The 69,090-nt window shown below is 46.4% G+C and overlaps 6 protein-coding genes across 13 annotated transcripts in view; all 6 read right to left on the bottom strand.

Annotated features, from left to right (window-relative positions):
- Positions 1 to 2,230, bottom strand: part of LOC103627659 (aspartyl protease family protein At5g10770) — a 2,510-nt gene extending 280 nt beyond the window's left edge. The window contains exons 1-2 of the mRNA XM_008647951.4: positions 1,622 to 2,230; positions 1 to 1,481 (exon numbers count right to left, since the gene is read on the bottom strand). The exon at positions 1 to 1,481 is cut by the window's left edge and continues 280 nt beyond it. Coding sequence (XP_008646173.2) covers positions 211 to 1,481; positions 1,622 to 1,910 — 1,560 coding nt within the window. The 5' untranslated portion in view covers positions 1,911 to 2,230 and the 3' untranslated portion in view covers positions 1 to 210. The remainder of the gene's footprint in view (positions 1,482 to 1,621) is intronic.
- An 18,653-nt stretch (positions 2,231 to 20,883) lies between these two features.
- Positions 20,884 to 24,569, bottom strand: LOC100285381 (dual specificity protein phosphatase 4). The gene is made up of 5 exons (NM_001158274.2): positions 24,057 to 24,569; positions 22,744 to 22,843; positions 22,217 to 22,274; positions 22,014 to 22,120; positions 20,884 to 21,640 (listed from the first exon to the last, which is right to left on the bottom strand). Exons 1-5 carry the CDS (start codon positions 24,297 to 24,299, stop codon positions 21,339 to 21,341), a joined length of 810 nt encoding a protein of 269 aa, NP_001151746.2. The 5' UTR covers positions 24,300 to 24,569; the 3' UTR covers positions 20,884 to 21,338.
- A 1,049-nt stretch (positions 24,570 to 25,618) lies between these two features.
- Positions 25,619 to 30,314, bottom strand: LOC103627658 (PHD finger protein At3g20280). Of its 2 annotated transcripts, XR_002262528.2 has the most exons (4): positions 29,663 to 30,314; positions 28,752 to 29,070; positions 26,523 to 28,146; positions 25,619 to 26,195 (listed from the first exon to the last, which is right to left on the bottom strand). XR_002262528.2 is itself a non-coding variant. In XM_020538675.2 (3 exons), the coding sequence occupies exons 1-3, from the start codon at positions 30,029 to 30,031 to the stop codon at positions 26,651 to 26,653; spliced, it is 2,184 nt and encodes a 727-aa protein (XP_020394264.1). In that variant the 5' UTR covers positions 30,032 to 30,314; the 3' UTR covers positions 26,230 to 26,650. The 2 variants fall into 2 exon arrangements, 1 of the variants encoding a protein (XP_020394264.1); XM_020538675.2 differs by lacking the exon at positions 25,619 to 26,195 and having other exon boundaries at positions 26,230 to 28,146.
- A 14,326-nt stretch (positions 30,315 to 44,640) lies between these two features.
- On the bottom strand, positions 44,641 to 45,646 carry LOC100284934 (protein binding protein). Its single transcript, NM_001157829.2, has one exon. The coding sequence runs from the start codon at positions 45,317 to 45,319 to the stop codon at positions 44,726 to 44,728; it is 594 nt and encodes a 197-aa protein (NP_001151301.2). The 5' UTR covers positions 45,320 to 45,646; the 3' UTR covers positions 44,641 to 44,725.
- Positions 45,647 to 50,754: 5,108 nt separating this feature from the next.
- LOC103627657 (fimbrin-4) lies at positions 50,755 to 55,723 on the bottom strand. Of its 4 annotated transcripts, none has more exons than XM_035959267.1 (15): positions 55,413 to 55,723; positions 55,167 to 55,294; positions 54,881 to 55,051; positions 54,526 to 54,776; positions 54,231 to 54,402; positions 53,775 to 53,813; positions 53,610 to 53,678; positions 53,389 to 53,505; positions 52,875 to 53,086; positions 52,553 to 52,711; positions 52,278 to 52,477; positions 52,008 to 52,174; positions 51,831 to 51,927; positions 51,628 to 51,719; positions 50,755 to 51,443 (listed from the first exon to the last, which is right to left on the bottom strand). In XM_035959267.1, exons 2-15 carry the CDS (start codon positions 55,251 to 55,253, stop codon positions 51,162 to 51,164), a joined length of 2,115 nt encoding a protein of 704 aa, XP_035815160.1. In that variant the 5' UTR covers positions 55,254 to 55,294; positions 55,413 to 55,723; the 3' UTR covers positions 50,755 to 51,161. The 4 variants fall into 4 exon arrangements, with proteins under 4 accessions (XP_035815160.1, XP_008646171.1, XP_035815161.1 ...); XM_008647949.3 differs by having other exon boundaries at positions 55,442 to 55,718; XM_035959268.1 differs by having other exon boundaries at positions 55,167 to 55,348; positions 55,442 to 55,601.
- Positions 55,724 to 58,041: 2,318 nt separating this feature from the next.
- On the bottom strand, positions 58,042 to 62,542 carry LOC100285962 (rho GDP-dissociation inhibitor 1). Of its 4 annotated transcripts, none has more exons than XM_008645629.4 (6): positions 61,773 to 62,542; positions 61,615 to 61,681; positions 60,412 to 60,486; positions 59,084 to 59,302; positions 58,774 to 58,906; positions 58,117 to 58,677 (listed from the first exon to the last, which is right to left on the bottom strand). In XM_008645629.4, exons 1-6 carry the CDS (start codon positions 62,022 to 62,024, stop codon positions 58,566 to 58,568), a joined length of 858 nt encoding a protein of 285 aa, XP_008643851.1. In that variant the 5' UTR covers positions 62,025 to 62,542; the 3' UTR covers positions 58,117 to 58,565. The 4 variants fall into 4 exon arrangements, with proteins under 4 accessions (NP_001353668.1, XP_008643851.1, XP_008643852.1 ...); XM_008645630.4 differs by having other exon boundaries at positions 58,782 to 58,906; NM_001366739.1 differs by lacking the exon at positions 60,412 to 60,486 and having other exon boundaries at positions 58,042 to 58,677; positions 58,782 to 58,906; positions 61,773 to 62,496.
- Between the last annotated feature and the right edge of the window lie 6,548 nt (positions 62,543 to 69,090).

Here is a 69,090-nt window from a genome sequence, read left to right as displayed (position 1 = left end):
GCTTACGTCTCTGGTTAGCCCCTTAATTCCACCAACGAAAGAACTTCCACCGCTACTGCTGTGTGCTGTGTATGGTATACGCTCTCCTGCAAGTTTATCTTTACTATCATCATGTACAGTAACTTTGTATGTATCTCTGCACTCTCGTCTACGTACGTGCATATACTACTACTAGTAGTGATCCCAAGTCGCCGACTGTTAATCCATGAGTTAGCAGGAGCTGGGTTTGAAGCCAACGGAGGTGCCGTCGATGCGCACCTCGAACGAGCGCTGCTGCACGTTGCCGAGGATGGCCATGCCACCGTCACTGCCGCTGGGTGCGAACGCGAGGCACCCGAACGACAGGATCCCGTCGGCGCCCAGCGTCACGGTCGCGCCGCTGCCGAAGGTGAGCGCCACGTTCGGGAGCGTCACGGTGCCGTACCCGGCGAAGTTGTAGCAGGTGTCCAGGATCCCGTTCGACGGCGCTGTCGGGTACCCGTACGAGGCCATGCCGCTGCGGAACGCGGACCGCAGCGCCGCGTACGCGGTCGGAGGCAGGCGGGTGACGACCGTGCCGGTGTCCACCACCGTCCCGCCCGCGAACGCCGACGCGGGCACGCTGAGCTGCTGCCCGCCGACGCTGATCCCCGTCAGCATGACGACGTAGTAGGTCGGCGCGTTCGGCGACGGCAGCAGCTGCGTCGTGGAGAAGCCCGGCGCGGCGCCCGACGGCCCGCCCACGCCCAGCGTGAGGTACCCCGCGGTGGACGGCTTCGTCGGGAGGCAGTAGGAGAAGACCCCGCCGTAGGTGCCCGCCGTCTGCTCCACGAGCGACGGCTGCTCGCGGCCGAGGCCCAGGAGCCCGTCGACGCCGTTGAACAGCCCGCTCTGCGCGTGCCCGCAGCCGAAGAAGAAGCCCTGCACCGCGCTGCTCGCCGACAGGGTCAGCGTGTCGGAGCTGTACACGCCCGTGGTGTTGGACCCGTCGCCGTAGCTGACCACGTACCCGCACTGCGCCGCCGAGCAGGCGGACGCGGCGTAGATGCCCAGCCCCGCGCACACGGGGCCCCCGCACGGCACGGCGGCGTAGGACGACGACTGGGCGGGGTCGAAGAGCGGGTCCTTCTGGCTGTAGCACGACGGCGCCGCGGAGCACGGCTTGCACTGCACCCACGACAGGTCGCTGCCGGTGTCCACCTCCATGGTCTGCGCCACGCCCGGCGTGCCGAGGCTCGCCGTCACCACGTAGTTGAGCGTGCCGATGTCGTACCCCCAGCTCGCCGGCACCGTCGCCGCCGCCGCCGCCGCCTTGGAGTCCCACAGCTGAGGCGCGCGCCCCGACACCCTCCTCAGTATGTACTCCGCTCGGCGCTGGTCCGCGCGCAGCGTGTCAGCCACCGACGGGGCCGCTAGCGAGGACGCCCGCGAGGGGGCGCACGGCCCGTGCCTGTGCGTCAGCCGCAGCACGGCGGACGTGCCGTTCCGCCGCTGCGGCGGAACTGAAACAAACACCGGAATTCCAGTTCCAGCCAGCGAATCAATCAGCTACATCGGAATCGAAGCTCCCAACAAACACAAACAACTCTATGGGAAAGAGGAACTGAAGCAGCCGATCAAGCTGCTGCTACTACCCGCGTACCTGGGTCGGGGGAGCTGCACGTTGAGGACGGCACGAAGCTGGCGGCGGAGACGGCGACGTAGCCGGGCGCCACCGCGGCGGCATGGGAGCAGGGCAAGAAACCGAGCGCTCCGGCGCAGAGGAGTGACGAGAGGAGTACGACGCGGCGCACGGCCGGGGAGCTCATGGCGCCTTGGTTCGGCTCGGAACAGAAAGGGGGGGGGGGGGGGGGGGGGGGGGACAAAAGACGGTGCCTAAATAAGGAGGACGAATCGGGGCGCCGTCCTCGGCGGTGCGACGCGCGAGACATGGGCGAGTGCACCAGCACCGGCGGGCGAGCCCATCATCTCTGTTGAAATCTGCGTGGAAATTCTTGGTCCGTTTGGCGCGGTTTGCTGCCCCGTTTTGTCTACTACCGATTCTACGCACGATAACACGATGCGACGCGAACCAGCAAATGGTCTTGTTTCGGTAGGCCGTCCAGCCAGCAGCGGACACCTTTGCATAATCGATCCCAAGCCAAGAAGCGCAGACATGCAATGCAACTGGCCGAGGGGCGAGGCCAGCCGAATTGACCTGTGAGCAGTCAATTTGGATGGACTCGATCAGGTCAGTTTGATTCTAACTTCCATCGTCAGCTGTATGCCCTTGGGCCTTGGCGTGGCGCTTGCAAGTTTCAGCAAACTCGTCTTCTGGTTACGAGCTCATCACTCAACAACCAACCGAAACCGAGCAGATTCCCTTCAGCAAACTCGCCGAAAAGGAGAGCTGCACCCGACCCGATTCGTCACGGCACCTGGGGACCTCCGTTCCCACCCCCGACGGAGACCTTTATCTACCGCTATAGATGGCCTCTTTCCAGTGCGCGGTTTTGGGATCCTGCCGGAGCCGAGCCATGCGGGTGTGGCGTGTCGCGAGGCTCACGTACGCGTTTGTCGCGGCTTGTTTTGCTGGTGCCTGGCTGCTGGCTGCCGGCTGGCTGCCTTGCTGCTGCCACCCAACCGCGTCTGCATGTGGTGGAGCAAGGGCCAAACATATCTGACGGCCTTGAGCGTGGTTGCAGGCCCAAAAATATCTGACGTGTTAAACCGTGGTTTGTCAGATCGGTCTTGGTCTCTCCTCCTGGTCAAGGTGGTGAAGTGGCGGGCAGCCTTTGGTTGATTTCTTGTTCGTAGTGGAACGAGCACTAGCTAGGCTAGGCATTCTGATTCTGGTACGCACCAACGTTGGCCGTTTTGTTTGGTGCAGACAAATGTGATCTATATCATCTATAGAGACATGAAGAGTCCATTTGACCATTCGTAGGCGTACTCGTGCCTGTCGGTTTCAGAGTCAACCAGGTAGTGTTTAGTTGAGGAGCCAAGTAGAACGGAGTCGTTCCATCCCTGATTCTAGGAACGGAGCCGCTTTATTCTGTGTTTGGTAATCTGAAACGGAGTGGCTCTGTTTTTTGTTTGGTTGCAGAGTGAACGGAACGGAGCGTGACTGTAAGAGCGGGATTGGAACGGAGCGGCTCCGTCCGGTTGATTTTTTGGAGCGGAATGGTTCCGGATCTGAGGAGAATATTCTCTAATTGGAGTCATTCCGTTCTATTTACTTTGTAACCAAACAACAATAAAACTAGGACAGAACGGTTCCGTTCTACTTGGCTCTTCAACCAAACACTACCTAAATTAAGCCTGTGATTGGTTTAGATGGTCTAACTCAAACAGTGTTTACGGTTTGGAGCCAGGGTGAGTCGAGACGGTATGCAACGGATCAAGCTTGTTTGATTGGTTTCGTTTTTCGGTTGTGCTAGGTCCATAATAGATTTTGATTGGTTGGTTAGATTTAGAAACCTGACAGAGCTTGAAAGGGAACAACTAGCCCAAGCTCGAGATGATCTAGCTCGCCTCTTGAGAGAGGAGGAGATCAAATATTTTCAGCGAGCTAAGGTGAAAGACATCCTTCTAGGGGATAATAACACTAGATACTTTCAGTTGATTGCCAATGGCAAACATAGAAAGAAAAAAATTATTTCCTTGGATCATGACGACAGAAAGATTGAGGGTCAGGCTAATTTAAAAGGTTACATAACTAACTTTTATAAAGAACTTTTTGGGGAGCCTGAGGAGAGCCTTTTGACCTTAGATGATGAAGGGGTTGCTGATATAACACAAGTTTCAGATCTTGAAAATGCTCTTTTAACCTCTCAGTTTACTGAGAAGGAAATCAAGGATGCTTTATTTCAGATGGAGCACAACAAGGCACCTGGGCCTGATGGCTTCCCTGCAGAATTTTACCAGAAATTTTGGGATATCATCAAAGATGACTTTTTACTCATGTTTCAAGAGTTGCATTCTGGATACCTGCCATTATTTAGCCTGAACTTTGGTGTTATCACTCTAATACCTAAAGTTCAAGAGGCCAATGTAATCCAGAAATATAGGCCTATCTGCCTTCTAAATGTGAGTTTTAAGATTTTTACCAAAGTCGCCACAAATAGACTGAGCTTAGTTGCAGACAAAGTCGTGAGTCCAACGCAAACTGCTTTCTTAAGGGGACGAAACATCCTAGAAGGAGTTGTCATACTACACGAAACGATTCATGAGATACATAGAAAGAAAATGAGTGGGGTTATTTTAAAGATAGATTTTGAGAAAGCTTATGACAAGGTAAAATGGCCTTTTTTGCTCCAAGCCCTCCGGATGAAAGGATTCTCGCCGAAGTGGATTTCTTGGGTAAAGTCCTTTATTTCGGGTGGCAGCGTTGCAGTCAATGTGAATGACGAGGTGGGGAAATTCTTTCAAACAAGAAAAGGGCTTCGACAAGGGGATCCTTTGTCACCTATCCTGTTTAATATTGTTGCTGACATGCTTTCAGTCTTAGTCAAGAGAGCTAAGGATCATGGGCAAATCGGTGGGGTAGTGCCTCACTTAATTGATGGAGGTCTATCTATCCTACAATACGCAGATGACACGGTCCTATTTTTGGACAATGACTTAGAAAAGGCTCGCAACATGAAGCTATTGCTTTGTGCTTTCGAGCAAATTTCAGGGCTCAAAATAAATTTTTACAAAAGTGAGTTGCTTTGCTTTGGGGATGCTCAAGAATCCTTAGAATCGTATTTGGAACTGTTTGGCTGCAAACAGGGGGATCTACCTTTAAAATATTTAGGCATACCTATCCATTACAAGAAACTTCAAAACTCCGATTGGAGAGAGATTGAAGAACGAGTGGAGAAGAGGCTTGCTAGTTGGAAGGGAAAACTTATTTCAATTGGAGGTAGATTGACATTGATTAATTCAGTGCTTAGTAGCCTTCCAATGTATATGATGTCCTTCTTTGCGATCCCCAAAGGCGTTCTTAAAAAACTAGATTATTTTCGCTCTCGTTTCTACTGGCAAGGTGACGAGAATAAAAGAAAATATCGCCTTGTTAGATGGAGTATCCTATGCCAGCCTAAAGATCAAGGAGGCCTTGGGATCCATGATTTGAGTATTAAGAATATAGCCTTACTAAGTAAGTGGTTATTTAAACTATTAACATCAGATGGGACTTGGCAACAAATTTTAAGAAATAAGTATTTGGGCTCAAAACCACTAGTCCAAGCCGAATGGAAATTAGGAGACTCACATTTTTGGTCCTGTTTGATGAAGGTGAAGCAAGACTTTCTTCGCTTTGGAACCTTCAAAATTAACAATGGGTCGCAGGTGAGGTTCTGGGAAGATACGTGGCTTGGAGCAAAAGCTTTAAAAGACCAATACCCTGGGTTATATAGTATAACTAGAAATAAGCACATAACCATTGCCGCGGTTCTAACGACATCACAACCTAACATCTCCTGGAGACGAACTTTGTTTGGGTCTAGATTGGTGGCGTGGAATGAATTGCTTTCACGCATCGCCAACATTCACCTAACTCAGGATAAGGATGCCTTCTGCTGGACCTTGTCCCAGTCAGGACAATTCTCAGTAAAGTCTCACTATCAAGCATTGATTAGGCGTGAGATACCAAATGTAAATAAAAGATTGTGGAAACTAAAAGCCCCACTTAAGATCAAAATTTTTTTGTGGTATCTCAGGAGGGGAGTGATACTAACCAAGGATAATTTAGCAAGGCGCAACTGGCTGGGAAACAAAACATGTTGCTTCTGTCATGAAATAGAGACAATTCAACACCTTTTTTTTGATTGTCGGTTTGCCCGTATGGTTTGGGCTTTAATCCACATGGCCTTCGGGATATCTAAACCATATAGTGTCTCTAATTTGTTTGTTTCCTGGCTTAGTGGCTTTGATAGAAATATTAGAAATATCATCTTTCTTGGCGCAGCTACAACCTGTTGGTCTCTTTGGTTACACAGGAATGATATCATATTTGAAAAGAAAAACAATTCTTCTCCCTTGCAGGTCATTTATTCCATTGCACATTGGCTTCGAACATGGGCTATTTTACAGAAGGCGGAGTTGCGACCTATGGTTGTGGAGGCTACGCAGTACTTGGTGCAGGTGGCCATGGACTATTTTTCCCGGGCTCATGGGTGGCGGTCTAGTCTGCGGATTGATTACCATTAGAGTGTATGGATTATCATCTTTATTTTGTCTTTAAGCTGTGTGCTTCTTAAGCAGAGGCTGGAAGAAATTTCAAGAATTGTATCCCCTCGATGTAATGTGCTTGAAATTATTAATAAAATCTTCCTTTATCAAAAAAAAAAGATGAGAAACAGCTAAAAAATATACAAACATAAAATATTTTACATAGCAAACGAGATCTAGTTTTGTTTATAAAAATGTCGGAAACATAAAAGTGAATTTCGTTTCTTAACTAGATGCATTAATTAAGAGATAGGACAAGGAAACCGATTAAAATAAGTCTCGGTTTCTGTGTCCAACCTGGCTGAGTTCATGCCGCCAAAATGGCCGTTCCTCCTCACCATGGCCACGAGGCACTATTTATACCAGATCAGCCTGGTCCAACGAAAGATGTAGACAACCAAACAATAAGGAGAAATTTGCCATTATGGATGTCCTCATATGCGGCTTCGACGATTTGGAGGCGTAGGCGAGGGATTCTCTATTATGGAAAACTAGAGGATAACTCACACTTTAAAATGGACATGACCACGCCATTACTGATAGTCGCCTAGAGGGGGGGTGAATAGGGCGAAACTGAAATTTACAAATATAAACACAACTACAAGCCGGGGTTAGCGTTAGTAATAAAGAAACGAGTCCGCAAGAGAGGGCGCAAAACAAATCCCAAGCGAATAAGCAAGTGAGACACGGAGATTTGTTTTACCGAGGTTCGGTTTTTGCAAACCTACTCCCCGTTGAGGAGGCCACAAAGGCCGGGTCTCTTTCAACCCTTCCCTCTCTCAAACGATCCACGGATCGAGTGAGCTTTCTTTTCTCAACCACTTGGAACACAAAGTTCCCACAAGGACCACCACAAGATTGGTGTCTCTTGCCTCAATTACAAGTGTGTTTGATTGCAAAGAATGGATCAAGAAAGAAGAAAGCAATCCAAGCGCAAGAGCTCGAAAGAACACAGGCAAATCACTCTCTCTAGTCACTATGGCGTTGTGTGGAGATTGGAGAGGATTTGATCTCTTTGGTGTGTCTAGAATTGAATGCTAGAGCTCTTGTAGTAGTTGTGAAGTGGAAAAACTTGGATGCAATGAATGGTGGGGTGGTTGGGGTATTTATAGCCCCAACCACCAAACTTGACCGTTGGCTGGGTGCTCTGTTCGATGGCGCACCGGACAGTCCGGTGCACACCGGACAGTCCGGTGCCTCCTGCCACGTCATCACTGCCGTTGGATTCGACCGTTGAAGCTTCTGACTTGTGGGCCCGCCTGGGTGTCCGGTGCACACCGGACATCTACTGTTCCTTGTCCGGTGTGCCGGAGTGGGCGCGCCTGCCATCTGCGCGCGCAGAGCGCGCATTAAATGCGCGGCAGAGAGCCGTTGGCGCGGAGAAGACCGTTGCTCCGGAGTCGCATCGGACAGTCCGGTGCACACCAGACAGTCCGGTGAATTATAGTGGACTAGCCGTTGGAGTTTCCCGAAGCTGGCGAGTTCCTGAGGCCGACCTCCCATGGCGCACCGGACACTGTCCGGTGTACACCGGACAGTCCGGTGAATTATAGCGGAGTCGCCTCTGGGAATTCCCGAAGGTGGCGAGTTTGAGTCTGAGTCCCCCTGGTGCACCGGACATGTCCGGTGGCACACCGGACAGTCCGGTGCGCCAGACCAGGGGTGCCTTCGGTTGCCCCTTAGCTCCTTTGTTGAATCCAAAACTTGGTCTTTTTATTGGCTGAGTGTGAACCTTTTACACCTGTATTATCTATACACTTGGGCAAACAAGTTAGTCCAAAGATTTGTGTTGGGCAATTCAACCACCAAAATTATATAGGAATTAGGTGTAAGCCTAATTCCCTTTCAATCTCCCCCTTTTTGGTGATTGATGCCAACACAAACCAAAGCAAATATAAAGGTGCATAATTGAACTAGTTTGCGTAATGTAAGTGTAAAGGTTGCTTGGAATTGAGCCAATATAAATACTTACAAGATATGCATGGATTGTTTCATTCTTATATAACATTTTGGACCACGTTTGCACCACATGTTTTGTTTTTGCAAATTCTTTTTGTAAATCTATTTCAAAGTTCTTTTGCAAATAGTCAAAGGCAAATGAATAAGAATTTTGCAAAGCATTTTAAGATTTGAAATTTTCTCCCCCTGTTTCAAATGCTTTTCCTTTGACTAAACAAAACTCCCCCTAAAAGAGATTCTCCTCTTAGTGTTCAAGAGGGTTTTGATATATCATTTTGAAATACTACTTTTCTCCCCCTTTTGAACACAATAGGACACCAAATGAAAGTATTCAACACTTAAGTTTTTGAAATTGGTGGTGGTGCGGTCCTTTTGCTTTGGGCTCACTTCTCCCCCTTTTTGGCATGAATCGCCAAAAATGGAGTCATTAGAGCCCTCGAAGTGCTATCTTCCCCTTTGGTCACAAATAAATGAGTTAAGATTATACCAAAGACGAAGTCCGGTCTTTTTGCCTTGGGCTCATTTCTCCCCCAAAGACGAAGTCCGGTCCTTTTGCTTGATGCTCATGCTTGAAGTATTGGCGAAGTATGAGTTACGGAGTGGAAGCCTTTGTCTTCGCCGAAGACTCCAATTCCCTTTCAATATACCTATGACTTGGTTTGAAATAGACTTGAAATCACATTAGTCATAGCATATAAAAAAAAGGTATGATCAAAGGTATAGAAGAGCAATGTGTGCAATCTAGCAAAAGAAGTTCCTAGAATCAAGAATATTGAGCTCATGCCTAAGTTTGTTAAAAGATTGCTCATCAAGAGGCTTGGTAAAGATATCGGCTAATTGATCTTTAGTATTAATGTAAGAAATCTCGATATCTCCCTTTTGTTGGTGATCCCTTAAAAAGTGATACCGAATGGCTATGTGCTTAGTGCGGCTATGCTCGACGAGATTGTCGGCCATTTTGATTGCACTCTCATTATCACATAGCAAGGGAACTTTGGTTAATTTGTAACCATAGTCCCGCAGGGTTTGCCTCATCCAAAGCAATTGCGCGCAACAATGGCCTGCGGCAATATACTCGGCTTCGGCGGTGGAAAGAGCGACCGAATTTTGCTTCTTTGAAGCCCAAGACACCAAGGATCTTCCCAAGAACTGGCAAGTCCCTGATGTGCTCTTCCTATTGATTTTGCACCCCGCCCAATCGGCATCCGAATAACCAATCAAATCAAATGTGGATCCCCTAGGATACCAAAGCCCAAACTTAGGAGTATAAGCTAAATATCTCAAGATTCGTTTCACGGCCGTAAGGTGAGCTTCCTTAGGGTCGGCTTGGAATCTTGCACACATGCATACGGAAAGCATAATATCCGGTCGAGATGCACATAAATAGAGTAAAGAACCTATCATCGACCGGTATACCTTTTGATTCACGGACTTACCTCCCGTGTCGAGGTCGAGATGCCCATTAGTTCCCATGGGTGTCTTGATGGGCTTGGCATCCTTCATCCCAAACTTAGCAAGAATGTCTTGAGTGTACTTTGTTTGGCTAATGAGGGTGCCCTCTTGGAGTTGCTTGACTTGAAATCCTAGAAAATACTTCAACTCCCCCATCATTGACATCTCGAATTTCTGTGTCATGATCCTACTAAATTCTTCACATGTAGACTCGTTAGTAGACCCAAATATAATATCATCAACATAAATTTGGCATACAAACAAGTCATTCTCAAGAGTTTTAGTAAAGAGTGTAGGATCGGCCTTTCCGACTTTGAATCCATTTGAAATAAGGAAATCCCTAAGGCATTCATACCATGCTCTTGGGGCTTGCTTGAGCCCATAAAGCGCCTTAGAGAGCTTATAGACATGATTAGGATACTCACTGTCTTCAAAGCCGGGAGGTTGCTCAACATAGACCTCTTCCTTGATTGGTCCATTGAGGAAGGCACTTTTCACGTCCATTTGATAGAGCTTAAAGCCATGGTAAGTAGCATAGGCCAATAATATACGAATTGACTCAAGCCTAGCTACGGGTGCATAGGTTTCACCGAAATCCAAACCTTCGACTTGGGAGTATCCCTTGGCCACAAGTCGAGCTTTGTTCCTTGTCACCACACCATGCTCATCTTGCTTGTTGCGGAAGACCCATTTGGTTCCTACAACATTTTGGTTAGGAAGTGGAACTAAATGCCATACCTCATTTCTAGTGAAGTTGTTGAGCTCCTCTTGCATTGCCACCACCCAATCCGAATCTTGTAGTGCTTCCTCTACCCTGTGTGGCTCAATAGAGGAAACAAACGAGTAATGTTCACAAAAATGAGCAACACGAGATCGAGTAGTTACCCCCTTATGAATGTCGCCGAGGATGGTGTCGACGGGGTGATCTCGTTGGATTGCTTGGTGGACTCTTGGGTGTGGCTGTCTTTGTTCTTCATCCTCCTTGCCTTGATCATTTGCATCTCCCCCGTCATCTTGAGGTGGCTCATTTGATTGATCTTCTTCTTCATCAACTTGAGCCTCTTCCTCATTTTGAGTTGGTGGAGATGCTTGCATGGAGGAGGAAGGTTGATCTTGTGCTTTTGGAGGCTCTTCGGATTCCTTAGGACACACATCCCCAATGGACATGTTCCTTAGCGCGATGCATGGAGCCTCTTCTTCACCTATCTCATCAAGATCAACCTGCTCTACTTGAGAGCCATTAGTCTCATCAAACACAACGTCACATGAGACTTCAACTAGTCCAGTGGACTTGTTAAAGACCCTATATGCCCTTGTGTTTGAGTCATAACCAAGTAAAAAGCCTTCTACAGTCTTAGGAGCAAATTTAGATTTTCTACCTCTTTTAACAAGAATAAAGCATTTGCTACCAAAAACTCTAAAATATGAAATGTTGGGCTTTTTACCGGTTAGGAGTTCATATGATGTCTTCTTGAGGATTCGGTGAAGATACAACCGGTTGATGGCGTAGCAGGCGGTGTTGACCGCCTCGGCCCAAAACCGATCCGAAGTCTTGTATTCATCAAGCATGGTCCTTGCCATGTCCAATAGAGTTCTATTCTTCCTCTCCACTACACCATTTTGTTGTGGTGTGTAGGGAGAAGAGAACTCATGCTTGATGCCCTCCTCCTCAAGGAAGCCTTCAATTTGTGAGTTCTTGAACTCCGTCCCGTTGTCGCTTCTTATTTTCTTGATCCTTAAGCTGAACTCGTTTTGAGCCCGTCTCAAGAATCCCTTTAGAGTCTCTTGGGTTTGAGATTTTTCCTGTAAAAAGAATACCCAAGTGAAGCGAGAATAATCATCCACAATAACTAGACAGTACTTACTCCCGCCGATGCTTATGTAAGCGATCGGGCCGAATAGATCCATGTGTAGGAGCTCCAGTGGCCTGTCGGTCGTCATTATGTTCTTATGCGGATGATGAGTGCCAACTTGCTTTCCTGCTTGGCATGCGCTGCAAATCCTGTCTTTCTCAAAATGAACATTTGTTAGTCCTAAAATGTGTTCCCCCTTTAGAAGCTTGTGAAGATTCTTCATTCCAACATGGGCTAGTCGGCGGTGCCAGAGCCAACCCATGTTAGTTTTAGCAATTAAGCAAGTGTCGAGTTCAGCTCTATCAAAATCTACCAAATATAGCTGACCCTCTAACACTCCCTTAAATGCTATTGAATCATCACTTCTTCTAAAGACAGTGACACCTACATCAGTGAATAGACAGTTGTAGCCCATTTGACATAATTGAGAAACAGAAAGCAAGTTGTAATCTAAAGAATCTACAAGAAAAACATTGGAAATAGAATGGTCAGGAGATATAGCTATTTTACCAAGCCCTTTGACCAAACCTTGATTTCCATCTCCGAATGTGATAGCTCGTTGGGGATCTTAGTTTTTCTCATATGAGGAGAACATCTTTTTCTCCCCAGTCATGTGGTTCGTGCACCCGCTGTCGAGTATCCAACTTGAGCCCCCGGATGCATAAACCTACAAAACAAGTTTAGTTCTTGACTTTAGGTACCCAAATGGTTTTGGGTCCTTTGGCATTAGATACAAGAACTTTGGGTACCCAAACACAAGTCTTTGACCCCTTGTGCTTGCCCCCAACGTATTTGGCAACTACCTTGCCGGATTTGTTAGTTAAAACATAAGATGCATCAAAAGTTTTAAATGAAAGATTATGTTCATTTGATGCACTAGGAGTTTTCTTAGGCAACTTAGCATGGGTTGGTTGCCTAGAACTAGATGTCTCACCCTTATACATAAAAGCATGATTTGGGCCAGAGTGAGACTTCCTAGAATGAATTCTCCTAATTTTGCTCTCAGGATAACCGGCAGGGTATAAAATGTAACCCTCGTTATCCTGAGGCATGGGAGCCTTGCCCTTAACAAAGTTGGACAATCTTTTAGGAGGGGCACTAAGTTTGACATTGTCTCCCCTTTGGAAGCCAATGCCATCCTTGATGCCCGGGCGTCTCCCATTATAAAGCATGCTACGAGCAAATTTAAATTTCTCATTTTCTAAGTTGTGCTCGGCAATTTTAGCATCTAGTTTAGCTATATGATCATTTTGTTGTTTAATTAAAGCCATATGATCATGAATAGTATTAACATCAATATCTCTACATCTAGTACAAATAGACACATGCTCAACAATAGATGTAGAGGGTTTGCAAGATTTTAATTCTACAACCTTAGCATGTAACATGTCATTCTTAGTTCTAAGGTCAGAGATAGTAGCATTGCAAACATCAAAATCTTTAGCCTTAGCAAGCAGTTTTTCATTTTCAATTCTAAGGCTAGCAATGGAAGCATTCAACTCATCAATCCTAGCAAGTAAATCATTATCATCTCTAGGATTTGAAGTTGAAATATTGAAAACATGTGAATCAACCTTAGCATTTAAACTAGCATTTTCATTCCTAAGGTTGTCAATCATCTCACGGCAAGTGCTTAGCTCACTAGACAACTTTTCACATTTTTCAATTTCAAGAGCATAAGCCTTTTTAACCTTAACATGCTTCTTATTTTCCTTAATAAGGAGGTCCTCTTGGGAATCCAAAAGGTCGTCCTTTTCATGAATAGCACTAACCAATTCATTTAGTTTTTCCTTTTGTGCTATGTTAAGGTTGGCAAAAAGAGAACGCAAATTATCCTCCTCATCACTAGCATTATCATCACTAGAAGACTCATATTTAGTGGAGGAGTTAGATTTAACCTTCTTTCGCTTGCCGTCCTTTGCCATGAGGCACTTGTGGCCGACGTTGGGGAAGAGAAGTCCTTTGGTGACGGCGATGTTGGCGGCGTCCTCGTCGTCGGAGGAGTCGCTTGAGCTTTCGTCGGAATCCCACTCCCGACAAACATGGGCATCGCCGCCCTTCTTCTTGTAGTACCTCTTCTTTTCTTTTCTTTTCCCTTTCTTGTCGTCGCCTCGGTCACTGTCACTGGATATAGGACATTTGGCAATAAAATGACCGGGCTTACCACACTTGTAGCAAACCTTCTTGGAGCGGGGCTTGTAGTCTTTCCCCCTCCTTTGCTTGAGGATTTGGCGGAAGCTCTTGATGACGAGCGCCATTTCCTCATTGTCGAGCTTGGAGGCGTCTATTGGTTGTCGACTTGGTGTAGCCTCCTCCTTCTTTTCTTCCGTCGCCTTGAATGCGACGGGTTGAGCTCCGGATGTGGTGGGTTCATCAAGCTCGTTGATCTTCCTTGGGGGTCATTTTTGTATATCGACGATTACCACGAATTAATTGAACTTGAGTTGGGTTAAGAAAAATGAGAGATCTTAGAATAACCTTAACCATTTCGTGGTCGTCCCATTTTACGCTCCCGAGGTTGCGCACTTGGTTCACCAAGGTCTTGAGCCGGTTGTACATGTGTTGTGGCTCTTCCCCTTTGAGAAGCCGGAACCGACCGAGCTCCCCCTCGATCGTTTCCCGCTTGGTGATCTTGGTGAGTTCATCTCCCTCGTGGGCGGTCTTGAGTACATCCCAAACCTCTTTGGCGCTCTTCAACCCTTGTACCTTGTTATACTCATCTCTACTTAGAGAGGCGAGGAGTATCGTAGTTGCTTGAGAGTTGAAGTGCTCGATTTGGGCCACCTCATCCTCATCGTAATCCTTATCCCCTATTGATGGTACCTGTGCACCAAACTCAACAACATCCCATATACTTTTGTGGAGTGAGGTTAGATGAAATCGCATTAAATCACTCCACCTAGCATAATCTTCACCATCAAAAGTTGGTGGCTTGCCTAATGGGACGGAAAGTAAATGTTTAGATGTACGAGAGTAGTGCAAGGGGATCTTACTAAACTTCTTACGCTCTTGGCGTTTAGAAGTTACGGAGGGCGCATCGGAGTCGGAGGTTGATGTTGATGAAGTGTCGGTCTCGTAGTAGACCACTTTCCTCATCCTCTTTTCCTTGTTCTTACTCCGATGTGGCTTGTGGGAAGAAGATTTTTCCTTCTTCTCTTTGTGGTGAGAAGAGGATTTCTTCTCCTTCCCTTTGTTGGAGGAGATCTTCTTCTTCTCCCTCCTTTTGGTGCGGGACTCTTCCGATGAAGTGCTCCCTTGGCTTGTAGTGGGCTTTTCGCCGGTCTCCATCTCCTTCTTGGCGTGATCTCCCGACATCACTTCGAGCGGTTAGGCTCTAATGAAGCACCGGGCTTTGATACCAATTGATAGTCGCCTAGAGGGGGGGGTGAATAGGGCGAAACTGAAATTTACAAATATAAACACAACTACAAGCCGGGGTTAGCGTTAGTAATAAAGAAACGAGTCCGCAAGAGAGGGCGCAAAACAAATCCCAAGCGAATAAGCAAGTGAGACACGGAGATTTGTTTTACCGAGGTTCGGTTTTTGCAAACCTACTCCCCGTTGAGGAGGCCACAAAGGCCGGGTCTCTTTCAACCCTTCCCTCTCTCAAACGATCCACGGATCGAGTGAGCTTTCTTTTCTCAACCACTTGGAACACAAAGTTCCCACAAGGACCACCACAAGATTGGTGTCTCTTGCCTCAATTACAAGTGTGTTTGATTGCAAAGAATGGATCAAGAAAGAAGAAAGCAATCCAAGCGCAAGAGCTCGAAAGAACACAGGCAAATCACTCTCTCTAGTCACTATGGCGTTGTGTGGAGATTGGAGAGGATTTGATCTCTTTGGTGTGTCTAGAATTGAATGCTAGAGCTCTTGTAGTAGTTGTGAAGTGGAAAAACTTGGATGCAATGAATGGTGGGGTGGTTGGGGGTATTTATAGCCCCAACCACCAAACTTGACCGTTGGCTGGGTGCTCTGTTCGATGGCGCACCGGACAGTCCGGTGCCTCCTGCCACGTCATCACTGCCGTTGGATTCGACCGTTGAAGCTTCTGACTTGTGGGCCCGCCTGGGTGTCCGGTGCACACCGGACATCTACTGTTCCTTGTCCGGTGTGCCGGAGTGGGCGCGCCTGCCATCTGCGCGCGCAGAGCGCGCATTAAATGCGCGGCAGAGAGCCGTTGGCGCGGAGAAGACCGTTGCTCCGGAGTCGCACCGGACAGTCCGGTGCACACCGGACAGTCCGGTGAATTATAGTGGACTAGCCGTTGGAGTTTCCCGAAGCTGGCGAGTTCCTGAGGCCGACCTCCCATGGCGCACCGGACACTGTCCGGTGTACACCGGACAGTCCGGTGAATTATAGCGGAGTCGCCTCTGGGAATTCTCGAAGGTGGCGAGTTTGAGTCTGAGTCCCCCTGGTGCACCGGACATGTCCGGTGGCACACCGGACAGTCCGGTGCGCCAGACCAGGGGTGCCTTCGGTTGCCCCTTAGCTCCTTTGTTGAATCCAAAACTTGGCCTTTTTATTGGCTGAGTGTGAACCTTTTACACCTGTATTATCTATACACTTGGGCAAACAAGTTAGTCCAAAGATTTGTGTTGGGCAATTCAACCACCAAAATTATATAGGAATTAGGTGTAAGCCTAATTCCCTTTCAATTACCAGTAGTGAAAGACGATTAGGGCCGTTGAGACAGCCGCCGTCCCAGGGCCGTGAGTGCTCGCTGCTTTCCCGTCTTTCCCTGTTTTCCCGTCCAGTCCGCGCTCCTCCTCCTCCCGGTCCTCACGCTCGCCGCGCTGGTCATGCGCGGGGGCGACGGCGGCCACCACCTCGCCCTCCTGGCGGCCGCGGCGGGGTTCGCCCTCGCCGCCGCGGCCGCCGTCGCGCGGCTCCGCGGCGCTCGCCCGCGCTCGCCGGCGCTCGAGGCCTCCGTGCGGTGGTTCATCGGCGAAGATGACGACGAGGAGCAGCGGGACCGGAAGCGGAGGGCGGGGCTGGGGCTGGGGCTGGGGCTGGGACTGGGGCGCCGCGCGGAGGTGCGGGAGGGCGTCGAGTTCTACAGCCACCTGTCTAGGCTGCCGTTGGGCATGTAGTCGTACACCAGGAGAAGCTCGCCTTTCCGCCGGCAGTAGCCGAGCAGCTGCACGACGTTGCGGTGACGCAGGCGGCCGATGCTGACCACCTCCGCGACGAACTGCTTCATCCCTTGCCTCGCGTCGTGCGACACGACCTTGACGGCAACCTCGGTCTTGGACGCCGGGAGAACGCCCTTGTACACGCGCCCGAACCCTCCGACGCCGAGGAGGTGCTTGCTGTCGAAGCCCTCCGCCGCGTGGAAAAGATCCTTGTAGGCGAACCGGTGCGACCGGTGCGGGCCGAACTCCACCTCCCACTCCTCCCGGAGCTCCGCGTAACGGAACCGCCGCCACGCGAGGAAGGACACGCAGGCCAGCACAGGGTGCTTGTGCTTCTTGTTTTGTTTATTGCCCCCACAAACTCGTTCAGAAAGTTGATTTTGTTCTGCAATGTGTACATTCAGGTCATGGATCAGCGCAACAACAAATGTTTGACATTGATTTTTGATAATGGTAGGCCAGGAGAGTTTCACAATAGCATCCAAAATCCTCAAAACAAGCAGTCTGAGGAAATCGGCACAGTACATACATGGAAACTTAAGTGGTTCTCTGAAGAAGCGTCTCTGAAGTTCATTTCTGTAATTAAGGCTCTCTACTCGACAGCAGCAACTTCGTCTTTACATGTAAAGTGTATATCCTGATGATGTCGGTTATTGTAGTTCTACGGTGATTTCATTCATTCTTTTGTGGTTTGTCCATGTAGCTGTTAATATGTACAGTTTGATAGTTGGGTTCTAGGTTTGTGTTTGTTGTATTCTTTGTAGTTATTAGATGAAGTTGTGGTTTGCCCAACGTCGCGGCGTAACTTAAGTGGTTTTCCCACCCTGAAGTTGTACAGAACAGAGCTAGAAGTGAGTGTAAGTGAATGGGGTTGCAGTTTTGGCAACGGGCGGTTTCGTAAAGTTGGTTCAAAACCTCAGGGCGGTTTCGCCGATGAACCACCGCACGGAGGCCTCGAGCGCCGGCGAGCGCCGCGGAGCCGCGCGACGGCGGCCGCGACGGCGAGGGCGAACCCCGCCGCGGCCGCCAGGAGGGCGAGGTGGTGGCCGCCGTCGCCCCCGCGCATGACCAGCGCGGCGAGCGTGAGGACCGGGAGGAGGAGGAGCGCGGACTGGACGGGAAAACAGCACTCACGGCGCTGGGACGGCGGCTGTCTCAACGGCCCTAATCGTCGTTCACTACTGGTAATGGCGTGATCATGTCCATTTTAAAGTGTGGGTTGTCCTCTAGTTTTCCATAATAGAGAATCCCTCGCCTACGCCTCCAAATCGTCGAAGCCGCAACTGAGGACATCCATAATGGCAAATTTCTCAACAATAAGGGTCCGGTCAGGCAACCAATCAAGCCCTTAGACCAACTCCAGCAGACTCCCTCTCCGTATCCCTAAAACGCGCGGCCAACACATTCTCTCTCCTCTCCGTGTCCGTCTCCGTTTCCAGCAACACTCCCCATCCCACTCCGTATGCAGTCTATGACACCTGGGCCCGCCAGCAGGCGCGCGCGCACGCAGAGAGCTGCGGAGAGGAGAGAGAAAGTGTAGAAATGGGGAGCGCAGGGACACGGCGTCCATTTTACGGAGAGGGATGCGGAGCCTGCTGGAGCGCGCAATAGTGCCTCAGACCGTGCAAAATGGGGATACGGAGTGGGATACGGAGTCTTGCTGGAGTTGGTCTTAGTTTTTTGTTAGACTGTCTTCGGCATGTAGTGTAAAATAGGGGACGCAGACATTATTTGCAAAGTATAATTTGAAATATCGGATGTGATAGAAAATCTGCTGAAGATAGTCTTAGTGTGTGAAACCTGCGCTAGGGCACAGAGCTGGTGTCCTAATGTACGCCCTCCAAAATATGTGATACAAGTCATGCTTGAAATATGGAAAAAAAGTCTATATAACTCTCGTCTTTAGAGCATCTCCAATAATGCATTAAATAAATATTATATCTTCAATTATAAGACTCAACTCATAAAAACAGCTATAACATTTTCCTAATTTTTTTATCAAAAAATATAGAGCAAACCATAAAGTTGATATTATGTGTTGTTTGAAATAGTAGACCACAGTCGACGCGGGCAGATGTTTATAGTACCAAACTACCATCCCTCGATTATCCACTAAGATGAAGGGGAAGAAGATGATCTAAAATGGCACCAGTAAGAAGACAATGATCAGCAAGCGGTCGCGATGCTCTCCAAAAACCTAACCACCCTTACATCCGGTGTCGATTCGTGAGTTCTCTTTCCACACTCCATACACGCAGAGGACCGAAACTAGAAGATTCGGATTTAACCCAACCGAGAAGTGAGAGGTGACTTTGTACTGTTGTATTCTATCTTGTGCTCATGTCATAAGAGTTAGATATAGTAGAAGTTATAGGAAGACTAAAAAGTCACTATATTGCACACTCATTATCATGTGCATTGTATCTCCATTATATCTTAGATTAGCTGTTAACTAATCTATTAATCGATCCAAGTGGCAAAAAAGCTACTCATATAGGACGTACATGATCGATACAACGGTACGCTACGACAGGGACTAATAGACCTGACGGTCCTAGACGGTCCCCAAAAACCCCAAAGGTCTCGAACGGGCACCGATTAACAAGAACGCACCGATGAGCCGAAATCCCTGATCGATCCTAAAGAACTCCGAAACTCCGACGCCTCCAAGGGCTTCTTCCTCCCGATGGCCCCGAATGACTGTGAGGGCTAGTTTAAAAAACTCAAATTTTCTTTAGAATTGGAGGAGATTGTAGGAGAAATGAACTAATTTTCCCTCTCAATTCTAGGGGGGGGGATTTGAGTTTTCAATCGTGAAGGCTGCGAGAGGGCTCACTCAAATTTATTTAATTAAATAAATACAAATGATACTTGTATGGTTGTATCAAATCTAACAACGAGAGTTCCAAAATCAAGAGATCTTGCGAAATAGCAGCTGTAGTCGTAGGACTTCTCTTTGGGGAATGAAAACCATCACTGTGAGTACCTTAGTAATCATATGACTGACGCATTTATATAGGACGACATAATTGCTGGTGCTAAAGAGTGAAATCAAATGACATTAAGCACTGAGAAATAAATTAAAAAATACTTATTATTGGTAGCAGATGTAGCATTACAAGCAGACCAAACTTAGGAAGTTGTCCATTCTTTCTCAATCATGTAGCAGTAGTTAAGATTGATATCTCAACAGATACTAAAAATGATGCAGATAATATACAGTACGTAACTTAATCTAGAGAAGTACGTGCTTGACTTTTGGAGGAAGATGAACTACCACGTTCTTAGACCTTGCCGACCAGCAGCCGTGGTTTCTCTGACGACAATGTTGTGTGCCAATGCCAAACGAATAGGCAGGAAGAGTGGTAAGTTCGGATCAGAGGACTCGTCCTGGTCTTCATTGGGGTTATATGTACATGGTCAGTTGGGAGATGATGGCAGGGGAAGAGGCACCAGATGCCGTGGTCTGCATTCTCTTTGGTGTTCGTCTTCTGAGTTTCTTGATCTGTGTGGATCTTGAAGGACCTCGTGGGGCTGTACCGGCGGCGTGACAAGCGACGTCGTGCGGATCTCCATGGTCGATGCTTGCGGATCCTTGTGCGGACTGCGGTGCGTCAGCTTCCACTTGCACTCCAGTTGTGTGAAAGTCATACTGCTTGATGAAGTCTAGAGGATGGAGACTTGCGCTAGTTACTATATACGCGTGTGGATATAATATTTTGATGCATGTAGAATTTGCTTGTGTATCCACCTTAATCTCTTAATCTATTGTGTATATAATATATTTATGGATAGATACGAATTCAAACAAGACCTAAAGTCAGGGACGGACTCAGCGGGTGGTCCATATAGATCACGACACACTCCAAGATTACATAGGAGTAGTTAGCACAGTTGTTTAAGTGTTTATATCTTGAACTTGGTATTAGAGGTTTGAGTCTTGATAATCTCTATTTTTTGTTTGTTTTTTTATATTTTTTCTAGCACACTCTAAGCATAGCAGTTGGATCCATCACTGCCTAATGTTGATCCATATACAGATAGATCATCCTGAGTTTGTCCAGTTGGTCGACGATCGCGTCCAGGTACATGACTACATCACTCGTCAGGTACATTGCTATGACGCTATCACTCGTGATTGTAACCGTAGAAATTCTATAGTAGTCTCCACATCATATTGAGAAAGTAAAAGAGTAAAATGCACCTGACTAAAGGTCTCTAAAATTGACTCAGTTGGGTTCACAAACTAAAATAAATAAATAAATAAATAAATAACTGTTTACCTTATTTATCAATCTGTCATTAATTCTCAAACCTTCGAACTAAAAAGGTGATAATCTAGATTCTTAATCTCCTGTTGCGTTAGACTAAAGATCTAAAACTCATCACGTCACCACCAGCTGCCGACCTGAAAAATCTCTCCATCTCTCTCCTTTTACGGACGACTACATATATACATGACCAAACAAACGACCCGACTGGTAAGCACTATGCCTTATTCATATGTAGCAATCAGAAACTATACGAGAAAGGAACAGATAGATGAGCCACAAACATCTATTTCATACAGTCATTCTAAAGCAAAGATCGGTTTCCAGAGAACCATTTCTCATGCGACAAGGGCAAAACCTCCCTGAAACCTAGACACCGGATAAGTATTCGGTGCACCGAGGCACCGAGCAGTAGGTTTACTTCCGCGACATGCAGATTACAGCGGGTTTACTTCTGGAACAAGGAGATTCAACAGCGACATCGTGAAATCATCTTAAGAGCTGTCCATCAGGTTCTCCGTTGAAGTTGGGTTTACCCTGCCATCACTATTGTTATCTCGAGGGTTAGCTTCTGCTTTCCTCTCAACTCCAAAAGTGAAATTGGTGGGGCGATCATTTGGGTTGAATCGCTCGAATATGGATGGCATGGTCGTTTGGTTGAACACAGGCGTTTGCATGTCACCTGCTGGTTTTGTATAACCAAATCCAAGAGAAGCAAATGATTCAGTGGGAACCAAGGTTTGAGTACTGGGTCCGAAAAGCTTCAGCTCATACTCCAAAAGCTCCTTCTGAGAAGCTGCATAGAAGAAACATGTTATAATTACCTAATGACAATATAAATGTGAGAGTCAAAGTTTATGTACTATGTGTGTTCTTTTTCCTTTTCCTTTTTTGTGTGCGGCGTGGGGGGTAAGGGGACGTGAAAGCTGCTATATTCATTCATAATGTATTAATCTAGTCTCTGAAAAATTGCTAACAGAGATACGAACTACACAATAAACTAAACAAAGTAGTTTAGCAGTGCTTATTCACTGTGTATATAGAGTAGACTGCTGTCAATTCAGGTGAGAAAAAATGTTAACATTTGATAGGCAAGGAACCAATGATTCATAATGTAATAGAGACGGTGTCTTAATTAGTCAACAAGCTTCAAAGGGTATGAAGCTAACCATCTGTCAGTTGAACCTGTGGTCTTCGATCTTTCACCCATTGAAAAGATTGTGCAAGTCTCCACCCTCTAGACTTCATCAAGAAGGCTGCAACAATAGCAGCAGACCTAACAAAATGTGTTCCAAAGAAGTATTCGTCAACAAATCGCAACAAAGCAGACAGCGTAAAAGCTAATAGAAGTTCTTCACAAGCAATTAAGTACCTGTTTTTTCCAGTCATGCAATGAACAAGAACACGCGATTTATCTCTTTCACATTTCTCTGAAATTGCAGAGAAGGAAATCACAATACCATATTAGTGACAATAAAGAGGTATAATAGCTCAGTACTTGAGAAGTATATTACAGCCCCTTCCTTTTTCCATGAAAGTAATTTTTATCCGTGGAAACTTCAGAAAGAAGCATGTGGGAAGAAGGCTTATGTACAAAATACAAATAAAAAAGAACCTGGAACACAAAAGTACATATACAAATGTCCATCCCAGCTTAAAAGAGACAACAACCAGGTTGAACGGAAGAAACAAATAAAAAACAGGTACAAATAAACCCATTACTTCAACAGGCAGGTAGAAAAATGGAATTTGTTAGGATGACATGCAGAGGACATCTACTCGAGTTCAATCAGGTAGCAACATGCTTTTTACAGGGGCAACTCTACAAGGAAAAATGTAGTTCACGACTAACTGTACACAATTCCACTCCGAAATGCTGAAAGAGCAAACAGATAATACCTAGATATTGGTTTGCCTCATCAAAATCCAAAGGCCTGTCCCGTTGAAGACTGTGATATGTGAATGAATTCTTGTACAGATTGTGGCAATCAGGCACAGTCTGTTAAGCAAATACTAAACATAGTAATTAATCTTCAATTATCATACTGAAGCAAGTGCTAAACAGTCAAGGGCAACATCTGATTTTAACAGTGAGGCAGGAATATACAAAAGGTTGACTGTCAGGTACCTGAGCCTACAGATTCACAAGATAGTAACCATATTGAGAAACTAGCCAGAAATAATAATAGACGTGAACATGTTGTACATCATCAACATGACAGCAACATAACTATTCCCTCTGTCCCAAATTAGGTCGTTTTTTTTCTTTTGTAGTTACATAGCTTTTGCTCCGCACCTAGATATATGCTATGTCCAGATACATATGTATCTAGAAAAGCCAAAACAGACTATAATTTGAAACAGAGTATGCCACTGAACCAAACAGCATCCATCTATCTACTATGAAGATTATATGTCAAATTCAACTAGCAGTTGTAACATGGTTGACATTTATGGAACATAATGAACCATACTTAGCACCGTGTCACGAAAATTAATTAGCATCATTCCATAACCATCACGCCTGTTCCAAATTATCTCAGGTGAACAATCAAGCCACTTCCATATCAGGTCCTGTTAATTTCTGATACCATAGGAATACTAGTCGAATAAGAAGCTAAATATGCGTAATCATCACCGCAGGCTACGCCTCGTTCCTTAAATATTCGCTAACTACCAATTATCACAAGTGAACTGGTTTTCTTCTTCCTAATCAATCAAGCTCCACAGTCCACATCATTCAATTGTCAAATACCCCTGTTTGAGTTTCGCATCCAGTTTAACTGTTCAAATAAAGTCCTCATATTAGTTGCCTTCCCATGTTCTGCTTGTTCTTTCTTCACTTGAACCCGCTTTCCACTTGAGTAAATAATTAACAAGACTGTACAAAAACACATTCTCGTTCTGTTTGCTATAAACTAAACCTACAAATGTAACCTTTCAAGCAACAGCAGTACAAATTAATAGTCTGTGGTCTATCCTGTAGAAGATGACAAGCTATAGATTGACCAAACTGTCCTGAATAGACCATGGATGGTCATAAAATGCCAAACCCTAGATAGCGCCAGCGGTACTGTACTGCTATCGCTCACCAGCTTCTTTAGTTCTATTTGGACGGGGAATCGATCTCCAGCTTTGAAGACGCCGGATTTAATAATCACAAACAAGGAAGGGGATGTGGATCATCTAGAAAATAGGGCTTGAATACGTACATTAAGGATGTGGGAGATACTGAGCGTTCTGAGGACCTCGGAGCGTGAGGCGTTGTCGTAGCTCCCGAGGAAGAGAAAGTCCTTGAGCACCTCTGTGGGGAAGGCGGACTCGTGCCTCGACGGGGCGCCCTCCCCGTCCGACGGTTTCCAGCGGTGGCCGCACACCCCGCATACCTCCCCCTCCTCGTACTTGTGGTAGTGCCCGCAGATCCCGCACGGGTTCTCCCGCTCACGTTTCCTCATCGCCTACCTTCCCCTCCCCCGCCGCCGCCCGGCGATGCTAGGTCCCGGTGACCGGCAGGAGGCGGGTGGTCGTGCGGGTGCCTAGCTCGGATCCGGGTCGACAAGGTCGATTTTGGGTTTTGAGCTTGAGTTGTCCAGGAGAAGAGAAGAATAGCTGATGAGTGATGAGTGACGAGTGATGACAAACAAATCGGTGGGGACGGGGATGTCCGTGGGAGGTGGGACCGCCTCGTTATCCGATCGTACGGATAGCTTCACGCTTGAGGCTTGACACGGATTTGTCAATTGTCACGGGCTGCAACTGACCGAGGCGCACAGATACCAGCTAGGGATGGCGCGGCGGTCGAGAAGAGTGAGGAGGCGCGTGTGAACGAGGAAGATGACGGGAAAGAGAGAAGCGTTTTTTTCATCTACAGTGATGAATAATTTCTCTCAACTCTATCAAACTTGGATTTGATGGAGCAGCTCTTGTGCTCCAATTCGGTGAATCTAGTGTTAGATTCACTGTTTTGGTGAAGCAGACCTGGATGGAGCTGTTGGGTAAAAAAAAATGCTACTAAAGTTAGATCCAGGCCCAATTTTGGTGAACTTGAAGTTAGTGGAGCTCTAACAAGTATGCCCTCACAAAGAAATAGATCGAATAAGTGTGTGCAATGTGAGGGGGAGATTGCGGCTAAACCCTAGCTTTTCTCCGAATTATGATCAGTCCTACTCAATGTGTGGATAGAACGATGGAAGAGTTAGAAAAGAGATGAAAAAGAAACGATAGTTCGATGCTACCGTTAGATAAATAAGGGTCTACTTACTTCGTAAGTTAAACTACGAAAAAGCATCTAAGGTGAAAAAACAAGGACTAGATAAAGGTGTTTGGTTCAGATTTCTACCATTTTTAAAGCAAAAGCAAGTTCTAAAAATAGAACCAAACACACTCTTAGTGCTGGTTTGATGACCAAGAGAAATAAAGAGAATCTATAAAGGAGAAATCTCTTACTATTCAATTGGTCACCAAATTAGTCTTTAAGAATATCTTCAGCAGCTTACTCATACGCATATTCAAATTACACTATAAAAACAGTGTAATGTATAGTAAAAAATGGTGAAAATTAGTGTTTTTATTACTCATTGCATCTATATGATCATTCAAAACATTGTTTTACACCTTTTTGCACTATACATTACACTATTTGTATTGTAATTTGAATATAGGTATAGGTAAACTGCTGGAGATATTATAATGGGTGTGGCATGAGTTAGCAGGCCGATGCTGATAGATTGCATGGCAGACTGTATCACATTGAACATGGTCCGAGCCTCCGGGGTGATGGCGAAGACAAATATCATTATTGTGACTTGATAATCCAGTCCTAACTCAGCTAAAACCTATCTAATTACAACATTACAGTCGAGCACAGAACAAATAGAAGGGGAAACGGAATTAATTAGGAACTCAAGATTATCAATCTACATAAAGTACAACTTCACGATTATACCTCCTGTGTTCTAGGATTCTCTTACCACACAGGGCGACAGTGGATTCCTGCAGAATTTAGTAACCCTTACGTCAGCAGGAACGTAACTATTTTTGCAGAAAATGTGGTGAAACCTTCTGTCCTTATTTGGGAGCGAGTGTAATAGAGGGGATTGAGGGGGCTAGAATCCCTTACTATTCAATTTTCAATAGTAAGGAATCCTAACCCCCTCCATTACACTTGCTACCAAACAAAGCCTGAACAAGACTGGAGTAGGTCTGGTGAGCATGTTTCCAAGGGGCATAGAATAAACATCCTGTAAAAATGGTTGGCGATGGCTAAATGTATAATGTTATCCAAGAGAATGTCGAGAACACAGTTGATCACTGATGTTGGTAAATAAATGGTAGATTCAGCATAGTTCCATCTGTGAAAAGATTTAAGATAAAGTAAGATACAAATACAATCCAAAAGGCCATAGTAGAAAGTTTGTGTTCAGAGATGGGGGGAAAAACATGTGCTGCAATAAATACAGACCATTAAAGGTCGCCTAAGCATAATTGTAACCATGAGTTCAAATAAGCTAATGTGATTGGCATAGCCAATTAGCCATAATGAGTAAAAAATAACTCAGAGCTACAAGCATCGATTTCAAATAATGTAGTTTAAAAGAATCACTATTAGCATAAATCAAAACAGGCAAGATTTTCACAGACATAAGACTTCCTAACAACTGGTTTGGTTAGAAACACACCTGAAAAAAAAACGAAAATTGGTGCAACCTCCTACTAAATTAGTTTGCCTTTTCTATTGCTTCTGTGTCACAACCCACTGCTTCATCTTCATGAAAACATAAAGTTTTGTCCTTTGGGTGAGACTACATTACAGCCTGCCTGATTTCTCTTCATATAGTTCTCTGTTGGGAGATTTCCTGACTACATTTTCAGTTGACCCATTTGGATGTTGTGTTTGATCTGTTGGAATTCCAGCATTAGCGGTGACACACACATCACCAATTGAAGAGGATTGTTCGGGGGGCTTTTCTTCAGCAACAGGACTGCCGCTTTCAGCTACTGGTGGTCCATTGTTGGTGTCCATTCCCATATCTTGGATTATATGTGCATGTGGATCAGAAACTGCATCGATCTGGCTGGCCTTCTCTTCAATACTATCAATGTTGCTTTGCTGTACAGATGTTCCAGTATTGCTAGTCATCTTCACGTCAGTGATTTTATGTGCCTCAGAAGTTATTTCACCGGGGAGATTTTCTTCAGTACCGAAGTTGCTGCATTGATCTGTTGCTGTTCCTGTGTTGGTAGTCGTCCCCCCATCTTTCACTTTATCTGTCTCAAAGGTTGATTGTGTCCTGGGCTTTTCTTCACTAGCACCAACCTTTGTTTGTTCAGTTTCAATTGATGTTCCACTACTATCAACCAATTCCTCATCTCTACTCACAGAGGCCTCATAGTTCACTTCAGACTTGACCTTTGCTTCAGCACCGGAAATTTCTGTAGTATACTTACCATGCATGATATCATTTGCGGAATCTGCAGGGTTCAAAGAGGAATCACTTCTCAATCTTTTGTTAAGAGGGGATGATCTCACAGCTGGTTGTATTGTAGTATTGCACGGTTGCCCAGTTCCTTCTTTTCCAATAGAGAACATTTCAGCTTTAACAACTCTTGATGGTCTCAAGGTAGAAACTAATTGTGATTGTGAACCAGCCGTGATGGCACTCAGTGCCAATACATTACTGTTGGGTGCTGTGCTACCACCTTGAATAGAGATTGGTTTCATAAGATTCCCATTTGCAGCCAACTTTTGGTGATTTTCCTTTGAAGCCATGTTTTCTGCTGATCCCTGCAAAGAAAGCTGTGCCCCACCACCAGGTGGAGCAGCCTTTGATGCAACTACAGTTCTTGTAACCTTGCCATATTTTGGTGGTAAGGGTTTGCCCTTACTCTGAGTCAGGCATGCAGAACAATGCCACTCAGCTTTAGGGACACCCTTATTGCCATACTGCTGAAGGCATTTCAAATGTACTCCCCTCTCACAAGCATCACAAACAAGTAAACTGTCTGTACCAATGATAACAACTTTGCATATTTGACAACTCAAGCGAGAATGCATGTAATCAGTTGATGGTGGAGTCCAGCTAGGATTGTTTGCAGGTTGGTGCAGAAACTGTTGAACATTCTTTGCTATCTCATTGTGATTGATGAAAGTAGGTGTAGCACGATGCCCCGTAGCAGGATTACCTGCCATGGCTTGAACTGTCACTGGTTTTGTGTCCTGGTTTTTCACCATCTGATTGGAAGCATTTACACTGGACCTAGCAGATGCATCTACAGTTGACTTGTTTGAGTGGACAACAGTTGCTGCAGCCATAAGCAACACAGACAAATTAATTTGTGAGCAAGATTAATGAAAAAGAAAGCATCTGCTAATTCTATAATCAGGGATATATAATGCCCTTCCACCTCTTGTGCACGGGGATATGCAAAGATTGGAACTAACAAGTGGCAGTTTGATAAATTAAGCACAATTTTCCAAAGGGAATAGCGTTCAGAGGAAAGACATAGATACTACGGTAAAAGACGAAATCAGACATAGATGCTGTGGTAAAAGACTAAAAGTCAGACAGCTTGACAATTCATAGCCATAGTAATTTTCATACAAATGTTGTATTTATATTATGTGCTCACTCCTGACCAATAAAATAAAACACAGGAAGGGTGTATTTCTAATAGCCAAAAATTTTGGCCCATCTTATTTGCAGCTTTGAGCAGTGTACAGACTCATTGAATGTGCAGTGAGATCAGATCCAAAAGCTATCAACATGCATCCAGAGCCAAGTAGGCATCTTATTTACAATAAGCTAGAGTAAGAAGTGCCTACTTTTACCCAAAAGATAGATAGATAAATAAATAAACAAATAAATAAATAAATAGGAGATGCTGCAAACAGTAAGACTAGAAAATACCTCCAGTGTGTGCTAAATTCAGAGGACCACTGACATTTTTGTCCGATTTAAGGTTTGATGGACCAGAATAGAGTACAGGAACAACCGATGAGTTGGAAACTGGTTTTACAGGAAATGATTCTGGTGGTTTCAAGGTAGCTGGGGATGTAGAGGTTAATGGGGCACTAGCGGTTATAGATGGAACTGGTGGGTCCCTAGGAACTCCAACACCAAACTTAGTAGCCCCATTCAAACCATGGAAGTCAGACATTCCACTTGAAACGACTGTTTGAGGTGCGCTAACTGTTGATTGCACTGGAGCTTCCTTCACTTCTTCCATCTGTAAATAAATGGAACAGTCAGATGGTATACATACATATGTTTTGCACTGACACTAATTTTTAAGTTGGAAATATTGTAAACAAAAACACACTTAGAAACCGCTTGAGCTGGAAAAAGTGACAACAAGATAACAATAATCAATTATTCAAAGGGATCCACACACAAATAGTAAGTTCAGCATACACGAGACAACTCTAGTTGCAGACATACTAATTCTACAATAACAAGTAACCGAAACATAAACATTTGCTCGAATGATCATGATAAGTAAATATTCCGAGACACTGCCAGGAACTCTCCAGGAGCGAATAAAATGTGTTGAATTAGAATACTACAAGAGGAACAGAGCATATCAATATACAAGCAGTGGTCCAAGAATCTGTGGAATCATTATTAGCTAACGTATCATTCAGAAGCGATAGCTTGCACCATGCAAGCAGCAGTGTCATGCCATACAAGCTAATAAAGTCCAATGGTTATACAAGCATTCTCATATCGCAATTATCACCTCAGTTGATATTTTCAAAGCTCATACCGATGGTCAGTAAAGTGCGCGGGAATGGGTGTAAACGAGAAAGAGTTAGCAAAACCTTGCGCTTAGTAAGCATAAGCCTATCGGCGATGGAGGCCTTGGGCGGGCGAAACCCCATGGCAGCTGGGTCCTTGGCGCGGTTGAGCCCGAGATCCTCGACGACCGCGCGCACCGCCTCCACCGAGAACAGATCCTTGGGCCGCACGGCCCCCTCGGCAACGGCGGCGGCCAGCGTCTCCCGTGCCTCGGCCGCGAGTGCCCGCTCCGCCGCCGTGGGCTCCATCCCGCCGCGCACCTCCCCGGCCGCGGCCAACACCATCACGATCTCCGCCACCCGCCTCAGCCCCGCGCCATCATCGCCGCGTCTCCGCTTCTGCGCGGCACAAGCGGGCGACGCTGCCGCCGCGGCGGCGGGGGCGTCCCCCATCCCCGAGGGAAACGCGAAACCCTAGGGGGAAGAAGTAGAGCCGGAGCCGGCCGGCCGGCAGCGCCTCCGGAAGGTTCGAGAAGCCACTGGAAGTGGAAGTTCCGGGGAATTCAAATGCCCCCCGCTTTGGCGCTCAATTAGACGCGGGAAGGAAAGGAAGTGGGTTCGGGAGTGAGATGGCGATGAGATGGGCGAAGCGGAGGGGGGAGACGAGACGAGGGGGCTGGCGATGAGGGGGATTATAGTCGCAGGTGTAGGAGTAGAACACAGCAGAGCACGTGGAATTGTTTTTTTTTCCATCGTCTCTGTTTGCGGATTTATGAGCGGTGGAGTCCTCGGTCGGGTTGGTGGGTGGGCCAGCCTGGGTGTGGGCTAAATGGACGGCGGGGAGACAGCGAGGGAGGTATCATCTATGGCGTTGGTTAGTTGGGTATTGGGGTTATTCGGCCTGCGTTGGTGACTGGGCCTCGCAGGCTGGGCGAAGGTTGTGATTGTGAATATCATCGATCACGATTTTTTTTGTCAACAGTAAAAATGAAAAACAAGAGATATAGAAAACATATTTCTCGGAGATCTCAACCAGTCTCTCTTCAACCACTACGAGCGCTGAAAATAATTGTGTTTGGAATGCCTTGAGGTTCCAACTTCAGGGTGGAGTAGTAGTTTATAATATCAGTTTAAATAGTTTTTAAAATATTTTAGTCTAAATAATAAATAAAATAACTTATTTAAATGTTTTCTAAATCCTTACCGTTCTAGCTCCATGATTTTCTAGAAAACCTAATGATATGCTACACTAACTCCACCAAATTTTTTAGAGCTGAAGCTATCCAAATAGTGCCTTAACTCAAACTTTCCATCAGTTTTTCTATCCACGCCTTTCATCGAAATTCTCACGCACTATTAGAATACATCGAGCAGTCCATCCTGCTAACCTCTGACTTGCCAACCACTGTCGCGCCCCACTCATGGCGCCGCCTTTACCTCCCCTCATCGACAAGCGCGTTGAATCGTTGTCGCGACTCTCCGCCTCCATATGTCTATACAGACAACATGGCAAGAACAACCAAGGGAAGGGAGCAGACGCCACCGCCAGTGATGCATGGTTGAACAACCGACTCTTCGCCACCCTGCACATCTGTGAAATGCATGATTGGACAATCGACTCTTCGCCGACATGCACCTCTGCAAACATCGGGGCAACAATAGTCGAGGGAGAGGAGGAGGCGTGACGTCGATGTGTGGCTAAATAGCCGAGAGAGGAGGAGGAACTATGGATCATGAGTTTAGTTTAGTAATGTATGTTGGGAAAAATTGTAAGATATTGAGATCAATGATAATATATGTATGCTTTATTTTTATGTAGTCGTTGTGTGCTAACATATTATCAAATATTTATATATAGACATAATGCATAGACGTATGGTAGTATGAGATCATGGTGGAGAATTTTTCTTTTTATTTTTGTTATTTATTATGATAAGCTATAGATTTATTATATAGAAAGGTAAAGCCCTCAGAGTGGTATAACTCATATAACTGTTCATATGGTTTGCTAACACTCCTTTAAAGGAATACTGCAACTAACTCATGTCTAGTTAAAACTCCAAGAAAACTCAATGAAAAAATAAAGAAACAGTGCATAGAGTTGCTTCATATATTACACTTATGACTTATTGCCTCCTTAAAACCATTTGTGAGAAAATCTAGTAAACACACAGTAGAAAAAATAGTACAATTGTTGTTTTAAGACAATTACAACCTTCAGGCTATATAGCTTACAATATTCATGGTGATATAGTAAGCGCTAACTGAAAGGGAATTAGGCTTACACCTAGTTCCTAAATAATTTTGGTGATTGAATTGCCCAACACAAATCTTTGAACTAACTAGTTTGCCCAAGTGTATAGATTATACAGGTGTAAAAGGTTCACACTCAGCCAATAAAAAGACCAAGTTTTGGATTCAATAAAGGAGCAAAGGGGCAACCGAGGGCACCCCTGGACTGGCGCACCGGACTGTCCGGTGTGCCACCGGACAGTGAACAGTACCTGTCCGGTGCACCAGGGGACTCAGACTCAAACTCTTCACCCTCGGGATTTCTCGGAAGCCGGCGCGCTATAATTCACCGGATTGTCCGGTGTGCACCGGACATGTCCGGTGCTCCAAGAAAGCGCGGTCTCCGGAACTCGCCAGCCTCGGGTTCGCGTAGCAGCCGCTCCGCTAAAATTCACCGGACTGTCCGGTGTGCACCGGACTGTCCGGTGTACCAGCGGAGCAACGGCTCTCTTCGGCGCCAACGGCTCCCTGCGGTGCATTTAATGCGCGCGCAGCGCGCGCAGACGTCAGACTTGCCCATGCCGGTGCACCGGACATCAAACAGTACATGTCCGGTGTGCACCGGACACCCAGGCGGGCCCACAAGTCAGAAGCTCCAACGGCTAGAATCCAACGGCAGTGATGACGTGGCAGGGGCACCGGACTGTCCGGTGTGCACCGGACTGTCCGGTGCGCCATCGAGCAGACGCCTCCAGCCAACGGTCAAGTTTGGTGGTTGGGGCTATAAATACCCCAACCACCCCACCATTCATTGCATCCAAGTTTTCCACTTCTCAACTACTACAAGAGCTCTACCATTCAATTCTAGACACATTCAAAGAGATCAAATCCTCTCCAATTCCACACAAGGGTTTAGTGATTAGCGAGAGAGATTTGTCGTGTTCATTTGAGCTCTTGCGCTTGGATTGCTTCTTTTCTTTCTCACTTGTTCTTGTGATCAAAACTCCATTGTAATCAAGGCAAGAGGCACCAATTGTGTGGTGGCCCTTGCGGGGAAGTTTTGTTCCCGGCTTTGATTTGAGAAGAGAAGCTCACTCGGTCCGAGGGACCGTTTGAGAGAGGGAAGGGTTGAAAGAGACCCGGCCTTTGTGGCCTCCTCAACGGGGAGTAGGTTTGAGAGAACCGAACCTCGGTAAAACAAATCCGTGTGTCACACTTCATTATTTGCTCGCGATTTGTTTTGCGCCCTCTCTCGTGGACTCGTTTATATTTCTAACGCTAACCCGGCTTGTAGTTGTGTTTATATTTGTAAATTTCAGTTTCGCCCTATTCACCCCCCCTCTAGGCGACTATCAATTGGTATCAGAGCCCGGTGCTTCATTAGAGCCTAACCGCTCGAAGTGATGTCGGGAGATCACGCCAAGAAGGAGATGGAGACCGGCGAAAAGCCCACTACAAGCCACGGGAGCACTTCATCGGAAGAGTCCCGCACCAAAAGGAGGGAGAAGAAGAAGAGCTCCTCCAACAAAGGGAAGGAGAAGAAATCTTCTTCTCACCACAAAGAGAAGAAGGGAAAATCTTCTTCCCACAAGCCGCATCGGAAAGGCGACAAGCACAAGAGGATGAGGAAGGTGGTCTACTACGAGACCGACACTTCATCAACATCGACCTCCGACTCCGATGCGCCCTCCGTCACTTCTAAGCGCCAAGAGCGCAAGAAGTATAGTAAGATCCCCCTACGCTACCCTCGCATTTCCAAACATACACCTTTACTTTCCGTCCCACTAGGCAAACCACCAACTTTTGATGGTGAAGATTACGCTAGGTGGAGCGATTTAATGCGATTTCATCTAATCTCGCTCCACAAAAGCATATGGGATGTTGTTGAGTTTGGTGCGCAGGTACCATCCGTAGGGGATGAGAACTATGATGAGGATGAGGTAGCCCAAATCGAGCACTTCAACTCACAAGCCACAACAATTCTCCTCGCCTCACTAAGTAAAGAGGAATATAACAAAGTACAAGGGTTGAAGAACGCCAAGGAAGTTTGGGATGTACTCAAAACCGCGCACGAGGGAGACGAGCTCACCAAGATCACCAAGCGGGAAACGATCGAGGGGGAGCTCGGTCGGTTCCGGCTTCACAAAGGGGAGGAGCCACAACACATGTACAACCGACTCAAGACTTTGGTAAACCAAGTGCGCAACCTCGGGAGCAAGAAGTGGGACGACCACGAAGTGGTAAATGTTATTTTAAGATCTCTCATTTTTCTAAATCCCACTCAAGTTCAATTGATTCGTGGTAATCCTAGATATACTAAAATGACCCCCGAGGAAGTTATCGGGCATTTTGTAAGTTTTGAGTGCATGATAGAAGGCTCGAGGAAAATCAACGAGCTTGGCGACTCATCCGAAGCTCATCCCGTTGCATTCAAGGCGACGGAAGAAAAGAAGGAGGAGTCTACACCAAGTCGACAACCAATAGACGCCTCCAAGCTTGACAATGAGGAGATGGCGCTCGTCATCAAGAGCTTCCGCCAAATCCTCAAACAAAGGAGGGGGAAAGACTACAAGTCCCGCTCCAAGAAGGTTTGCTACAAATGTGGTAAGCCCGGTCATTTTATTGCTAAATGTCCTATGTCTAGTGACAGTGACCGAGGCGACGACAAGAAGGGGAGAAGAAAGGAGAAGAAGAGGTACTACAGGAAGAAGGGCGGCGATGCCCATGTTTGTCGCGAGTGGGACTCCGACGAGAGCTCAAGCGACTCCTCCGACGACGAGGACGCCGCCAACATCGCCGTCACCAAGGGACTTCTCTTCCCCAACGTCGGCCACAAGTGCCTCATGGCAAAGGACGGCAAAAAGAAGAAGGTTAAATCCAACTCCTCCACTAAATATGAATCGTCTAGTGATGATAATGCTAGTGATGAGGAGGATAATTTGCGTATTCTCTTTGCCAATCTTAACATGGAGCAAAAAGAAAAATTAAATGAATTGATTAGTGCTATTCATGAAAAGGATGACCTTTTGGACTCCCAAGAGGATTGTCTAATTAAAGAAAACAAGAAACATGTTAAGGTTAAAAAGGCTTATGCTCTTGAAATTGAGAAATGTGAAAAATTATCTAGTGAGCTAAGCACTTGTCATGAGATGATTGACAACCTTAGAAATGAAAATGCTATTTTAAGTGCTAAGGTTGATACTCATGTTTGTAATGTTTCAATTCCCAATCCTAGAAATAATAATGATGATTTGCTTGCTAGGATTGAAGAATTAAACATTTCTCTTACTAGTCTTAGATTAGAGAATGAAAATTTGATTGCTAAGGCTAGAGATTTTGATGTTTGCAATACTACCATTTCCGACCTTAGAACTAAGAATGAAATGTTGCATGCTAAGGTTGTAGAACTTAAATCTTGCAAACCCTCTACATCTAATGTTGGGCATGTTTCTATTTGCACTAGATGTAGAGATGTTGATGTTAATGCTATTCTTGATCATATGGCTTTAATTAAACAACAAAATGATCATATAGCAAAATTAGATGCTAAAATTGCCGAGCACAACCTAGAGAATGAGAAATTTAAATTTGCTCGTAGCATGCTTTATAATGGGAGACGCCGTGGCATTAAGGATGGCATTGGCTTCCAAAGGGGAGACAATGTCAAACTTAATGCCCCTCCTAAAAATTTGTCTAACTTTGTTAAGGGCAAGGCTCCCATGCCTCAGGATAACGAGGGTTACATTTTGTACCCTGCCGGTTATCCCGAGAGCAAAATTAGGAGAATTCACTCTAGGGAGTCTCACTCTGGCCCTAATCATGCTTATATGTATAAGGGTGAGACATCTAGTTCTAGGCAACCAACCCATGCTAAGTTGCCTAAGAAGAAAATTCCTAATGCATCAAATGATCATGCCATTTCATTTAAAACTTTTGATGCATCTTATGTGCTTACTAGCAAATCCGGCAAGGTAGTTGCCAAATTTGTTGGGGGCAAACACAAGGGCTCCAAGACTTGTGTTTGGGTACCCAAAGTTCTTGTGTCTAATGCCAAAGGACCCAAAACCGTTTGGGTACCTAAAGTCAAGAACTAAAATTGTTTTGTAGGTTTATGCATCCGGGGGCTCAAGTTGGATACTCGACAGCGGGTGCACAAACCATATGACTGGGGAGAAAAAAATGTTCTCCTCATATGAGAAAAACCAAGATCCCCAACGAGCTATCACATTCGGGGATGGAAATCAAGGTTTGGTCAAAGGATTGGGTAAAATTGCTATATCTCCTGACCATTCTATTTCCAATGTTTTTCTTGTAGATTCTTTAGATTACAACTTGCTTTCTGTTTCTCAATTATGTCAAATGGGCTACAACTGTCTATTCACTGATATAGGTGTCACTGTCTTTAGAAGAAGTGATGATTCAATAGCATTTAAGGGAGTGTTAGAGGGTCAGCTATACTTGGTAGATTTTGATAGAGCTGAACTTGACACTTGCTTAATTGCTAAGACTAACATGGGTTGGCTCTGGCACCGCCGACTAGCCCATGTTGGGATGAAGAATCTTCATAAGCTTCTAAAGGGAGAGCACATTTTAGGATTAACAAATGTTCTTTTTGAGAAAGACAGGATTTGTAGCGCATGCCAGGCCGGGAAGCAAGTTGGAGTCCATCATCCACACAAGAACATCATGACGACCGACAGGCCGTTGGAGCTCCTACACATGGATCTATTCGGCCCGATTGCTTACATAAGCATCGGCGGGAGTAAGTATTGTCTTGTAATAGTGGATGATTATTCTCGCTTCACTTGGGTATTCTTTTTGCAGGAAAAATCTCAAACTCAAGAGACCTTAAAGGGATTCTTGAGACGAGCTCAAAATGAGTTCGGCTTGAGGATCAAGAAAATTAGAAGCGACAACGGGACGGAGTTCAAGAACTCTCAAATTGAAGGCTTCCTTGAGGAGGAGGGCATCAAGCATGAGTTCTCTTCTCCCTACACTCCACAACAAAATGGTGTAGTGGAGAGGAAGAATCGAACTCTATTGGACATGGCAAGAACCATGCTTGATGAATACAAGACACCGGACCGGTTTTGGGCCGAAGCGGTCAACACCGCCTGCTACGCCATCAACCGGTTATATCTTCACCGAATCCTCAAGAAGACATCCTATGAACTCCTAACCGGTAAAAAGCCCAACATTTCATATTTTAGAGTTTTTGGTAGCAAATGCTTTATTCTTGTTAAAAGAGGTAGAAAATCTAAATTTGCTCCTAAAACTGTAGAAGGCTTTTTACTTGGTTATGACTCAAACACAAGGGCATATAGGGTCTTTAACAAGTCCACTGGACTAGTTGAAGTCTCATGTGACGTTGTGTTTGATGAAACTAACGGCTCTCAAGTAGAGCAAGTTGATCTTGATGAGATAGGTAATGAAGAGGCTCCATGCATCGCGCTAAGGAACATGTCCATTGGGGATGTGTGCCCTAAGGAATCCGAAGAGCCTCCAAATGCACAAGATCAACCATCCTCCTCCATGCAAGCATCTCCACCAACCCAAAATGAGGATGAGGCTCAAGATGATGAAGGGCAAAATCAAGAAGATGAGCCACCTCAAGATAATGGCAATGATCAAGGGGGAGATGAAAATAATCAAGAAAAGGAGGATGAGGAAGAACCAAGACCGCCACACCCAAGAGTCCACCAAGCAATCCAACGAGATCACCCCGTCGACACCATCCTCGGTGACATTCAAAAGGGGGTAACTACTTGATCTCGGGTTGCTCATTTTTGTGAACATTACTCTTTTGTTTCCTCTATTGAGCCACACAGGGTAGAGGAAGCGCTCCAAGATTCGGATTGGGTGGTGGCGATGCAAGAGGAGCTCAACAACTTCACTAGAAATGAGGTATGGCATTTAGTTCCACGTCCTAATCAAAATGTTGTAGGAACCAAATGGGTCTTCCGCAACAAGCAAGATGAGCATGGTGTGGTGACAAGGAACAAAGCACGACTTGTGGCCAAGGGATACTCCCAAGTCGAAGGTTTGGATTTCGGTGAAACCTATGCACCCGTAGCTAGGCTTGAGTCAATTCGCATATTATTGGCCTATGCTACTTATCATGGCTTTAAGCTTTATCAAATGGACGTGAAAAGTGCCTTCCTCAACGGACCAATCAAGGAAGAGGTCTATGTTGAGCAACCTCCCGGCTTTGAAGACAGTGAGTATCCTAACCATGTTTATAGGCTCTCTAAGGCGCTTTATGGGCTCAAGCAAGCCCCAAGAGCATGGTATGAATGCCTTAGAGATTTCCTTATTGCTAATGGCTTCAAAGTCGGAAAAGCCGATCCTACACTCTTTACTAAAACTCTTGAAAATGACTTGTTAGTATGCCAAATTTATGTTGATGATATTATATTTGGGTCTACTAACGAGTCTACATGTGAAGAGTTTAGTAGGATCATGACACAGAAATTCGAGATGTCGATGATGGGGGAGTTGAAGTATTTTCTAGGATTCCAAGTCAAGCAACTCCAAGAGGGCACCTTCATTAGCCAAACGAAGTACACTCAAGACATTCTAACCAAGTTTGGGATGAAGGATGCCAAACCCATCAAGACACCCATGGGAACTAATGGGCATCTCGACCTCGACACGGGAGGTAAGTCCGTGGATCAAAAGGTATACCGGTCGATGATTGGTTCATTGCTTTATTTATGTGCATCTCGACCGGACATTATGCTTTCCGTTTGCATGTGTGCAAGATTCCAATCCGACCCTAAGGAATCACACCTTACGGCCGTAAAACGAATCTTGAGATATTTGGCTTATACACCTAAGTTTGGGCTTTGGTACCCTCGGGGATCCACATTTGATTTGATTGGTTATTCGGATGCCGATTGGGCGGGGTGCAAAATTAATAGGAAGAGCACATCGGGGACTTGCCAGTTCTTGGGAAGATCCTTGGTGTCTTGGGCTTCAAAGAAGCAAAATTCGGTCGCTCTTTCCACCGCCGAAGCCGAGTACATTGCCGCAGGCCATTGTTGCGCGCAATTACTTTGGATGAGGCAAACCCTGCGGGACTACGGTTACAAATTAACCAAAGTCCCTTTGCTATGTGATAATGAGAGTGCAATTAAAATGGCCGACAATCCCGTCGAGCATAGCCGCACTAAGCACATAGCCATTCGGTATCATTTTCTTAGGGATCACCAACAAAAGGGGGATATCGAGATTTCTTACATTAATACTAAAGATCAATTAGCCGATATCTTTACCAAACCACTTGATGAACAATCTTTTACCAGACTTAGGCATGAGCTCAATATTCTTGATTCTAGAAATTTCTTTTGCTAAACTTGCACACATAGCTCATAAATATACCTTTGATCATGTCTCTTTCATATGCTATGACTAATGTGTTTTCAAGTCTATTTCAAACCAAGTCATAGGTATATTGAAAGGGAATTGGAGTCTTCGGTGAAGACAAAGGCTTCCACTCCGTAACTCATGCTTCGCCATCACTCCGAGCAACTCTCTATTCCTTGGGGAGAAATGAGCATCAAAGAAAAGGACTTCATCCTTGGGGGAGAGAGTAAAAGCTCAAAAGCAAAAGGACAGGACTTCGTCTTTGGTATAATCTTAACTCATTTACTTATGACCAAAGGGGAAGAAATTACTTCGAGGGCTCTAATGATTCCGTTTTTGGCGATTCATGCCAAAAAGGGGGAGAAATGAGCCCAAAGCAAAAGGACCGCACCACCACCACCAAATTCAAAAACTTAGTGCTTTCCAAAAGTATTTATCATTTGGTATCCTATTGTGTTCAAAAGGGGGAGAAAGTGGTATTTCAAAAATGGTAAAAGGGGGAGAAAGTAGTATTTCAAAAATGGTATATCAAAACCCTCTTGAACACTAAGAGGTGGATCTCTTTTAGGGGGAGTTTTTGTTAAGTCAAAAGGAAAGCATTTGAAACAGGGGGAGAAAATTTCAAATCTTGAAAATGCTTTACAAACTCGTATTCATTTACCTTTGACTATTTGCAAAAGAACTTTGAAAAGAATTTACATAAGAGTTTGCAAAAACAAAACATGTGGTGCAAGCGTGGTCCAAAATGCTAAATAAAGAAAGAAACATTCCTTGCATGTCTTGTAAGTAGTTATATTGGCGTAATTCCAAGCAACCTTTACACTTACATTATGCAAACTAGTTCAATTATGCACTTCTCTATTTGCTTTGGTTTGTGTTGGCATCAATCACCAAAAAGGGGGAGATTGAAAGGGAATTAGGCTTACACCTAGTTCCTAAATAATTTTGGTGATTGAATTGCCCAACACAAATCTTTGAACTAACTAGTTTGCCCAAGTGTATAGATTATACAGGTGTAAAAGGTTCACACTCAGCCAATAAAAAGACCAAGTTTTGGATTCAATAAAGGAGCAAAGGGGCAACCGAGGGCACCCCTGGACTGGCGCACCGGACTGTCCGGTGTGCCACCGGACAGTGAACAGTACCTGTCCGGTGCACCAGGGGACTCAGACTCAAACTCTTCACCCTCGGGATTTCTCGGAAGCCGGCGCGCTATAATTCACCGGACTGTCCGGTGTGCACCGGACATGTCCGGTGCTCCAAGGAAGCGCGGTCTCCGGAACTCGCCAGCCTCGGGTTCGCGTGGCAGCCGCTCCGCTAAAATTCACCGGACTGTCCGGTGTGCACCGGACTGTCCGATGTACCAGCGGAGCAACGGCTCTCTTCGGCGCCAACGGCTCCCTGCGGTGCATTTAATGCGCGCGCAGACGTCAGACTTGCCCATGCCGGTGCACCGAACATCAAACAGTACATGTCCGGTGTGCACCGGACACCCAGGCGGGCCCACAAGTCAGAAGCTCCAACGGCTAGAATCCAACGGCAGTGATGACGTGGCAGGGGCACCGGACTGTCCGGTGTGCACCGGACTGTCCGGTGCGCCATCGAGCAGACGCCTCCAGCCAACGGTCAAGTTTGGTGGTTGGGGCTATAAATACCCCAACCACCCCACCATTCATTGCATCCAAGTTTTCCACTTCTCAACTACTACAAGAGCTCTAGCATTCAATTCTAGACACATTCAAAGAGATCAAATCCTCTCCAATTCCACACAAGGGTTTAGTGATTAGCGAGAGAGATTTGCCGTGTTCATTTGAGCTCTTGCGCTTGGATTGCTTCTTTTCTTTCTCACTTGTTCTTGTGATCAAAACTCCATTGTAATCAAGGCAAGAGGCACCAATTGTGTGGTGGCCCTTGCGGGGAAGTTTTGTTCCCGGCTTTGATTTGAGAAGAGAAGCTCACTCGGTCCGAGGGACCGTTTGAGAGAGGGAAGGGTTGAAAGAGACCCGGCCTTTGTGGCCTCCTCAACGGGGAGTAGGTTTGAGAGAACCGAACCTCGGTAAAACAAATCCGTGTGTCACACTTCATTATTTGCTCGCGATTTGTTTTGCGCCCTCTCTCGTGGACTCGTTTATATTTCTAACGCTAACCCGGCTTGTAGTTGTGTTTATATTTGTAAATTTCAGTTTCGCCCTATTCACCCCCCTCTAGGCGACTATCACTAACATTTAGGCCCCGTTCGGTTTGGCCTACAACACATTCCATCTGAAATTATGTCACCCTAAATGAATGTTCAGATAGATTTAATCCTGAACGAAACCAGAGCATTTCTGCCCTTTTGACCCTTCTTTCACTCGGATTGGAGCCACACCTATGAACACCTGGAATCAAACTAGACCGAGATTTAGTAAATAACCAGGATCCACTGCATCCCGGCGTGGAACTGTTCCTGAGCAGGAACTGATCTTGGACTGTCGAATGACCCCTTAAGGGTGTCTCTAGGTCGTCGATCGTCATCGACGAGCTCAGACTTCTCTACCCCGACGTGCTGCATGTTACAAAGAACAAAGAGACGGAGAGCTAACGTATGGGACCTAAGGTTGTCTCCGTTAAATCATAAATATGATTGTAGACAACATTGTTTACAGGGTGAAGTTTGAAATAGAAGATATGATGGTTAAGCTTATTGTGGTTCTGAAAACAGAGGGACAATAACATTTGTGTTCGTAGGGAAAGTTAGTGTTGACTTACTCCGAATGGTGAGCCGCCGGAACTCGAGCGATGAGTTTGAGACAATGTGTTATACTGGTTGAGACTTGTGTTCTAGTTCAGTGTAGTGTTGATCATAGTATTGTTGGGAGGTGTGGTATAACTGGAGTGCTCGTGTGTCGTTAGAATGACACTTCTCCCTTTTATATCTCAAGAGAGAAGCCTCACAATGAATTCTCTCCCTCATCGAAGAGAGAGACTGAAAGGGAATTAGGCTTACACCTATTTCCTAATTGATTTTGTTGGTTGAATTGCCCAACACAAATAATTGGACTAACTAGTTTGCTCTAGTCTATAAGTTCTACAGGTGCCAAAGGTTCACAATAAGCCAATAAAAAGACCAAGAAAAGGGTTCAAACAAAGAGAGCAAGGGACAACCGAAGTGTGCCCTGGTCTGGCGCACCGGACAGTGTCTGGTGCACCACCGGACAGTGTCCGGTGCACCAGGGGACTCCAAGCTGAACTCATCACCTTCGGGAATTCTCAGAGGCGCTTCGCTATAATTCACCGGACTGTCCGGTGTGACAGCGGAGCAACGGCTACTGCGCGCGCAACGGTCGACTGCAACGCATTAAATGCGCGCCTGCGCGCGCAGAAGAGCAGGGCACGCGCGGGTGGCACACCGGACAGCCTACAGGGCATGTCCGGTGCACCACCGGACAGCCAGGCGGGCCCACAAGACAGAGCTCCAACGGTCGAACCCCAACAGTCTGTTGATGTGGCTGGCGCACCGGACTGTCCGGTGCGCCATGCGACTGCAGCCTTCCAACGACCACTTTGTGGTGGTTGGGGCTATAAATACCCCAACCACCCCACATTCATTGGCATCCAAGTTTTCCACCTTCCAACTACTTACAAGAGCTAGCATTCAACACTAGACACACCAAATAGATCAAATCCTCTCCCAATTCTACACAAGGCTTTAGTGATTAGTGAGAGAGATTTGTTGTGTTCTTTTGAGCTCTTGCGTTTGGATTGCTTCCTTCTTTCATTCTTTCTTGCGAACAACTTAATTGTAACCAAGGCAAGAGACACCAATTGTGTGGTGGTCCTTGCGGGGAAGTTTGTTCCCGTTTGATTGAGAAGAGAAGCTCACTCGGTCCGATGGACCGTTTGAGAGAGGGAAAGGGTTGAAAGAGACCCGGTCTTTGTGACCACCTCAACGGGAAGTAGGTTTGCGAGAACCGAACCTCGGTAAAACAAATCTGTGTGTCGCATTTTTTATTCGCTTGCGATTTGTTTTGCGCCCTCTCTCTCGGACTCATTATTATTTCTAACGCTAACCCGGCTTGTAGTTGTGATTAAGTTTGTAAATTTCAGATTCGCCCTATTCACCCCCCTCTAGGCGATTTTCAGAGACCTATCTGCCAGGGTCACCGAATTGGGACTCTTTTCCTGTGTGTGGTCATACCCCTAATATGACGTGTCCATCACGCTGATCTATGTAGCGAGACTGTTGCTGACGTCCTAGTGGAAGTGTGTGGCGGGTCCTGCGAGTCTGTTCGGAGCGCGACCGTACACGGCGTGGCTCCGCCCGCTGTATACTTGCGTCACCTCCCATCGTACGTGGTACATACGCTCAGTATGGTGTGTTGTCCCGTCCTTTTCGATATACGAGATACTGTCGAGACTCCTACGCTAAGGTCTCCTTGCGAGAGGCCGTACGTACTTACGAGGTAATCGAAGACATATCTTGTGCAGTGTGTGCACGTTGAGACATGGCGTGGTGATGACATGTCTTGTCATGATGGGTTGCGGGTTCGCACCACTGGGTTCAGATTTCCACCTTATGAGCGCAGGGACTTGGTCGACAGCTCCGACTCGTTGACTTGTCAGGTGGGGACTTAGTTGGTCGCTCCGCCTCGCTGACTTATTCGGCCGATCCGCCTCATAGACCTGCTCGACGAGGACTTGGTCGACCACTCCGCCTCGCAGACTTTGGTGGAGACTTGATCGGCCGCTCCACCTCGCACACCTGCTCGACGGGAAATTGGATTGAGAATAAGGTTACGAGCTTATTTAATTAGGGTACTTGTCTTGGGTACCCGACAAAGTTGTCGGAATCAGCCTAAGTAATAGTGAGATAAAGAGGAAGGTGAAATTGTATTAAACGCTTAGACAAATCTTATATCTATGGTAGAGCTATTATATAATAGATTTAGGTGAATTCTATATTCATCTTTTGAGCTCTACCAAACAGATCAAGACTAGTTAACATTCGTTCTCCACTTCCTTAGGATTCAAAAATGTATTTACACGACTATATACAAGGTAGCTGGTCCTATGACCATAGTTTAAACCAGGGTACCATTGCCGCCACACCGTTTCACCCAACGTCTGCCTCCAACTACATCTTGTCCGGAAGCCAATGCTTAAGAAAATTATAACGAAGCATAAGAGCTTGTTCGCTGCGGCTTGCTGCGGCTGTAATCCGGCTGCGGCTGCGGCTTCTACAGTATTTTTCTCTCTATGGATTGCAGCTGCAGCAATCCAAACAGCTGCAACAGTGTCGGCTTGTAGCCAGCCGAACACGCCCTAAGATTACCGTCTGATAAGATATCATCAAGTTTCAAGCACCACCGAGTTTAGGATGTTTGGAAAAAAAATAGAAACAGACAATATACTTACGCTACTGCACCATTTACTGAAGATTGTTTGTTATATAGTTTTTATGTATTCCTTTGAGTATCACCGCTTACTGTAATACATCCACAACATGTACAAATGAGCACGGCGCCGTACAACGTGCTACACTGTAGCCACCCTATGACCGTACACTACTCACTACACTCCACCAAAAAATCTTGCCCAGCATGACCCGGCCCTTCTCACTTCCTCCTCCACCTCCGCCTGCGGCGGCGGCACCGGAGCAGGCGCCTCTCCGACTCCCCAGATCCATTCCAGGACCTGCTCCAGGCTCGCCGGCACCCCGCACGTCTGGGCTTTGGGTGCCACGGCAACAGCGTCGAACACCTCCTGCAGGCCGACCACGCGGCGGCTCACGGCGCGCCGCGCGTCCCGCACGGCGGGGTAGTGCCCCGGCACGGCATCCAGGCGGAGCAGCACGGCCATCAGCGCCTCCGAGAACCGGGCCCGCTCGCGCTCGTCGCTGCGGACGGCGTCCACGGTCTCCTGCCGCCGGAGCAGCCGCTCGAGCCGCGTCGCCTCGGCGTCGGCAGCGCGCACGGCCGTGACGTGCCGCCTGACCAGGTACCCACGCAAGGCCGCCTGGATCTTGGCGGCCGCCACCGCGTCAGGCGATCCTCCCCGAGCCGCCTCCCGAGGGGATGTAATCGGGATTTGGACGGTGGTCTTGGGTTTGTGGCTGGGCTTGGGGTTGGAATCGACGAATTGCGAGGTGTAGTGGTAGGATCCCATGGCGACCTTGGAGAGAGCGCAGGCAGCTTTGGATCAGTGGAGCGAGGCGCACAGGCACAGCGTTTCTGCTGCACAGTGCACTCGTGGTCACGGCGCCGCAGTGCATGTTCCTTTGCCTGAGGTCAGGTCTGGATGTTTTTTTCTTTCTTTCGATGGCTGTAACGTTCGTCATTGCTCTGCGTACACCACTGCCGGCTACACGGCATGTTTTTCCATGGTGCACCCGCGTGAGTTGTGACGTGCATAGCCGAAACAGAGTTTACCGACGAATATGGCATGGCTGTGTAGACTATGTGTTTGAAATTATAATTTACTCTGGTTTAATTTTGTCACGTATCTAGATATTTAATAATAACCACCGTATATCGATACCAAAAATAGATGATACCTTTGATCTGATCACTAACACATTTATCTGTGAAGATCTACGCTAGAGCAGCGACAATTAAGGAAGCGAACTCTACTAGTGGAGGATTTTCCGTTGCTAACAACCCATCCATATAGATCGGTCTAGGGTTTAGGTGGGGAATTGAGACGATAGCTAATGTGAACCTTATATCTCTAGTCGTTCGTCCACATCTCTCTATTTATAGAGTTGTGCAACATGGGCTCACCAGTCTCGTCTTAGATTAGACGCCCTCGATCAGGCACGAGGTCAAAGATCAATTCTAACATTAATATGTTTAAATATATAATAGAAAGTTATATATTTAAACAAAACAAAATAAGTCACAATTTAGAACGATGGTAGCTGAAAATATGCTACTCGCATCAATAATCCTCTTTGCTGAAAATAACTTGAACTTGGTGTAATTGGTTGGTTGTAAGAGACTCTTAACTAGGCCGGATTGTTTGTCGCGTTTGGATGTCCAATGGAACGAGCGGACCTGGTACCATGGATGCAAAAAGAGTTCTCACGCCTGGCTCCACACATGCGAAAAAAAATCATTTGTTTCTACGGGCCAGGCTCGTGTGATGCGGAGCCCACAAGCAGCCGCTGCGCATGGTTGACATACATGTGCACGTAGACAACTAAACACATGCTTTCTTCGGCATGGTCAAGAGAAAACAAGCAACCAAACACGCTCTGTTTGCACAGATCCAGCATGGATTAGTTGGAGCGATAAGTAGGCAGTGGCAACTAGCGAGTGTGCATAGCAATAGCCAAGCCATGGCCAGTGCTGCCGACACAATAACAGCTCGACCCAGCAAGAAAGGGCGATCCAGAGTCCGGAGAACGGCACTATCCGCAAACGTGATCAAAAGAGCACACCACCTGGCCAAAGCCGTCGCCATGATCAAAATTAGGATGCAACCAGGAATTTCCTATCGGGTTTTGGCTCCACATATCCGATCCTGCGGCAAAAAAATCTCCCGTGGGGATCTCCACAAACTTTTGCGAGGGCATTTCTACCCCATTCGCGTTCCCCGCGGGGATAAATCTCCGTCGGGGATTCCCGTCCCCGCTTAAATTATAATTATGACATACTTTCTTTGTTATTAATACGAAACATGTTCACTTATACATATTATCGGGTGTAAGAAATCATTATGTGTACACCAAAATAAACATATTTGTACAACGAGTTATCTCTTAACAATGTAAATATTTATTTTTATCATTATATATTACATGAAAATATCATTATATATAAGTTTAACGGGTCCCTGCGGGGAACAGAGATGAGAATGTTTCTCCATCCCCGTCCTCGCTTACCCGTCGGGGGGGGGGGGGGGGGGGGGGATTTCCCCCGTTTACATCCCGCGGGGGGAGAAGCTTCCCCATCACCTAATGGACGAATTCCCGCGGGGAATCGAGGATCGAGACCCCATTGCCATCTCTAGTCAAAACACAAACACTAGTCCGACGAGATTGGCACCTTTATCGAGCTGGCTTGCGCGCCTCCATGCATGGTCTCGCCGATCATCTCCCACCCAGGGGTGGACCCAAGCAAAATGGGAGTGAGGGCACACTTGTGAGGATGGGTACCAAAATAACAGAGCAAAAAGCATCTAATTTAGGTTAATCAGAGAGTCTAATCGTGTAAATTTATGCTCTACTATTTGAGGGAGAAAAATGAGCGAGGGCATGTGCCCTCACCCCAACCAACGTAGGTCCGCTCCTGCTCCCGCCCTCCAGACGCCGCGGAAGCATTAGCATGGCCACGACCACATGTTTAGCGGTATCCTCGAGAAGTCCAAGTCCCAGCGCACGCGGGGGCTGCTTGGTTTGGTGACTAAGATACCACAACGTGTCTTTTTTTTCCTAAGCTTAGTTCTTCAATTCAAGCGACTAAGCTTAGGCAGATTGTGACGCCTTAGGTAGGAAACCAAACAGGCCACCAGCCCTTCTGCTCACTTGTGGCCGGTTCGCGGGAAATGTCATTGAAACATCGATGAACAATAAAAAAACTATAAAATACATAATGAGATTATATTGTATACATTTTAGGTTTTAGGAGTAGCTTTAATGATGCTCTATAAACTTGGAAGCGGACTGTTCAGCCGAATGTGTGTTCTCTTTGATTGGGATGGTTATGAATAAAGCGATTCTTATACAAACCGGACTAAACAAACTGGGGTACCGTTTGGTTCAGATATTTGTAACGTAATGGGTAAGTGATAACGTTAAATCATGTTTGTTTTACCCACCGTAATCAGATACCATACTAAAAATTGATACCGGACTATTCAAACTTGTTACCGACAGTAATCGAATGTAAACCATTACCATTACCCTTTGCGTTACATTTCTTGAACCAAACAGCACCTGGATGTTTGGCGGTCAGTCCGCACTAGCGGCTAGAATCAGAAAAAAAGCTGAAATAAACATGCCTTAAGAGCCTTGATTAAGCCAGGAAACAGGAATGACACAGTCTTCATAAACAGTCAATTGTATATATATTTTTTTGAAAAAAATCTTGACTCTTTCTGATAACCTAGATTTCTGGGAGGGGAGGTCCCTCTCCACTTCGGTTCGTGGCCTGTGACAATGGCGCGTCCTCTTGCGTTCACGCTGCATCACCTTATCTCGATAACCTGCTTTGTAATGGACACTATCGAGTAATAAAACATCTCCTCTCCGTAATTCAAGTTTCTGGTCAAACGCAAGGCCAACCTGCACAGGGCGGCCGCCGGTCACAGCCAAACTCCAATCCCTCTCCACCTCGCTGTCTCGGGCGCGATGCAAGCCGCGCGCGTTTATGTTGGGGCTTGTAGGCGAGATCCTGAACAGGGGGACGCACGCCACACTCCACGAAGCCACAAAAGAACAGGCACCCACGCACGCGCGAATGCCATGGCATCGCGCGCGCAGCCAGCGACAGCTCCATGAAATGGCCACAAGCGCCGATCGCCAGAACCATTGGATACCGCCCCCCTCGTGGCGTCCCGTCAAGCGAACCCGGGCGGGCGTCAGTCGAGCGTAGCGTTGGCATGTAGCGGGTAAGCTTCGGCATGCGACGACACACGAGACGGAACTTGCCAAATGCTCCAGGCGCCACGCCCGAAAACACACACAGACACAGCTGAGGCGACGCGGGGGCCGGGCCCGGGCGGCCCACGCGTTAAGCCTTGGAGGCTCGGCACGGCAGTCGGCACTCGGCAGAGGCAGAACCAAGGCGCAGCTCCGTGTCCTGTCCATCCTCGCTTTGGCCGCGCGCGCGGAGGGCACGGCAGGCACCGCCGGTCCTGCGCTGTCTGTCTGCACGAGCGGCGCCAGCGAGCCGACCACGATTTATGGGAGAATTCACAGACAGCGACGACTGCGCTCGCGGGTCGTGAGCGAGGGCCTTTTTTTGGTGGTATGCGGCCGGATGGCGAGTAAACGAGCGCGCAAGTGCTGTCCCCGCCCCGCCCCGGCCCGTCGCAGTGCTCCTCCGCAGGCGTGCAGCAGTGAGACAGTAACCATCAGAGGCAGAGAGCGATGCTCGTGCAAGTAACCATCACTGTGCCCGGCGCTGACGTTTCGGCTGGGGCGTCCTCGGGTTCGCCCGTCACGGAGGGCATAGGTCACTCGTACGGGCGTACTAGGCTTTTAGTTACTGAAGAACACGCACAAGTCGAGAGGATGACGCTACCTTCTTGTAGGGCAAAAAATGTGAAGCAGCAATAGTCGATAGGATTGATGGAGAGAACGTTACAAGAGCGGCAATGTAGCTAACAACTTGCTTTCCTTACTGGTTTGGCGGTGATATATAATGTACGACGGAGGCAAAATTTAATGCTGTAATGCTGGTTTTGCTGTAATGCTGGGATAGATAAACCATAAATCGTTTTGAGACGAAGGCTAAAATTTACCCCCGTCACGCCGTGCTATAGAGACGACCAAGATCATCCAGGAATGAGCTGGTTTCACTGTGGTGAACAGAGTTATTATACGCCATATACCAAGCATGTACACCGTCGTGGTTTCGACGTGAATCGCAACAAGGAAAGAATAACTTGCACATCGAGAAAAATCGTCACAGCTACTCTCGTTCTGAACTCCTGATTCAGAACGAGCGTTTTCACCCAGGGAAACACATACAGATCAACCCAGCAGCCCAGGCATAGATAAACGCACACACAACCACCTGAAGACAGCGAGATTATCCGCAGCCCTCTGCAGCTGAGAGTACTAATGTAGTGCTCCTACGAAGGAAACGATTGCAGGCGAGGGAGCCAAAAAAAAAAACTAAGCAAGAGAAAGAAAACGATTGCTTGCTGCAACCGGGAGTAAGTAGTGTACGAACGAAATCGAATGCCTGGCCTGCCCTTGTATGCCGCGACGCCGATACGTGTGTAGGCCGGTTACCGCCGCAGCGTTGCGACGCCGCTGTTCCCCTCCTCCATTCTCCGTTGATGGAAAGATGGAGCTGCCAATGGCGGAGATGGCGAAGGAACCGTAGCTTCCGGCCTGGCTTGCATCGTGCCTGGGCCTTGCGACGAGGGTCGAGGAAGAGGTGCGCGGTGGAAAAGGGAGTGAGAGTCGGAGAGAACAGAGAAGCGAGTCAAGCGGCGATACGATGCAGCTCAGTAGCAGACTAGCAGTAGGGGGCAGCAAGCTATGCACTGAGTAATGGAAGGGAACTACCCCTTTAAAAGCCTGCCTCTTAGTCTTAGGGGCTAGACCTGTAAAGTACTTATGCATTCGATGCTAAACAACTGAAGACTGAAGTCGTCTTGTCATCGTGTTTCCACTGCTGTGTGTGTCCTAAAATAGCTAACACTTAAGCCATCTTTGGGACATGGGAGTTTATAAATATAAAAACTGACGTAATGACGCATGGAAATAGTGAATAGCTGTCATCACCACATGCGAAAGAAGCGTGGACGTAATATGGGGATCACATGGGATTTAAAATACCGTCAGCGAAAGCAGCCAAACCAAATTGAAACCTCATGATAACAAATCTCATGCAAAGAACGCATCCACAAGCAGTACAAACAGAAACTAAAGGACAATGCAAAACCTTTTTAAGCATATGTTATGTACAGGCACGGTTCAGAGCAGCAACAGCATTACAAGCTTTGACTAGTCCAATAAACATATGAACGAATTGACCGATAAGATACAGAGGAGGTAGTAAATTTTGCATGGGTGTATGCCAGAAATACAGAAAATACCCAGCCAGCGACACATACTATTATCTTCCCCCACTATAGTATAAGCGGATCCAATGAACAAAAGGCATCTATATCTATCTGTGACTGTTGTATCTATCAAGCTACCATGCTCAGGAAGCAGAAGTATTAAAAATATCGCTTCTGGTAGCGACAACTTTGGGCATCATGAAAGCACTATTTCCTGTAACAGCACTGTATGGGGAAAAAAAGAACAGGGTTTGCATAATCATAACCATCAGGACCCTGCCACACCATTTCCGTTTTCAGCAGATGGGGCGTTTGAAGTAGCATCATCCGTTGTCAAATTCGATATGCTATCAGACAGCGAGTTCACCTCTTCTGACTCGGACGGTGCTGTCGTTGAAGCACCATCCTCCGAGGCAACTTCAGAGGCTGCGTCAGAAGTCATGCTAGATGGTTCTGATTGTTCTGTCAATTCAGACTGTGACTGGGGCTGTTTCTGTAGGCTCCAATACATAATGCTAGCAGTAAGTGTTAGGATCATCTTCTGATTCACCTGTTGAACCAGTAATAAGGAGGTAAGAATGTGATGCCATAATATAATGACATGGCTACATAACGATTTGCAAGAGAGAACCAGAATCATTGTTTACTAAGTAACGCTACATATCATGAATTTAATTCATATTTGGTGGTAGCACTACAAGGAATTTAATATTTACTAGCAATAGCTATTTTACCTCAATGATGTCCTCTGGCAACAGAAACACAGAGCATCCAATCTTCCTTGCAACACTAATGATGTAGGTAGCATTCAGCTTCTTGTCCTCATCTTATGTTCAAAAACAAATAGTAGATTAGTCATTGGTGAAGAAGACAAAATGATTAGTCAGAAATGAGGTTACGGAATAGTCAACTGAATGTATATGGGCTGAGAACAGACCAGTTTCCCCTTTAGTAACAACTTTCCAGTTCACAACCCTTGGCTGTACTGTGCTAAGAAGATCAAGGAAGAACATTCCATTCGATAAGCTCTTGTCCTGAAGGGGAAAAATAGGAAACTAAGTAACCGGAGTTTTCTGACAAAAAATAGGGATTAAAGCTATGTTCATTTCGGCACCTTGAAACTTTCTATACGAGATGTTCTTCCGGATGCCTTCACTTTGCAGTTGGCCCAGTTTAGAATATCGGCATCAGAAATTTCTTTTCCTTCGGACCCTTGGGAGTGGAATCTCAGTTTGTTTAACAGCTGGAGGATATTGAATCTCATCAATTGCCACAGAAGTGCTGAAAAAACACCATAAAACTTAAGTTATATGATGCTACAAACAAGAATTTAAGAGCATGATCCATTAGTGCCACTAGGAAAAAATGATGCAAACGGACTCACCAACAATCAATTTCTTGTTTCCCTGAACAATATCGTTTCCAGCTAGATTTACTAAAGAAAACTTTAACTGCTTCCCAATTTTTACAACTTGGTTGCAATTCTCCAGTTTTCTAAATGGCAATTTAATTGGAGGTTTTGATGCCAGCTTCCAATTGACAGATCCATGAGACACCTTGTCAAGCACTTCAAGAAGTACCCATCTGCATCAAAATGGACATTAATAACCAGATCATTTAGAGAAAGAAAAAGACAGAATGTAACACATGTCTTATTACCCGTTGCGAACATCTTCGAAGACATTGTTCACATATGATTCAACCCCAAGGCTGTTGATCCACATTCGAAAGGCTCTTTCTTCTCTAGATAATAGAACATCATCATGTGTTGCTGTCTGTGTGAGGGTAACTTGTTTGGTGTCACTGGTCAGACCATTCCTGAACAGCATAAGGCAAGAATTAGATAACTGGTTATCTGTTAAGCTTTAATTGTAAATGTGGAGGAACATGTGAAAATTGACCACATGACTTGGCGACATAATTCACATATTAGACGTTTTATCTTTTTTGGTATTATGGAAACAAAGGAAGCCATGTTTACCTGTGCTGGAATATTTGTGCAACAAATGCAAGATTTAGATTGGCAGATCCCTCAGTGATATCCTTTGGGGTCAAGTATCTCTTACAGTCCAACTTCTCTGCTTGTTCAAGTACTAGTTTTGCCCTTTCGTTCGGATCCTTGGTGTCCAATGTAGTTTCAGGGGAATGCTCTGGAGCAAGAGCTTTCAAAAGGTAAGCATAGGCTTCACCATCCTGTACAGAACTAACCAGTGTGACCAAGCTTGTTGAACAGATTAATGACATAACGAAAAATTGAAAACAATTCGATGGATCGAGTCCAGTCTGACACGCTTTCCCTATGTTTGCCTTTGCCTAAGATGATAATAGCATCCAGCTGAGGGATAAGGTAGAATAAAGTAGTCTTTAGCAAATGTCTTGAAATTTGAAAACCAGCTTTAGTTTGTCAACATAATACAACGACAAGATAGATCTAGTAAAAGTGTTAGCAAACAAGTGACTAATAAATTCAGTAGCATTTTGTTTGTCATATGCACCTTGACATCTGAAGAGAAATTGTTAACAGTTTTCTTGTAGCCAGCTTTTTTCAGATGATGGTTCATCCACCGAAGTAGCATCTTTTCTGGTGACAAGCTCAAAACCTCATCTATATCCTGCAAAATAAGCAATAAAATGGATTTCGTTTTAAGAAACACACATATAATAAGTAAACAAGCAAAACTAGCACAAAAAAACAATGACAAATGCCTATGTTTACCTTGCTGTCATCAAATAGCTCCACCAGCTGCGGTGTCTTCTTGAGATTCAGATCAGCTAAAAGTTGAATCTGATGAAACAATGAATATTTATTCGACGAAGCAGAAGTTCAACAATAGTCTGAAAGCTGAACCACACCAATATATAAGCTCAGTTCAATGCTTACCTTTATGATTTGTGATATCAATCCAAGAACTAAATGAGGCTGCATGCAAAACAATATAAGCTTGTTTAAGTAATCAGGTTGTTCAATGAATTGCTTGAATAAAAACTGAGAAATGAGAGTGATAGAGTCCATGCACCAAGGTGACTAATCAAGGACATATAGAGAAGCAAATGCAGAACAGAACAAGAAGCAAACGGTCAAAGAGCAATAGAAAATATGTGGCATGTACCAATAGGTGTAAAGAATAGAGAGAGGTATAAAGTAGTAACCATAGCTAGTTAGGTACCCCAAGCTAAACAGGCATTGTACAATACATTGTAAGTATCATATTGTAGGAAATATAGTTTGATGAACATCATGACATCATCACTTAGCTTTCCTAGATAAATTAAGCTGCAGCACAGGAGTATTTTTTCGAAGTAAGGCGTCAAGGGCAGGCACACATATCATACATACCCTTCCCTCCACCAAATCCTGTGTGCCAATGTTGACAACAGTACATCCAATGGCCTTGGCAGAATTGAGGCAGAGTGTGTGGTTTTCGTTTCTCTCCCATGGGTTAAGAACTCTTTTCTTATTTATCGCTCTCTCATCAATGGTCCCAGGTACAGCTACATTGATCAGTTTGCTGAGAAAATGAACCATAAATGAACAACCATCAGAAACGTCTAGTCTCAGATAACTTCTGTTTCACGAGAAAAGAGAATGCAGTCTGCTACCAATAATAACTAGAAAAAGAGAATCATCTGACCAGAGCAGAACCCCATCCCGGATGAGATCGAACAGCTGATTTCCAGACGGTTCGATGGGCAAGTACTTCTTCAGGAATGGGTCTTCACGGAGGTAAGTATTGATGTGTGCGACATACGAAGATTTCTCTGCCTGGTTGAGATTGTGCAGCAGCGTAGTGATGCTGGACTTGAGAAACGACGGCTTGCCACCCCTGCCACCGCCGGCACCACCTTCCTTGGCACTCACCTGAGCCTGCAGATTAAGATACTCCTGCAACAACACCGCACCAGATTCCCTAGTCCCGTCAGAACAATTGAGGACAGCAATCCATTCCAGTCGACATTACAATCAGAGAAACACCGCGATGTGTGTACCCGGAGGAAGGATTCGAATTCAATCTCGTGATCGCTATCAGGGTACGACTCCGACAGGAAGGCCGCGATCTCCTCCTCGGAGACCACCTCATTGAGCCCCCTCAGCTTCTTCATCAGCCCCGGCAGGTTCTTAGTGGTGACATGGCCGGAATCTCTCTTCAGAGACACGAACTGCACCACACCACCCGTAAATCAAAATTACACAGTGAACAAACCTGGCGAACAACTGCAGTTTCCGGCGCAGAGGTAGGGGAACGAAGAACCAGCCCGCGGATGCGAACATCACCTTGGCCTTGAGCGATCGGAGCTCGACCTGCGTGAACTGCCCCTGCAGCGAAGGGTCGGACACGACGACCCCGACGAATCCGGACATCCCCGCCGGCCACGGGGCGATTCCACGCGCGCCTGAAGCGGCTGCAAGACGAATCCAGATCAGAGCGGTCACGCGACCTGGATGTAATGGAGCCCCTGAAAAAAGAAGAAGTGAGGAGATGGCGCGTCCCGACGAAGAGACGGCGCGGCGAGGAGATGCCTTCCGGATTGGTGACGGCAATCCCTCACCCTCTCTGGCGCGCGGTTTCCTTGCGCTGGACGGAAAAGGTGAGCAATGGCGTCCTGGTCTCCAGATTTCGTGGGGGCCGAGGCGCAGAGGGGAAGTGGTGGAGACGAGAAGAGGAGGTAAGGGCAGGGTGGGGTCGGTTTCTCGCGTTTGTTTATTCACCTTCCTGTCGCCGAATTAGGTTTCCTCGGGGTTAAGCCATTGGAACCGTTGAAACTGCTGCTGTTTTTCCCACCTTCCTGTCGCCGAATTAGGTTTCCTCGGGGTTAAGCCATTGGAATCGTGGAATCTGCTGCTCTTTTTTTCCACCTTCCTGTATGCAGCAGTACTGTATTGCTTCCAAGCTGACAATTGCGCTCCTCCTGTCAAAAACTGTTCAGGGAACATTTCTATGCTGCTCTTTTTATTCAGGGCTGAATTCAGTAGACCTTTTGTGCATGTGCTAGTGTTCGTGTAGAAGAAATGTTGCCCAGAAAGCAGACTTGCATTAACCATCAAATTCATCACAAAACTCAGGGGTTCGTTCCAAAAAAAACAGGCGCTTTGGTTCATAAACACAGACAGGTTGTACGGAACAAAGGCCCTGAGCAGTTGAAACAATCTGTGTCGTTGGGTCGTTGCTGCAAACAGAGAACAGTTTAGAATTAAAGTTGGTACACAGTTTACAGTTACTGGTGACCCGCGTGTTATTACACAGGGATTCTTCAGAAGCCAAAAGAGTGCACCGGCCAGGGTCCAGGGCCAGCTCTTATCCCAGGTCCAGCGGACCGACAATTCGGCACTTCCCACCGCCTGACAGCGTGTCCTTGCCTCCTTGGCCCTTCAGCCCTTGCGATTTGTGTTGCCGAAAGCGTCACCGGCCTTGGATTGGCGTGTTCCGATTGCGACTTCCAACGCGATACTCTAACTCGTCTACTTCGCGTCGCGTCAGAACGAACATTTCAGCTACTATACCTCGGTTGCACGCGGCATGAGCTGCATGGGCCACAATTCAGCTACTGCCGTCACGCATCAGACATGAAAGGGAAACGTCGGAAACACCTTGGGGTTGGGGAGATCAGATCACAGTAAATTAATAAAGTAGACGGGGACGGCAAACAAGCAACCATCGCATGGACGCATGGTGGCCGGTGGCCCTCGGCGGAGCCTAGCTGACAATTGCGCTCCTCCGATCCTGTCAAAATTGTCTCGCGCTGTCGTTCCCACTTCCCAGCGTCCAGCTAACGCCTTAAACATTCCAGATCGCCAGGCTTGCACGCCGCATGGCGTAAGGCTACTCACAATGGGGATTTCATGTCTCTGTTTCCAAAAATACCACATCAAATTTATGGATGAATGAAATACTCTCTCAATAGAGAGTTTCATCTCACTATTTCATATGTCAACATACTTCTTAAATGCTGCATATAAATGACCAATAGGATTTACTCAATTATATGAAGATGAAACAAAACACTCTCAGTGGAGGTTTCACACATTTTCCAAGATCTTGGAAACGAGTTAACATGGTTTCGTCCCCATGAAACTTTATAAAACTCTTTTTTCTTAAATGATGTGACATGTCATTAAAATAGCTGATATGGCAGACTAATTAATACATAAAACACCTTATAAAACCTCTATTGTGAATAGCCTAAGCGTCCATAAGCCAAATCGCCGTGTGCTCGCGCCGGGCGGCACCTACAGCTGAGTCGGTCGCCAGTACATTCCTTGGCTTGTACACTATATACTACTATATTCTGCGTGGATCTCGGGCACCTGCCGACCGTGCCACGGCGTGCGAATTGTGACCCGACGACGGCAACAGCGATGGCCGCAGGGGCCTGCGGCGGCCAAGTGCCAAGTTCGGAGGAACAGGAACGGGAATTCTCTGAATAAAGTAGCATCTCGCGATGGGTTTGCTCCGCCTGGCCACATGGTTCACACGTCTTTTGTAGGATGATGATTTTTACTACCTCCGCTCACGTGAAGCGGTGTCGCTAAGGGTCCGTTTGGTCGGAGAACGATGTGGAGATGGGAGTCGTTCTGTGACGAGCGGAGCTCGCTCTAAAAAAAAAAGTGGCATCTCACCGTTCCACTTCTCACACACTCTTTGCAGTAGGCTCAAACAGAAAATAAAACGATTCCTCTGCATGCAATGGGACCGGCCGGACCGCTCTACTCTTCGCCCCTCTTCGCCGTTCCTTAGCTCTCCAACCAAACATAATATTAGTTTTCCTGTGGACTGTGGCTGAAAAGTCTCAACACTATCTCACAGTGAGCAGCCTTAATCCTTACCAATGAACTTTTTTCCGGTGAAGAGTGTCTGTCACTGTTGGCCCAGAATCCATATAGTGTCGGTTTGGTCGACTTGAACCGGTGCTTAGACCGTTCCCTAGACCTGACTCAGGAGCAGATTTCTAATCGAGACAACGTCTAGTTCCTGATAAACCCGGCAAATGTGTGGGAAAATATAGTATTGCTCCTATTTCAAATTATAAAACATTTTAAATATATGTTATTTTTTACTGCTGTGGCTCTGTTTGAATGAGAAAATTGGATTTTTTGGACTCCAAACAATATACTTCGTTTTTTTGGCCATTTGTAACATTGATCGCAAAAATAGGACTCGAAGCATGCTACACTTGATTTCAATGCTACAGTCGAACTCTCGAAGCACAACAGGTCACGATCACGGTGGCATTACTACGCAGAACGCAGCTTCATTGCTCTGAAGTCTTAACTCAACAGGCGGTTCGGAAAAAACGAGACCCTGATCGACAAGTTGAACACGCTGACGCACGCACAGTCCGGTAGACCGACCTGACATTTGCACTGTCTAGTAACGGTGTCAACACAGCAGACAACTGGCGCATGGGAAAGGGCACATAGACGCACCGTGCGTCACGCACGCAGCAACACGGGGCGTGTTCGGCTGGCTACAAGCCGACACTGTTGCAGCTGTTTGGACTGCTGCAGCTGCAATCCATAGAGAGAAAAATACTGTAGAAGCCGCAGCCGCAGCCGGATTGCAGCCGCAGCAAGCCGCAGCGAACAAGCTGACGGTGAACAAACAAAAAACCTAGTGACAGGACAGGACGAGGCAACATAGAAAAGGAAGAACACAGAACGAAACGACTGGTCTGCTCAGGCCACCGATGGAGGGAGGGAAGGATGGTCAGCTCGTCGACGGCCACTCCCGGCGGATGTCGAAGGTGTAGTTGATCTCCAGGTAGCACTTGCGGTCGTCGTCGAGGAACTGTCAAAGAACAGGATGCCAAACCAAACCTCGTGAACTATCGAGCCTGAAGGATTCTGTGTGAACCGAAAAAGGACTGGTTCTGCATCCACGTACGTACGTACCTTGGTCCTGGCAGAGTAGGACCCCCGGGCAAACATTCCCGACGGGGTGGTGTCCTCCGGCGTCACGTACGTGTAGGGCTCCAGCTGGGGGCTGAACGTGCCGAGCATCTCCTTGGCTCTGTCAACTGCACCGCGTGACATGACATGACAAGCAGCAGACCGTGAGCTGTGGTGTTCTGGTGGCCGGCACACTAGTAAGGGACGTGCTCGTGCTCGTGCGTGCGCACAAATGGCGTGTCTGTCGTCCCGCCCCGCCCGCCAGGCGTCAGATCATCCTCCTGTCGGCTGGCTTTCTCACTCACCTTTGAGCCCCGTCTTCCAGACGGTGTTGGTGTAGCGGAGGCCGGAGACGATGTTGTTGCTGACGGAGAAGGTGAACTTGAGCCGGTACGGGGAGCCTTCCTTGAGGGTGAACCACACGCCCTTGCCGTTGGGCTCCACCGGCAGCGGCAGCACGATGTCGGGCCGCCCGGGCGACAGGATGGACAGGCTCATTATCTTCACGTCCGGCTCCAGCGTCTCTGCGAACATCACACACACACGCACAGGATGTTCAAATTTCAGATCTGCTTCTTACATTGCATTAAATTGGACATGCTCATTAAATTGAGCGTCTCTTTCACTTTCACTCTCTGTCTCGGTCTGATTCGAGATAGCACTTCCATCTCCCGCTCATTCAAACGGCTCAGAAGGTTTAAATCAGCGTTATTGTAAACACTAAACGTGAAAATGTGTGCTAAAGTCTAAGCCAAAAAGGCAAGTGCTCCATGAACGAATGCCTGAATCCTGCAAAATATGCTGATCTTAAAAGCAGCAAAAGCACCAGATAAAACTACACCAGAAGTTCAGAATAGCAACGACTACGACGACGACTACCAGCAGTAGTATGCCACTTTCTCAGGATTGAAGGATGCTGGCATTGGTATCCTACGGTTGCATTTCTAGGGTCCAGGATTCAAATTACCACATCTGCAGAAGACCAACGAATAATGATTAACCGGTGCCCCTCCACCACGGTTTACAAAACCGTTTTAGATGTAAAAACCGCCCCCCACCGGTAACGGTTTACCGTCGGTAAACCGGTGGAAACCGGTAAAAACCGACCGGTTTGGCCAAACCAAATCATTTTGAATTCAAACCGGTTTACCAGTGGAAAACCGGCGAAAAACCGGTAGAAACCGCCGGTTAACCGCGAAACAAACTGGTTTTTATTGTTTTTTTGCAGAAAAATTGAAAATTTTATCAGAATTTATTTATAGTTTGCTCAATTCACATTGTACAGTAAATATTAATTGATCTACACAACATGCATTCACCAAAAAACATATAATTATATATATATATATATATATATATATATATATATATATATATATATATATATATATATATATATATATATATATATATGCAACCACAAACTCCAGTTCTCATGTAATAAACAACCAGCGAACTTTGCATACTCAAATACAAGTTCTTTTACACCTCTCCAACGAGGCAATGACACATAGGTCGACTTATTTCACAATACTCACATGTTCACCTCGAGTCATAGGGTTTAGGGTTTAGTACATTAGCGAGAAAATAAGAACGACAAATAAATACTTATCCACAAAGCAAAACAACATACCAGTATGTATGTTTGGTGTTTGTGTATTGCACGTGCACCTCACCAAGTGTTGAACTTTTCTCCTGATCAGCAAATCTTAGGAACACATACAGAAGAACTGGAGCTAAGAGTTCTAGCTAGATTGAGTATTGTCTAGACGAATACTTATTAGAAGAACTGAAGCTACTTGATCCACAGATTCCATCTTGGACAGGAAATGTAACCGAAATTGACCACTAAATGTCTAAACTTGACTTGAGCTACCGGTTTCATCTTCAAGCAAATCTTAGGAACACATACAGAAGAATTGGAGCTAAGAGTTCTAGCTAGATTGAGTATTGTCCAGACGGATACTTATTAGAAGAACTGAAGCTACTTGATCCACGGATTCCATCTTGGACAGGAAATGTAACCGGAATTGACCACTAAATGTCTAAACTTGACTTGAGCTACGGGTTTCATCTTCACATATAGCATATAACATCTCCACATATAACATATAACATTAAACAAGACTAGTATACATAAATTGACCACTAAATACTCAATCGTGGCATTAAATTCGGGTTTCCGGCAAAAATTGGCGGTTTACCGATCTAAAATAACGGTTTACCGGTCCCAAAAAACGGTTTACCGGCGGTTTCCGGTTTTTATGAATTTTTTTAAATTTTTTAAATTTAGAACGAATTTTGAAAAAAAACCGGTGGTTAACCGAAACCGCACCCCAGCGGTTTCGGTAAACCGACCGGTTTACCGCCGGTTTTTACCGGTTTTGTAAACCGTGCCCTCCACGCTTTTTCTTCCGAAACGACCGGCAGAAAAAGGCACGCAAGTCGGCCGCCGGCCGGTGCTGAGTCCACAGGTGACAGGCCACCGCCTCTCACTTTTACACGAAAGGTACGCGCAGTACGGCGCACGGGCTGTGGGCTGTGGCCGGTGCACAGTGCATTGTCAAATGGAGGGAGGGCTCACGGGAAACAAATGCAGATGGATGGCTCACGGCCACCGGTCACGCCGTCACCGTGTCACGGGACCATCTCGGCATGGCGGTGCTCACATCACATGCGTAGACATTCATGTGCCGTTGCCCCACTGGCGCCATTAAACAAGGCCGCAAGGACGGTCTGGCCAGCCAATCAGACGCAGGCAGGCGGCACCCAGCAAATTTTGCTTAGAAATCTCGAATTCTTTTTTTTTTCAGCAGACGACGCGAGTTTAATTTACCTCCCACGGAGTTCAAGTCCACGCCGCCGAGGAGCTGCTCCTTCCATCGCCGCAGGCTCTCGTCGTCCTGCGAGGTAAAACGCGGCCCCGAAGAAGTATAGTGAAGAAAAGAAACGCACGCTGCACGCAGATGAATTAAGACAAGGCACCATCCGTACCTTGTCCTTCTCGAGCTGCTCCTTGATGCTGACCATGGGACCGAGGTCGATGGCCTTGGGGGCCTTCTCCTCGTCCTCCTCGTCCTCCTCCTCCTCCTCCTCCTCCCCGTGACAACGCGGCGCGCACTTGCCGTTGGGCGCCGTGTCGCAGTGCTCCGCGGGCGGCGCCGCTTCCTTGGCCGGCTCCCCCGGCTCCGGGCCGGCGGGGACGTCGACCTTGGGGCAGGAGATGGCCTCCACCGCCGACGACATCGTCGCACGCACGCGCGCGCAGTGGCTTCGGCCTTCGGCTAGACAAGGAAAGGAAGGAGGGCGGGCCGGCGGGGAGAGGCGAGCGCTGGCACAGATACCGAGATGAGCGCAGCGAAAAGGAGAGCGAGCACGCAGTCACGCACGAGACGAGTCGCGAGGGGAGGGGAGAGAGGGAGGGGGAGGGGGAGGCGAACACGTCGAGGCGGATTATTTCGGACAGGAGGAACGGGCCGCGGCGCAAGGCTCCAAAAAAAGAGGCCCCGCGCGCACGCCGGCCGGACGGCGAGGGGAGATTGGTTTGATACTTTGATCCAACGCACGACGAGAGGAGAGGTGAGCGGGGAGGCGCTTCGCTTTAATCTCCCCCGCGTGGCGCAGGGACGGAGAGGAGAGGAGAGGCGACGGAGTGGAGACAACGTGATGGGCACGACCCGACGCGCCGGCGCCGCGCTGCAACCCCTACAGGTTGTACATCTGGGGACTGTGTGTCTTTGGTGGCGTTGGTGAGGAGTTTTAATTCCCCAATACGACGCGAATCGCGATGGGGATGAGATCTTTGGTGGTTTTGAATTTTCTGACAGCACAAGGAAACAGGATGGATAGAGAGTAGAGCCCTGTCCATGGTCACTCTTCAAGTAACACTGTCTCGCAGTAAGAACACTGGTTGGTGTACTAATTGCGTGGTTAAACTGGCCGGCGCATTCATCCGGCCAAGTAAAGGTCCGGACGGTGCCTTTCCCTGTCCGCGCGGGCATCAGCTTTGTCCGGGGTCTTGTCCGATGTGTCCCGTGCCGTTCATCACGCCGCAATCATGGATCTGCGCCCGCTCCAGGCCATTCCATGCGGCGTAAACGATTGAAATCAGTGGGGGGGCACCGCACGACTCAGCATGTCAGCGTTGTCGACACCAGCGGACAACTGATCCACCGAATTTTCCGCCCCATTCAAGCCTGGGTTGGGGGTCCGAAGTGCATGGAAGCTTTCTGCTGTGTGAATACCCCTCTCACCCCTCTCCTAATTCAAGTAGAAGGGCGAGTTCAATGGAGGGTTATAATTGTGGCAAGACGTTTTAGAAAAGCCTAATTCATCTTGACAAAATATGATCCTCCCAGTGAAAATCCAACCACCAATGCTCCTTCCATCACCAAAAGCTCTTACTGTCGACACTCCTCTACCACCATTCACTTACACATATCATTTTTCATACATGTATGGATATCCATAGGGGCATTTAACTTTTTGTTAGTTTTACTGATGTCAATTTAACATTTGTAACTGACATGGCATTTTATGTGCCACTCATCCCCAAATGATGGTAAGAATATTTTTTCATATCCATATCCATATGATGATCCTCCATTTGGATCCTTTGATGCTCCTCCTCAGTTCTTTCCCTCATTTGGTACTCCACCATACGGTGTGCCTCCTTCATATGATGCTTGTCCCCCATTTCGTCCTCATGCAGGCATGATAGTACCTCTAACCAGCGATAATGATACTATTTTGAACCAGTTCGCTTACTCTGATGCTCTCTAATTCCAATGATAAAGGAATGAACAAAGACATATAACGAAAGGCTGGTAAATACATATCTTTTTTTTTTATAAATCTCATGCAATTTTAGGTCGACAATAGGTTTTTAGTTTATTAAATTATAGATCCACATATGACTGCTACACTCCATGGACCTCATTGATTGCAATGACAAGAAGTGATCGACCTTCTGGACCAAATAGCCAACACCTACTACTTCACTAGAGAAGCTCTTCACCATCGTACCCTAAATAACTAAATAATTGATGATCGACGAGCATGTAAGAAGATCCTCCTCAATGACATCTACAACCGCTATCGGAGAGGGAATTCTCCGGCCGGGTGGCGGAGTGCACCCACCCTAAATCCTAAGATGAGGAGGGGGCTTAAGCGTTTTGCCTGTCTTGCTAAGCGATCATCAAACACATGAACACGCGAGGATTTAGAGTGGTTCGGGCCGCCGGAGCGTAATACCCTACTCCACTGTGTGTTGGATTGTTGAGGAAGCTTGTGCTGTGTGTAAGCCTGAATGACTTGAGTCTTGGTGTGTTCACGTCGCATGCCTCCCCTTTTATAGTTCAAGGGGGGCATGTACAAGGGTTCTGAGCCCCGACACGTGGGCCCAGGGACAAATGGAAGGATGGAACTATTGCTTGCCATGCCCATGTAATCTTTGAATGCCATCATAGCCGTAGTGCATACAGTATTGATATCTCGCGGTATCGTCCTCGGTAACACGCGAGTCATGATGGATACGGCGCATGCGGCAGCACAGACGTATCGTCAGCCAACGGGAATAGACAGGCACGCCGCCTGCGGGATAGCCTGGTCGCTGCCTGCCAGATGAGTAGATAGGACACATTAAATGTTGAAGGGGCACATCGGCTGTCAGCGGGATAGACAGGCGGCGCATCTTTTCTGCAATAAATGCAGAGGCAGCGCGGCCCAGAGGCCTTACGTCAGGCTCTACCCGCAGGCTTACGTCACGCGCGGTAGGCCATGTGGCAGCATCGGGTTCCCGTCTGGGCGGGGTGCAGTAGCGTTATACGGACAGGTCCGCACCAGGTTGGGCCTGGACACGTGTTAGCACCGGACCCCTGCCTGAGCAAGGGTCGGGTGCCCTTTGCCTCAGAGTCCCGGGGCCCAGCTGTGGGTAGTCCGGTCCCTATGCAGAGGGGACCGGGACCCGTCCCGGAGGCCTGGGTCACACTCGCGGGGGTCCTGGACCTTGTGAAAGTTCCCTTGGGCCCGGGAATAGGATCTGGATGTCGCCTAGAGGGGGGGGTGAATAGGCGAATAAAAATTATCACTTGAAAACTTAAATTCTTACTCTACTCGAAGACTAGAACGCAGTGGAATGAGAAGACCCTTCGAGTAGGTTGTAGTGGAATAGAAGATCCTGTCTCAAAATGTCCTGCACTTCAAATAAAGCTTATACCACAGATAAGTGTTGAAGTGCAGATATAAAAGCGAGTGAGACAGAGAGTCAGAATACAATACAGAACAGAGCACACAGACGCAAGGATTTATCCCGAGGTTCGGCCAAGCCTGAAACGCTTGCCTAGTCCTCGTTGGAGTTAGCCACACCTGGGCTTGGAGTCTGTTTCAACTCCTTCCTCCGTTTGCTCAAATCTGTCAATCTGACAGATAGAGCCTTCCACTATGTTGAGATGGTTACAACGAAACCGCAGCTGCTTACAATCTTCTTGGCAGCACTCCGGCAGGGTAACGATATGCTCAAGACCTTGCTCTAGCTCTTAGCAGCACTTCTCCACTCTCTAAAGGCTTATAGTTTTGCCTTCTACACAAACTAGAGAGATACACACAAGAGGGAGAGTGAGAATTGATCAGAGTGATGTCTACACTTGTTGGCTGCGCTTATCTCACTATTGGAGGCGCCTAGGAGTCCCTTTTATAGACCCAAAAGGCCTAGGAGCCGTTTAGAGCAATCCAGGAAGGCAATTTTTGCCTTCTGTCGGTTGGCGCACCGGACAGTCCGGTGCACCACTGGACACTGTCTGGTGCCCGATTTCCTTCCAAAATTGGCGTAGTCGACCGTTGCAGTCTTGGAGCCGTTGGCGCACCGGACAGTCCGGTGCCCCCATCTGACCGTTGGCTCGGCCACGCGTCACACGCGGATTGCGTGGCCGACCGTTGGCTCACCGGACAGTCTGGTGCACCACCGGACAGTCCGGTGATTTATAGCCGTACGCCGTTAATCGCTTCCCGAGAGCGGCATGTTCACCAGAGTTCAGTCTTGCGCACCGGACACTGTCCGGTGCACCACTGGACAGTCCGGTGTGCCAGACTGAGCTGAGTCTTGGCTGTACACAGCCAAGCCTTTTGCATCTCTTTTCTTTTCTTCTTTTCTCTGTTTCTAACACTTAGACAAATATGTTAGTACACAAAAACCAATGTACTAAGTCTAGAAATATACCTTCTCTTGGATTTTCACCTCTCTATCATTTGACATGCTTAAGATTGATGTTTGACTCATAAATCATCAAGTCAGCTTAACTTAATCTAGACTAACATTTCTGAGCTCCAACATCCTGCAAAGGTCACATAGAATATCTCCAAACATGGGAACAACCCAAACTAAAGGTCAGAGTGCACTTAGCTCTTTTAGGCTGCTTCCAGTTCTTATTTTGACATTTGTTCTCCTTCTTGTGACTTTGTTCCCTTCTTAGAGCTTGATCTTGAGCCTTATGACTTACACCACATAACTATAGATGTTTCCTCATTGGTTGTAAGTCACGTCCTTATTTAGTGATCCTTGATGTGCCATAGCTCTTCTCAACTCGATCACCCTTGACTTTGCAAGTCTTCTTCTTCACCCTATGCTTTGGGTTCCTCAGCCTCTTTGACCTTCTCCCGTGCACTTGGTACCTCGAAGCTCTTCTTGCCTCCATCCTTGGCTTGATCAGTGGTCTCCGAGCTACGCACCCGAGTCTCACTTTATGCAATGTCCATCTTACTTGTGATGCCCATTATCTATCCATCATCTAGTCCTTGGACCATCACACTTGTTCACTTGTGTTGAACCCTGTTAGCTTTACATTAAGCACCTGTTCAACACTTAGCACACTTGTTAGTCCTTTAATTAAGTTGTCATCCAAACACCAAAGCCCACAAGAGAGCTTTCAATCTCCCCCTTTTTGGTGATTGATGGCAACACAATTAAAGCTTACATAAGGTGAAATTTAAAGCACAAATTTTGAGCTCTAAGATTGTAGAATGCTCCCCCTAAATATGTGCTTACATTAAAATCCAAAATGCACATACTTAGGCTAAGCGAAGCATTGCTACACCTTAGCACCTGTGGGATGCATTGTGTCGAGGATCAAACCAAGATGCGTATAACACACAAATGCACAGAATCAGAGTTAAACACCGTTCAATTGAGTGGTTATTTCACAGGAATATCAACCTACCACTATTCATCATTAAGATACCAATTTAAACTAAGATACCAATTTAAAACAATCTTAAAGCACCATTAACCCATGCACCATTATCCACATGAATATCTATTACTGAATGAACACAATAGATGCCAATTAATTCATAGCAGCGAAGGCACTAGACCCAAAATGCACACATATAATACTGCAAGAAGCATATGATAAGAATTATCAATAACACACTAACAAAGCTCAAACTAACACATCACCCCTTAGGATAAGCTTTCCTCTCAGGTTGAGATAAGCTTTAATGCACAAATTCTCCCCCTTTGACATCAAACACCAAAAACCATACTCAAGAACATAGGATGATGTCAAGGGACAACAGGGTGTTAAGGAGGAAAAACACACTATCAAAACTCCCCCTTATTCATTAAAAATATGCACTACCAACATTTGAGTAAGATACATATACGCAAAAAGATCAATACTTCCTTTTGTACCTTTACCATGTTGTGGTGTACTTCCCATCTTGAAAGCATTAATCTCTCGGGAGCTTCTCCACACTTGTGCCTGATTCCTTATCCTAACCAATTTCTTAACTTACAGAGGTACCCAAGTCCTGATTGCTCCATTTCTTGCTCATCTTCTCTTTTTCCACCTTGAGACTATACAAGATCGCTCAAGAAACAATTAGTCTCAAAAGACACAAGTTATGTGTGCTCCCCCTAAACTTGTGCATCAAGTATTTGAATAACTTGCACTTTGCGCATTCTAGCTTTCTCAGAACTAGAGGGGATCACAACATATCTTGGTCAAGGCATACTCTATCAATTTCATCACAAAGAGATACCAATTGAATACCAAATGAAAGGTTGACTTAATACAACAATGCATGCCTCAAGAAGTATAACATTTTACAAGCAACCTAGGCATGCTTCATACATGATAATCATTGCACCACATATACCAATTGAAAACAACAAGATCATGCATATAAAGCGCAATGTCTAAGTACACCAAGATTAAGAAAAATTTTCTTAGGTACACCAAGAGAGACAACATTTTAAGGCATAAGTCACCTAAGCCAAGATACTACCAATGAAATGCAAGAACATAGCTATGATCACAATCAATGGAACTTCAAGATATTTAATGAAATTGCATAGTTCCATTTTCCATACCTTTGCCTTTTACCTGTATGGCCATGAGAGCACCAGTTGTTACCACAAGTTCCCTATTGTTTATGCACTTCATAGCTCGAGAGGGTGCATTAGAGGCATAACACATAGTGCCAAAATAGGGTAATCATGTGAACATGGACTAAACAAGATGTCATGCTTGCACACATATGTTACTCAGTACACACGTGTAGCATGATTTAAAAGCGATACAAGTTTATCCATGAACATATACATAAAGTTAATCATGGTGGATATATCTAATGAAAAACTACCCATTAAATGATTCAAGAGACATAACCTCTAAAGCACACAATCATGATTAAGCAAGCATGGTTACGATCTTGGAAATCATCAATCAATTATTAACAAGAATCCAATGCAAGCAATCTTCAAAGCGTAACTACTCCAAGGATAGATAGCACGACACTCAACTTTAAGAGCAATATTGATGATGCACTTAAGAAACATAGGTACCGTCCTTTGGAGAGACAGATGCAGATTCTCATCAAAGTCCTTTGCTTGATTCGCCAATAGGGATTAAGGACCTCTACCACTTATTTCACTCGAGATGAATATGGGATTAATATTGCACAATAATCCAACCTTGGGTTAATAAATAGACAACAAGGATAAACAACTTAAGCATAGAATTTGACTTAACCTTCTTAAGATCTCCCACGGTCTCCATTCCATCTCGAGGCACCTGCATGGTCTAGTTGACACAGTTTGGTACCCATCTCGGGATGGGTCCATGACATTCAACTAAAAGTGCCTTTGGTACCCAAATAGCCTTTGTGCTAGTTCTAGGTTATCTTGTTATAGATATAGCACAAGTGTATGATTTGGGTCTCCTAAGCGAATGAGATTGAGACAACTTTACTTGCTTAGGAACCTTACCTTTATTACATACCTTTGATAGATGACCCTGCTCACCACACATGTAGC

This window comes from Zea mays, chromosome 5 (genome assembly GCF_902167145.1).
Source record: "Zea mays cultivar B73 chromosome 5, Zm-B73-REFERENCE-NAM-5.0, whole genome shotgun sequence".
In the NCBI taxonomy this organism is placed as follows: Eukaryota; Viridiplantae; Streptophyta; class Magnoliopsida; order Poales; family Poaceae; genus Zea; species Zea mays.
Note: the sequence above shows the minus strand (reverse complement) of the source record. Positions and strands in the feature narration are given on the sequence as shown.

What these genes read in the sequence shown, in the direction of transcription:
- LOC100284934 (NM_001157829.2), bottom strand. Translation starts at nt 45,319, where the DNA reads ATGGGATCCTACCACTACACCTCGCAATTCGTCGATTCCAACCCCAAG.
- LOC100285962 (XM_008645629.4), bottom strand. Translation starts at nt 62,024, where the DNA reads ATGTCGTCGGCGGTGGAGGCCATCTCCTGCCCCAAGGTCGACGTCCCC. An exon ending in AGCAGCTCGAGAAGGACAAG is followed by an intron (nt 61,682 to 61,772) that starts GTACGGATGGTG and finishes TTTACCTCGCAG; the next exon opens with GACGACGAGAGCCTGCGGCG. An exon ending in CTGGAAGACGGGGCTCAAAG is followed by an intron (nt 58,907 to 59,083) that starts GTGAGTGAGAAA and finishes CACGCGGTGCAG; the next exon opens with TTGACAGAGCCAAGGAGATG.
- LOC103627657 (XM_035959267.1), bottom strand. Translation starts at nt 55,253, where the DNA reads ATGTCCGGATTCGTCGGGGTCGTCGTGTCCGACCCTTCGCTGCAGGGG. An exon ending in CTCGTATAGAAAGTTTCAAG is followed by an intron (nt 51,928 to 52,007) that starts GTGCCGAAATGA and finishes TTTCCCCTTCAG; the next exon opens with GACAAGAGCTTATCGAATGG. An exon ending in TGCCAGAGGACATCATTGAG is followed by an intron (nt 51,444 to 51,627) that starts GTAAAATAGCTA and finishes CTGGTTCAACAG; the next exon opens with GTGAATCAGAAGATGATCCT.
- LOC100285381 (NM_001158274.2), bottom strand. Translation starts at nt 24,299, where the DNA reads ATGAGGAAACGTGAGCGGGAGAACCCGTGCGGGATCTGCGGGCACTAC. An exon ending in GTATCTCCCACATCCTTAAT is followed by an intron (nt 22,844 to 24,056) that starts GTACGTATTCAA and finishes TTTGCTTAACAG; the next exon opens with ACTGTGCCTGATTGCCACAA. An exon ending in TGCATGACTGGAAAAAACAG is followed by an intron (nt 22,121 to 22,216) that starts GTACTTAATTGC and finishes ACATTTTGTTAG; the next exon opens with GTCTGCTGCTATTGTTGCAG.
- LOC103627658 (XM_020538675.2), bottom strand. Translation starts at nt 30,031, where the DNA reads ATGGGGGACGCCCCCGCCGCCGCGGCGGCAGCGTCGCCCGCTTGTGCC. An exon ending in TTATGCTTACTAAGCGCAAG is followed by an intron (nt 29,071 to 29,662) that starts GTTTTGCTAACT and finishes ATTTATTTACAG; the next exon opens with ATGGAAGAAGTGAAGGAAGC. An exon ending in GAATTTAGCACACACTGGAG is followed by an intron (nt 28,147 to 28,751) that starts GTATTTTCTAGT and finishes TTATGGCTGCAG; the next exon opens with CAACTGTTGTCCACTCAAAC.